The sequence below is a fragment of the Lactuca saligna genome, chromosome 3 (genome assembly GCF_052625555.1).
Source record: "Lactuca saligna cultivar CGN05327 chromosome 3, ASM5262555v1, whole genome shotgun sequence".
NCBI lineage: Eukaryota > Viridiplantae > Streptophyta > Magnoliopsida > Asterales > Asteraceae > Lactuca > Lactuca saligna.
Genome location: NC_136419.1, coordinates 103,743,924 through 103,816,012, shown reverse-complemented (window position 1 = coordinate 103,816,012; position 72,089 = coordinate 103,743,924). Strand labels below are relative to the sequence as shown.

At 33.8% G+C, this 72,089-nt stretch overlaps 2 protein-coding genes and 1 pseudogene across 3 annotated transcripts; all 3 read right to left on the bottom strand.

Annotated features, from left to right (window-relative positions):
* Positions 1 to 24,524: 24,524 nt before the first annotated feature.
* On the bottom strand, positions 24,525 to 38,906 carry LOC145037083 (vacuolar protein sorting-associated protein, putative (DUF1162)). Of its 2 annotated transcripts, none has more exons than XM_078985650.1 (35): positions 38,466 to 38,906; positions 38,271 to 38,358; positions 36,160 to 38,189; positions 35,956 to 36,070; positions 35,008 to 35,751; positions 34,657 to 34,879; positions 34,115 to 34,569; positions 33,884 to 34,007; positions 33,659 to 33,783; positions 32,971 to 33,569; positions 32,797 to 32,902; positions 32,605 to 32,721; positions 32,398 to 32,492; positions 31,903 to 32,054; positions 31,780 to 31,838; positions 31,105 to 31,711; positions 30,743 to 31,020; positions 30,567 to 30,652; positions 30,409 to 30,495; positions 30,059 to 30,317; positions 29,559 to 29,963; positions 29,373 to 29,469; positions 28,376 to 28,704; positions 28,163 to 28,279; positions 27,788 to 27,955; positions 27,579 to 27,707; positions 27,396 to 27,485; positions 27,218 to 27,324; positions 26,989 to 27,137; positions 26,457 to 26,539; positions 26,274 to 26,369; positions 25,607 to 25,729; positions 25,429 to 25,512; positions 25,202 to 25,342; positions 24,525 to 25,022 (listed from the first exon to the last, which is right to left on the bottom strand). In XM_078985650.1, the coding sequence occupies exons 1-35, from the start codon at positions 38,744 to 38,746 to the stop codon at positions 24,696 to 24,698; spliced, it is 9,075 nt and encodes a 3,024-aa protein (XP_078841776.1). In that variant the 5' UTR covers positions 38,747 to 38,906; the 3' UTR covers positions 24,525 to 24,695. The 2 variants fall into 2 exon arrangements, with proteins under 2 accessions (XP_078841776.1, XP_078841777.1); XM_078985651.1 differs by having other exon boundaries at positions 31,780 to 31,835.
* Positions 38,907 to 56,580: 17,674 nt separating this feature from the next.
* On the bottom strand, positions 56,581 to 58,214 carry LOC145037082 (protein JINGUBANG pseudogene; annotated as a pseudogene).
* A 6,349-nt stretch (positions 58,215 to 64,563) lies between these two features.
* RUS4 (root UVB sensitive protein (Protein of unknown function, DUF647)) lies at positions 64,564 to 68,140 on the bottom strand. The gene is made up of 10 exons (XM_078985649.1): positions 67,596 to 68,140; positions 67,346 to 67,492; positions 66,652 to 66,798; positions 66,474 to 66,536; positions 66,316 to 66,392; positions 66,097 to 66,202; positions 65,909 to 66,011; positions 65,631 to 65,779; positions 65,493 to 65,555; positions 64,564 to 64,864 (listed from the first exon to the last, which is right to left on the bottom strand). The coding sequence occupies exons 1-10, from the start codon at positions 68,079 to 68,081 to the stop codon at positions 64,649 to 64,651; spliced, it is 1,557 nt and encodes a 518-aa protein (XP_078841775.1). The 5' UTR covers positions 68,082 to 68,140; the 3' UTR covers positions 64,564 to 64,648.
* Positions 68,141 to 72,089: the final 3,949 nt, after the last annotated feature.

Sequence of the window (72,089 nt, the reverse complement as noted above, 5' to 3'; positions counted from 1 at the left end):
TAAAATTCTTAAAAAATAACAACATTCTTAAATTGTGAGTATGATCAAACTTTATTCATTCTTCAAGTTATTCTTATCACAAATACAACCAAAAAAAACTTATAATGCTATAAAACATGTTACTTGAAATTAACTATCACTTTATATATTATGGTGTAATACATAGAATATGACAGAATATATAAAATATATTCTGGCAGAATACATAGATTTTATTCTGACAGAAAACATAAAATACATTTAAAAGTATCGTATTTACTGCTAATATAATTTAGATTCCAAATATACAATAACGAGGGACAATAGAAATTGGAATTCAAAATCACAAATTGAACCACAATAATACACAGACAAATTAATTACCTCTTTAAACAATTATATAAAACATGTGTTGCTTGTAATTCTGATAGAATGCATACCACAAGGTTAAATTCTTTAGATTTTCTTTTAGGCATTTCAACAAACACTTGTTATGCATTATCATCAAACAAGTCAATATTCATCTAAAACAATTAATGAAGTTAGAATAATAATGTGGGTGCTAGGTGTGTATCAACAAAGACGATGATCCTTATAAATAGACAAAGAAATCATCAAAAAAATGTTAAAAACCAATATGCATATAACATATGCAATACAATCATGTAATCCTAAAAGTGCAATGAAAAAAGATGAAGTCTTATATATAGGCATTTCATCGAACATTTAGAGGGCAGAAAAATTATGCAGAATCTCATGAATGTTGGTTAAGTTGGACAATTCATCAAACACTTGATATGAAAAACTAAAATACTATTCCAAATAATAAACAATTGGTGGGTGCTAGGTGTGTATCAGCAAACTAACGTGGGAATGTCCAATTTGATTCTTTAAATAAAGATCAAAGGGGGCTACATGCCTTACACGAAGGATTCCTATTGTGGCAATTGAAATCGTATGAACCAGTTGCTTGTAAATGTCTGTTCTAAGAATGGTGTAAGGCTCAGTCATACTAAGCTTCATGATGCTATTTGAAACATTAATGGATCTTCCCTTAACTACAACTGATTTGACACCAATAAAATAACCAAAAGAATCCGGATACCTGAGTAATGGAATATAAGAGAGAAGACTTCGAAGATCGATATCTGAGTTGGGAAGAAGATAATATGGCATATTCCCACTGAACATAACCCCATGAGCAGACAAGGATCTGGGCAAACATAAACCAAATGTTTTTGTGAAAGGTTGAAATTGATAGGCTGGAAATGCATACCGAGATGTGCAAAAAGCCATTACACCAGTAACATTTGCGGGGAACGACTCAAACATAGTTAGCGGAGTAGATAATTTTTTTGTCGTTGGAGGAAGAAAGAGCCACTGGAAGAAGAAGCCAATGTCCTTTAGATGCAAATGAACGAAATTGGTTATTTTTAGGGTTTTAAAATACTGATTTTCTTTCCTTAATTGTAGGATTAAATTAAATGGCATCATTAATTGTAAATACAAAAAACCGAAAATATCTTTATTTGATTTAACTAATTATTTAATATTTACTAATTTGTGATTAGTGCACACATACACACAATAGTTGCTAGAAACATTTGAACCTAGCTCTCTCTTTCTCTCTCTCTCTCTCTCTCTCTCTCTCTCTCTCTATATATATATATATATATATATATATATAAGGTTAGGTTATGTTGTTCCTAGTAACTATTATGTGCCAAAATGCACATATCAGGATCATTGGATGAAATACAATCAAAGGTTATGATCTGAGAGTCTATGATAGCAGAATAGGATATCATGTACCATATAATCCTACAAATTTCAGCATAAGGGCATTTTAATCAATTAACCTATATTAAAAAAGGAAATTTTTAGATTTTTAGGGATAATTAATTCCTTTAATTTTAAAAATATGAATATTTTAAATTAATTCAAAATTAAAAATCCAGTTTTATTCTGTCAGAATGATAAATTAGTAAATATATTTTTCGATTTTATTCTGTCATAATGACAAAATGTCAACCATAAACTAGTAAATATATTCTGAAAGAATACACAAAATCGATTCTTGAACTAATAATATACCAAATAGTTACATTGTACGAGTGTGATTCTTTGAATAATAACAAACATTCTGAAAGAATAACAAGTATAAATCTTAAAAAATAACAACATTCTTAAACAGTGAATATGATCATTCATTAATTCATTCTTCAATCATTTCCCATCAGGTCTTAAGCCATTCTTCAAGCCATTTCTATCAGAAATTCATTGCCAAGTAATTTGTAGTGATACACTTGTAACAGCTGCACATTAAACATACAAACAATTGACAGTTCTATCAGAATACAGCAATAATATTCTTACAGAATAAACTATTCTTGCATAATGGTTTTGAATATTCTTAAATAATTTGTATTATCAAGAGTTTTGACATAATACATACCACATCAACCTATTTCTTTTTTCCCTCATCCCTAGTCAAGTTGCTCAAGAAAGGTTTCAGATTAACTGGTACAGTCTGCAATGCATAAGCAAATAAGTTAAGTTCCCAAATTTTCATCAAAAGCCTTTACTACTATCACAAAACTATACATTCAGAAAAGTAAATCATCTACAAACTGTTCAAGAATCAACAGAAATTATTTTAAACCCAATCCAAGCATCAACAAAAAAAAATAACAATTTCTTCCACAAACTTAGATGCTGATGATGATAGTTCATCAGATGCAAGTGAGAGTAAAATGAAAATTTTACATGCTAACTACAACCGTGTTAAAGCTTCTGTTGAATCCTATAAACTAGAGATTTATCCACATGATCTTAATTAATTATGAAATCATTAAATCATGAAAAAAATGAAAAAATGAAGATAATAAAGGTTAACAATCTTAGAAAATTCATGATCATATATAATTACGTGTTTCATCATCTTTGACCATCAAGTTTCAATGGCAATTCTACATCAGATTTAACAAAAGCTATTAGTTCATGCAAATAAAGTTATAACATGTTCAACCAATAATGATTAATTAGGTTTAGGGTTCTATAATTACACTTTTTTTGTTTAAAATGAAGAAACTAAAGAAAATTCCCAGTGTATGGCCCTAAAGTGATTTTTTTCCTCCTCCTTTCGTGCACTGCCTCTTTACACATTGAAGACCTCAAAATGAGGTTATTTGAATAAAAACTTGCAATTGTTTTCAAATCGTACACAAAAAGCAAAACGACAATTGATTATTTTATCAAAAAGTGACAAATTGAATAAAATTTAATCTTCAATCAAACAATTAATTGGTTGTGATTAAAGATTGCGAAAATAGGAACAACAAAAGAGTAAAAAATAACCTGGATAAATCTTAAGGGCGTAGAGAATTAGAGATGGCCGACATCAAAGGGTCTACTATGATCGGACTTTGAATGAGTCAATGAGGCGTAATGTGTTGAAGAAGAAGAGAAGATTCGTCAGATGATATAAAGGAGACTAGGTCAAATATTTTTATTTTCTTTCCTTAATTGCAGAAAATCAATTAAAGGCTCCTATTAATTAAAAGTATAAAAGGTCCAAAATACCCTTATTTATTTCACTATTTGCTAAATTGTGATTGGTGCATCCATGTACACAATACTTGTTGGAAACATTTGAACCTAACTAACTAACTACTTAACTAACTAACTAACTAACTATATATATATATATATATATATATATATATATATATATATATATATATATATAAGCTTAGGTACCCAAACATACTATAATACGTCGTTTTATTTGATATATTCATTATAGTATTCTTAAACTTCAACCCTCAAGTTGATTTACTTTCAAGATTTTCAAAATTTCATTATTATCTTTCTTTTACATCATATCTTTTTGCTGAACACCTACTAGGCTATCTATAATGTAGTTGAAAATGACAATTATGTAAGAGGAAGATATATGTGTAATTTATGAAAATCATTGAAGTAAATTAAGTTAGAAGTTAAATTTTAAGAACATTGGGACAATTAGAATGTATTATATGATACTAAACAACATAGTATAGTGAGTTTGGGTACGTAAGCTTATATACCCTTAAGGGTATATTCACTTTTCCCTATATATATATATATATATATATATATATATATATATATATATATATATATATATATATATATATATATATATATATATATAAAGTGGATAGTTCAAATAAAAACATTAAATAGTGTGAGAACGTAAAACCACTATTTTTATGTTATTATTCTACAATGAATTTTCTATCTACAACTTTATGTCATTATTCAACAATGAATAAATGAATCATTGCATGTTAAAACTAAAATTAGAATTTACTAATAAAATACACATACATTAATTTATAAAATAATAATAATATTATAATGAATATATGAATAATCAAATGTTAACATTCATACTATAATTACTTGAACAATACACATATATAATATTCATTACAGAATAATAACATAAACATAGTATTTTCACGTTCTCACATTATTTACTGTTTTTATTTGAACTTACTTCTATATATATATATATATATATATATATATATATATATATATATATATATATATATATATATATATATATATAGAAAAATGAATATATGGCTGTCATGCATGTAATATTAGATATAGAACTTCTAAAACTACGTCGTTTTGCTTCTAAACTATGTAGTTTCGATATAAATCCTAAACTTAAATAAATATAGTTTCCTACTTTCCGTTTAAACCAAATCATTTCCTAATTTCCCTTTTTGAAAACCTAATTCCCACTGTTACTCTCATTTTGAATTAATTGTAATACACTCACCGTTTAAACATAATTTACATTTTAATTGTATGTATATTTCTTGAATTTCAATAATTATATCCACATGTCAAAGAAAAAAATATCACAGAGAGCAACAATTAATTTACATTTTAATTGTATCCTTCACATGTTTAGATCTTTTCAACCATGATATAATTTCCCTAAAACTTTAGCATGTATCGTATTTGGTGTTACTACGTTTGTATTGTTCTTGATATTATTTTGTTATAACATATCGAGTGGAGCAATGATGCGTGAGTTTAGGAAGAATGCAAACTCTAAATCACAATTAATTTGGATATTTTAATGGTTCTATATCTAACATTAGGTACCTAACAGCCATATATTCTCTATCCACACACACACACACACACACACACACACACACACACACATATATATATATATATATATATATATATATATATATATATATATATATATATATACATAGGTTCAAATGTTTTTAGCAACTATTGTGTACATGAATGCACCATTAGAAATTTAGGGATAATTAAATAATTAAAAATTGTAATAAGGGTGATTATGTAACTTTATCATGCTAATTAAAATAAAATCCCTTAATTCATAGAAATTACCATAAAAATATGTTTGACCAACTATTTAACCCTAGCCTTCTATATCATACGTAATATGCCTCCTCCAATTTTCTTATGGACGAATGAACATCGTCTGATCAAAAGAGGTAGTCAAACCTCTTGCAGCAAATATGTTTCCCCATTCCATTGATTAAGAAGATTTTATTCTCAGTGGCTCCATCTCCAATCGAAGCTAGCTTCAACATTGAGGCAATTTTGGAGTCACAAGAAGCCGATGTATGTTTCTGCATCATTTCTACAGTTCCTTCGATTATCGGTTCTCTAGAGCTTTTCCATATCGAGCAAACTTCATATGCCCTTATTTATCCGGTAACAACTCTTCAATTCTCATGAATTATGGTCCGTTAACTTGTGATTTGAATTATCTATTTCTATTGTTCGCTGAATTGGATGGTTAAGTAAGGGAAAACCTAACGTGTTCAAGAAGAACGCGCTATGCACATAAGGTGCTCGACTAAATTCCTAAAAGAAGGACCAACTTATTGGCTCAATGAACTGTTGGTGGAATTGAAAATATTCTGATTTGCACACCAACTTTTTGTTAAAATGTCTCAGTGAACTTCAGTTACTTATTCCAAAATGTGTTCTTTCTTGCTTAATGAGTCACTTTCAATTAGAAGGAAGCATAGAAAAAGATGTTAGTTCGTATGGTTCCAGCTCTTGTTTCAGGGCCTTAATGTAAGTAACATTCTTTGTTCATGTGTTCAAGTTGATGAATTTCAATTTCTTTTATGTGGATGCTCTTCTTTCTTACAAAATAATGTTTTCAAATCTTATATGAAAACCACGTTTCTATGCTTTAATGGGTCTGCCATATTTTTTTTTTCTTTCGGTTATGGAATACAACTCTAGGTTGTTTGTGCCTTTTTATTTTTCATCTAACACAAATTAATTTACTCTTTGAACCTTGTGGTATGCATTCTAAATCATGTTGCTGGAAATTATATTTATAGGTAAACTATTGCAAGTAAATCAACTAAGGGTTTTGGCTTGTTTGATGATAATGTCTAACAAGTGTTTGTTAAAATGCTTGAAATAGAATTTAAAGAATTTAACCTTGTGATATGTATTCTGTCAGAATTACTAGCAGTAAAGACAATACCTTTGAATGTATTCTATATATTCTATCAGAATGTATTCTACCAGAATAAAATCGATGTATTCTGCCAGAATGTATTATATGTATTCTGTCATATTCTATGTATTCTACCAGAATATATTAAGTTATAGTTAATTGCAAGTAACATGTTTTTAACAATTATTAGTTTTTGTTGTATTTGTGATAGGAATGGCTGGAAGAAGGCGTTGAAGACATTGATATTCTTTTAAAATATGTATAATTATATTAAAATGTATAAAGATTTTAGTCTATAAGAATATGTATGAATTTGTATTTAAGTTCGGATGTAGAAGAATATATTAGAATGTTTGTTATTTTTCAACATCTTATTCAAAAATTTTGTTATTCTTCAATAATATTCTATTAGAATAAAATTCTGAAAGAACATCATTCTAACAAAATAATATTCTATTAGAATAAAATTCTGAAAGAGTATCATTCTAATACGAAATATTCTGACAGAATAAAATCGGTAAAAATTTGAAATTGAATTAATTAAAAAATTCAGATTTTTGTAAATTAGGAGAATTAATCATCCCTAAAAATACGAAAAATTCCTTTTATAAATGTAGTTAATTGTTCAAAAAACTATTTTGCTTAAAATTGTGTGATTATATGCTACATGTTACCCCATTGTAATATCATACACTCTTAAATCATATTCATTGATTAATTTCATCCATTGGTCCAGATCTGTGCATTCTGGTACACAATACTTAGTAAAAATAAAATAACATAAGCATATATATATATATATATATGGGAGAGTTCAATTGAGAAAAAAAAAGTTGAGAATGGGGGAATCATTCTCAGCCAATCATTTATTTTTGCCGCAAAAGGCTCTAACGTACCAGCGAAAATAGAAAACGAATGCACATGTGTTTTCCAACATTACATATTTCCTTAAACTATGCTAATCATTACTTTAATATATACAAAAACATAGTTTTTTCATTTTTTTTAAAATTTTTATAAGCTATTTTTATCAAAAAATGATTTTAAATATACTAAAATTCATGATTTTTTATTCTCTACAAATAGACATCCATATTGATATAGTTTTAAGATAAAATAAATTTTTTTTTTATATTTTCAGCTATCGTTATTCATAAATGAATAACAATGTATCAGGTTTTATTACATTACATTCGTTATTTACTTATAAAAAAAAATATGACTTTTTTTTTACAATTTAAGTATCATTCATATATGAATATAGCATATAAGGAGATTTTTTTTTACAATCCATCCAAGGAGTTTTTTTTTTTTTTTTTTTTTACAATTTAAGTATCATTCATATATGAATATTACATAGTATTACATGGTATATCACATGTGAATATTACAGAGTATATTCACTTGTGAATATTAGATTATATATTCACTTATGAATATTACACAGTATATTCACATATGAATATTACAAGGTATATTCACTTATGAATATTGAAGGTATTTTGACAAATATATATAATTTTTATATGTTATTCACATATGAATAACATACAGACTTGTATATTTGTTTTGTGTTTTTAATAATCATATACTGATTCAGGTGAGAAAACATATTCATATGTGAATATAACGTGGTAATTTAGTTTATGCATTTCATCAAACAGTTGGAGTGCAAACAAGTTAACTATTTTAAAAATGTTAAAAAGATCAAGTTATCAATTCCAAATCATCATATACTTCCGATTTCGACTTCAGATGCGACATCCTATCTCTGATCGATTTCTCAATTTGATTTTGATTTCTGAAAATCCGATTGGGAACATGTGAGTACCGATTCTAAGTCCCTCAATGTCGACTGTGATTGCAAGTCGAGAACTCCGATTCCAATTTCATGAACAGCGAAGAAATTCCGGTTTAGTTGAAGAAATCTAGATGATTATTGAAGGTTAGAGGAAAAATTTTGATGATGAACGAACAGTTATCGAATTCTCTATAGTTACGTATTTGAGATTGAAGGTTATTACGATATTTACAAGTTTACCACCGTGTCTTTTATGCTTAGATTAAACGAGTGGCTGAGAATGATTCCCCCATTCTCAACCTTTTTTATTTTCTCAATTAAACCCACCTATATATATATATATATATATATATATATATATATATATATATATATATATATATATATATATATATATATAGAGAGAGAGAGAGAGAGATGTCACATTTGTTTAGAAATCTATGGGTTTTAGTTAGAAGATTAGGTTTATTTGAGTTTCCTTCTAATTTAGTATAGATTTTGATGTTTGAAGATTTTCATGGGTTTGACGAAACGTGTTCTAAATCTTTCTCCCAACTCTTTTCCTTCTTGATATTTTAATATCCTTTTGGGGTTTGAAGATCTACGAATTTAATGAAATTCAATGTGTTTGTAATTTTTGATATTTTATGATTTTAGAGATTATTGATTCTTGGTTAGAAGGTTAAAACGACAATATCTCCATTTTGCATATTCGTTAATAAACCTTACCAAACATGATTGAATCATTTAGGTTTTTAATGGTTCAATATTAAATGGTTTCTACCAGAACAACCTTTAATTTATCATAAAAAACAAATAAAACCATGCACCTTTATCAATAATATGTAAAAAGAAGGGAAAAAAAATCTAAGACATGAATTCTAGGAAACGAATAAATACCTTTAGATGTTCTTTGCTATTATCTGTATAATATTGTTGGGTATTGTTATTTTCAGAAACGATATGAAAAGAGAACTAAATTTCGAAAAGTAACTATATATAATTGTTTTTCATATAACTTTTGTTCAGAAACATTAAATATGGTTTTAGAATACAACAGTACGTTTAGCTGATTCGCAAAACAAAAACACAAAAAAAAATGTTATATGCATGCATGTGTGCATCGATGCATGGTGCATATTCACATACATGTACAGTTTTTTTTTCTTGTTTTTCTTTAGTTATCTATTGATCTCATCTTCTTTACTTTTAAAGATTATAAATGAGATACTTTTTTTTAGCTGGTTTATTGTTTTGTTTTGTATGCATCTTTTTCAAAAAAAATTTAGCCATTATAAACATAAATATCCACGTCATGATGAAATGTTAAATTATAAAAAAAAAAAAATAATAATAATAATAATAATAATAATAAAAAAAAAAGGCATAAATTTTGGCATCATAACCGTTACATAATTGTAGAACAAGTGTCCAGTCGATGCATCCTTCCACCACTAGTAATTGTCCAAATATAACATCCATTTTGACCCGAAAAGAAAGAAAAACAATTACATCATATTGCTCAACGCATGTCTTCCACCGGACAACAACTTTTTGAATACTTGTACCAAAAGTGTAAACATATTCATGATCCACGTAGTCAATTTTGAAAATAAACAAACCTAACTTTCAATGATTCTTTAAGAGTTGTTTGGAACGATATATTTATATTAAAACTAGAAACATGAAATATATATATATATATATATATATATATATATATATATATATATATATATATATATATATAGAGAGAGAGAGAGAGAGAGAGAGAGAGTGAGAGAGAGAGAGAAAGAGTTAGGTTCAAGTATTCTAACTAATTATTGTACGGATATCGTATGCTATGAAAATGATAAAGAAAATATGTTGTTTGATAATATAAATATGTTCATTCTTATATAACTATTATCATTAAGACATATTCTCACTAATTAAATCATCTATAAAGTTATTATACATTTATTATTATTATTGTTATTTCTGTCAGAATGTTGTCAGAATATTTTATTGGTTCGTATTTTGTCAGAATAAAAATGAGTAAAAAACGATGTGTGAGAACAAAAATAAATAATAATTAGTGAGAATGCATGAAAATGACAATATTTTTGTAAAGTTGAACGTGTTCGCTCTTAGTAATTCTCATAGCATACGATATCCGCACAATAATTAGTTAGAATAGAATAACACACACACACACACACACACACATATATATATATATATATAGAAAAGTGAGTATACCCTTAAGGGTATACAAGCATAGGTATACAATAAACAAAACTATGTGGTTTTGATTAGTGGTTTTATTTTCTATATATATATTAAAAAAAAAAAAAAAAAAAAAAAAAGCAATTTCCTACAAAACATTACTACTTTTTTCTTATTCACGTTTTCCTTATATACTAATAACAATGGTTCAATAATCATCATTGTGAAAAACATCGACTACACCAAAAACCGACAGACATTGATATCCCAATTCACAAAAAAAAAAAAAACCGACAAAAAAATGATTTCACGACAATCGCAATTCACAGGGAAAAAAAAAAAGTTCAACTAAGGAAATTGCAATTTCATAGAAAAAAAAAAAAAGTTACAGTTGAGTTGATGCTTCCCGTTTTCCATTTCCATTTTACTTTCATTGATGGTGTGCCAATATGCATGTGATTGGTACAATAGTTCTTATATTCACCACTATTTCTTCTTTTTTATTTTTTTCAACTTCCTTGTCCAAGTTACTTTGTGAATGGTTTGTCCCCACATATGTCTCTCTAATTAGACTATCCAGTGATAACTTAGTCACACAAACCATATATTATATTCGCAAAAAAAAAAAAGTATTATCTTGAATATATATACACGTTAAAACTAAAAGGGAATCAACTGTCGATGTTCTGGCATTTCATGATAATTGATATGTTCCAGAACTATAAACGACTGTATGGTAAATTTCACTGTAGAACCATCCATAAATAGGTTTATTAGTTTACCAGATTTATATATGAAAAAAGAAACTTGCAGAATGTTAAGGACCCATCTTTCAAAAAAAATGTTAAGGACCTCTTTTTGAATGATACCTCTCGGGTAAACTAGATTTGACACATGTTTCTACGTTTTCAGTTTCTTTCTCTATTAGATTAGGCAGATTTGCAGTTGCATCCATTTTAACATCACATAAGTCCCCATGACTATGAGACCTTCCTTCTGGTTTGCTAGGAGTATCAATAACTATATTCTTGCTATGTGAGACTTCCAACTTCACAATAGTGCCAACTTTCTTAAACAAATCTGAAGTGGCAACTATAGAAGCATGTTTTAAGTCATAATCATTATCATAGTGCAGTGAATCCTTTAATGGGGGTTCAAACTCTAATCAGACCAACCAAAGTCCCAAATGTATGAATCAGTTCATGTTGGCATTATGTCAAACACCTGGTGGATGGAAGTTAAACATTCACAATTCCACAATATCTAAACACCAGTTTCATCCAAATTAAACCTAATGATATTGATATTGACTTACGTAAGAAAATAAATTATTAATTTTCAAGGAATCTTTGATTGTTGCTGGGATTTTGAAGAAAATTAATGGGTTTTATAAAATAAATCTGAGATACTTCAAAATGGAGGAAATTTTTTGAATAAGATGGAATTGACGAGCATCAGAAAATCAAAACACTTGGGAATGAATTCGAGCATCAATTCAGTTTTCTGAGGGTTCAATCGTTCAGATTAAATCCAAATACTTGGGAATGAATTCAGAAAATCGAATAAAAGAGAGTTTGCATGAAGATCTTCGACATCAGGTGGTTTTTCATGTTTTCGTGATGTTGAACGATGCTCATCGGAAAAATAATTGATATTTTCATCTTTTTAGGAAAAAAATAAATAAAACGACACAGTTTTAAGGAATGGGTATATAATCTTATATACCTTTGGGTATACTCACTTTATATATATATATATATATATATATATATATATATATATATATATATATATATATATATATATATATATATATATATATATATATATATATATATATATATATATATATATATATATATATATATATAGTCTTAATAAGGTTGTGCAACCAAACTACATAATTGAGTTTAAACCTACAACTTCTCTTTGTGATCCAAAAGAACGACTGTGTAACAATCATATAAAATATATCCGTTATTTTTAGAGTGTGACTTGGAATCTGGTGGTCTGAATGAATTATGACATGACTCAAACTGAAGAGTCCCGAATGGCAAAATTGAATTGCTCGGTTATTTTGGGTTTACTTGTATATAGGGCCGATCCTATAGTTGGTAGGGTTTTCGGTTATAAATATATGTAGCTAGGGTTCCCAATGTATCACTCGAAATAATTGAATAATAAAATAGATCTTCGCTTCCTTTTTTTTTGAACGGCAGCTTTAATTAAAAATAACTCTAGCCAGGAGCTAGGATATACACATAGTCTCAGAAAAAAACATAAAAACAAGAAACAGAAAACATAAAATGAAGATGAAGAAGGACTGGAACACAAAAAAGAGAAATTTGGCTACATCATGCTATAGCATTCCAAAATTGGGTCGCAACACCACTCGAGCCACCTAAGCTTCCTGCCCTTCCGGTTCCTCGCATTTATCCAAAGATACGTTAATGATTGTACCTCGAAAGGCAGAGTCGATTTTGAGCCAGTATTTTGGTTTGAGCTGTGCGCTTTATTATTCCTGTATCTCCAAATTACCCATAAAAATACCAGCATTATAACCTCATGAATCCTTTCCAATCTCTTATGACCCATTAAAGACTCTCTACATTTTAGCAAATCCATAATATTGTTGGGGTAATTTCCCAGTAGCTGCCACCATCGACACACCTGCTCCCATACCTCTTTTGAAATCGGACAGCCCACAAAAATGTGGTCAACTGATTCTGTTGCTTCATGACACAATTGGCATATATCTGAAGAGCTGATACCAATCTTAAATAGATTCTCCATGCATGGCAGCCTTTTGTGACTGACTCTCCAGGCTAAAATGTTTACTTTGCCCGGAACAAGTGGGTTCCAATTCCAAACAGCATCACTTCGAGGCAGGGACCTGTTATCGATATACTTACGTAGCGAGGATACAGTATAAACACCCGAGTGTTCAAGAGACCAAGACCATTTGTATGAGCCATCAGAATTTAATGAGTATTGGAAGAATGGGGAAAACGGCACCTCATCTTTTTCTAGAACTTTAGGCAGGCAAGCAATCGAGCCCCAGCAGCTACTTCTTCTTCTAACAACCATTGGTCGAGCCAAACCACCCTCCGAGCCATGAATGGCTTGAATTGCCAAGGCCCAAATGCTGTCCGGTTTGGTTTTAAATCGCCACCACCATTTACCCATTAAGGCAATATTCTGTGCTTTCAAACTTCCAACCTCGAGCCCCCCTCTTTCCTTGGAAGCTAGAATTTTTTCCCAAGCGACCCAGGCCATTTTGCTTGCTTTCAAATTCCCACCCCAGAAAAATTTCATCCGAATTCTTTCCAGCGATTTAATCACTTTTGCAGGGGCCTTATACAACGAAAAATAAAAGGAACCCAGGCTACTTAGAACAGTTTTGCATAGTGTCAACCTACCCCCGAACGACAAGGTGGAGGCTTTCCATCTCGAGAGTTTTGCTTGGAATCTTTCGATAATGGGCTTCCAATGAGTTTCGCGAGCCATTGACACACCAACTAGGAGACCTAAATATGTGATCGGGAATGCACCGATTGAGCAGCAGAAGCTACGAACAACCAAATCCAATTCACAGGTTTGAACCCCAAGCCCGTATATTTTGCTCTTTGACATGTTGACCTTGAGCCCCGATGCTAGTTCGAAACACCGTAGTAATCTAATCAGGTTTTTAATGTTTTCCATCGACCAAGACCCCAAAAATATTATATCATCAGCATATTGTAGATGCGAGATTGTTGGGCCACAATGAGGGAGCTGGACGCCACTGTAAATACCTTTTTCCTTTGCCGATTCAAGTGCTACATGTAGTCCTTCAGCAGCTATGATAAATAAAAAAGGGGATAGTGGGTCTCCCTGTCTTACCCCCCGCTCCATTCTAAATTCCTTTGTTGCTGCGCCATTAATAAGCACCGAGATTTTTGCTGAAGATAAGCATCCACGAATCCAGGTTCTCCATTTGTCACCAAAATTCATTTGCTGCATGGCTGAATCCAAGAAATCCCAGCTGATACAATCGAAAGCTTTTTCAAAGTCAACTTTGAATATGAACGCTTTCTTTCTGCACTTCTTTAACCAGCTAATTACTTCATTGAGGATTAAAGGCCCGTCTAGGATGTTTCTGTCCTTTATGAAGGCTGTTTGTTCTTTGCTGACCACATGATGGATTACTCTTTTTAGCCTCTCAGCTAGAACCTTTGAGATTGTTTTGTATAGACATCCGATTAGGCTGATGGGACGGAAGTCGTTTAAGGTGATTAGATCTTGGATCTTTGGGACTAAGGTAGTGAAGGATGAATTACATCCTTCATCAATGAGCCCTGTGGCTTCGAAGTGCTTAACTGCCAGGTAGAAATCACAGCCGATTATCTCCCAGTGTTTCTTTAGAAAAGCAAAAGAGAAACCGTCGGGCCCGGGAGCCCTATCCGAGCCACACGCCCAGATTGCTGATTTGATCTCTTCAAATGAAAAAGGTTCTTCCAAGGACTCAATTGCATAGAGGGGTAGCTTCTTGAAATTTGCGTTGATGAATTTAGGGCGCGATTTCGTGGGTTCCGCAAATCTGCGTGCAAAATGCTTAACAGCCCTCGTCATGATGTCTACCGGGTCCGTGATCCAGAAGCCGTTTTCCTTAATGCCATTTATACGTTGACTTCTTTTGTGTTTGTTAATTAACCCATGGAAAAATGCACTATTTTCATCACCCTCTAGCGCCCATTTTGCTCTGGATTTTTGTTTCAGATCCTTGATACACCCAGCCTTGATTTCCATGATTTTTTGATGAGCATTTTGGCGCGTATTAAGCAATTCATTGTTTACCATCCCCCTCTCAGCCAAGAGTTCGATTTCATTTATTTGGGCTGTAAGCTCATCCAATTCCCTATTCTTTTTCCGATTCACCTCCTTCCTCCAATTTTTGATGTGTTCCTTTAGGGTCTTTAGTTTGTTTGCCACCAGCGAGAGAGGGGATAGATGTAATTGGCGTTTGGAGCAGTTAGTTAATGCCCATCCAGAACCTATAATTTTTCCAAAGTTAGGATCTTCGAGCCATGAGTTATAGAACTTGAAAGGAGTGGGACCAAAATCAGCTTGTGAGGCTGATAGCACTAATGCACAATGATCTGAATGCACTCTAGGCAGGGCAATGACATTTAAGTTTGGCCAGGCATTTAGGGAATTTAAAGAAACTAGAAACCTATCCAGCTTGCTGTGTTTGTCACCAGTAGTGTTCATGTACGTGAATCTGCGCCCCCCCCCCCCCCCCCCATTTTGATTTCTAGAAGACCAAGAGTATGGATAAACTCGTTGAAGTAAAATGCACTGCTATGGCAAAACGCAGATCCCAACCTTTCCTCTGGCAGCCGAACAACATTAAAGTCGCCAAAAATGAACCAACATGCCTCCGAGTCTGAGTTTACCAGCCCGACCAGGCTATTCCACAGGGATCTTTTCCTTGCAGGCTCCTGGGGGGCATATACATTAACGAAACAACAAGACTTCCTCAATCTGAGCCAAACGCCTTTTATTGCAAGGAAACCATCACCTTTGATTGATTCAGAGGCTTGGAATAAAGACGGATCCCAAAGGGATGCAATTCCACCTGAGAGCCCATCCGGATCAATAACCTCGCATTTGAAATTTGGAGAGCCCCAAATTTGTTTATCTAGGTTATTTAGAATTTCCTTAGATTTTGTTTCCTGTAATCCCATGAAGAAAGAGTGATGTTTGATGCGACACTCTTTTAGCCAGCCCCGCTTGACTTCACACCCGACTCCACGCACATTATTGGAGAAGATATTCATTGATCAATGATAGTTACTCCACGTGTTTTAATCAACTGTCTAAGCTGGTCAGAGTGGTTACTTACATGAAAACCAACTGATTCTCCGACATTGATGGTCTTGAGCACTTCCATTGAGGTGGCATTCGAATCGGCCGACTGATTCTGTGAGCTTTCAGGTTGCTGGGGGGAGTCGTGAACTGATTGCGCATTGTTGGGAGAGCGGATTTCCTTGGAATTTCTATCTGGGGAGGGAGTTAATCTTGACTGGTTGCGACCATGGCTTAGTTCGATGGATCCAGATGGAATTGAATTAGATGGGGCTCTATTTAGGTCCAATGGGAAAGTGGGCTGGTAGATATTATAGGAGGGAGGGGATTGGGCCTGACCGTTATGTCGGATATTCGTTGGACCGGATCCGGGTGATACTTGACCGACATCCGGGTAGAATGGTGATACCTCTTCATTATTTTCTTCCATCGGGTTACGGGTTTTAGGGATTTCATCAGCCGGCAAGCTGCGCGACTTTTCCACTTCTCCATTATGATTCTGATTCCGCCCATTCCCAGACGATGACGGAGGAACATCCGTTGCTTGCTGAGATTTTGCCGGTGATACTTGCGGGGACTGGAGACTTGCATCGGATTGGATCGAAGCTTCACTGTTAATGCTGCCGTTTTCACTTTTACTGTCTTCATCCCACCAGGACATCCTTTGATAGAAATCGTTCACCGCAAGAACTGGACTAAGTTTCAGGGATTCGAAAATATCCTCCATAATATTAATTGTATAATTTCTTCCGTCCACTGATATTTTGATGGCTGTGCTGATGATTCCAGGATGCGATGTGAGGATGCCAACTCTGCCAAACGCCAGATTTGGGGAGTCTATATTACATTCTTCCGGTATTACCACCTCCCCCCATGTTTTAGCAATAATGCTGAAAGCTTCCTCACACCATGCATGTTGAGGAACCCCCTGAATGATTATTGATGCAATTCTTTCATTGAAATTTTCTTCTGCGTCCCAGTTGCAGACCTCTTTAAACCATGGTTTCCATATCTCCTTCCCGTTATTCAAAAACTCTTCTTTTTCCGCTTCATTCCCGAATTCAAGCAACATCTTTAGACCCCCCAAGTATCGCAGATTTATTGATGGGCATCCTTCTACCTCCTGGAAAGCTTTCACATTCATTAGGTCTTGGAAGTTTTCAACTTTCCCCACCAAGGTATTCTGCATGGCAACTCTTGACTCCGAGTTGGACAACATCTTTATTTCTTTTCTCATAGGGGCCGATGCATCCACTGTTTTGCTTGTCTCCCCAGATTCGACGTCCTCGTTTGTTTTTGCGCCCTTGACCACCTCAGCAAACGATCTACCTTGTCTTCTTATGTGCCTTGTTGGCTCTGGATCTCGGTCTGGTTGTTTTCTGCTAATGGGATGGTGATTTTTGACGTGGTTCAAGTTGTCAGTCCTTTGGTATCTTGCGACATTTGCTTCCAGCTTCTGAGCTCCAATGAATATCTCGTTGAGACGTTTTTCGAATGCAGCACAGTCATATACCCGTATAAATCGGACGAATCCAAATTTTCTTCTGAGACGGTTCAGTTTTTTTGCTATGTAGACATCGACAACTGTTCCGAATCTATTGAACATCCGCCACAGTGCCGATTCATCCCAATCTGAAGGAAAGTTTTGGATGTAAAAGGATATAGCCTTACCATTAATTGTGTAATCTCTCCCGTAGTTTTTTCTCCGACGGACTTGGCTCCAGCCATCTTGGTCTCCCCAAACATCTTCGCTTCCTATCCGTGGAAGTATGTCACACTAATTATTTGTGTCTTTTTTTTGCTTTTTGTGATTGCTTGCTTTACCGTTATTCTAGGTTTTACTTCTCCAAAACTCATATTATTGCCAAAAATCCACAACATGCAAAAAGTCGTCGAGATGGTCACACCCAAACTTTTGTTTGCATAGGTTTTGCTTTCATCGATCCGTTTAAAATCTTATTGTTGTGTTATCATATAATATACTTATAAATTGCATCACATGCATTTGGAACCTTTCTATCTTTTCACATTCATCTAATTCACACCAAACAATCAAATAACTTTTGAACTTACGAAACTTCCACACAATTTTTAATTAACAAACAATCAAAGAGTTTTTAAACTTATGATAATCATAATTCCCAACATCTCCCACTACTATAAAATCTTATTTCAAGCTTCAATGTGGTACACCATCAATGGTTTCTCCAAACATGACACCCACATTTTTAGTGAACAAGATAGTAAATAAACTTTTATTTGCAAAAACCACCAAAGAATTTATCGATTTCCTTTTCCAAATATTTTTCTTTACCTCTTGACACACTTATCGAGTCCAAACAAATGATGGGTTGCTCAGGTGAACTCAAAGAAAGCGTGAAGACTTTAATCAAGCATACATTAAACAAAAGATTTGGTGTGAATGATTTGAATCGACTTAAGAAGAAAACATTGTCTTTTGAAAAGACGAGGTAATATTTCATATTGTTGTCTTATTTTATTCGATGTATTAATGTGTATTTTTTGTTTGAGTTTTTCTAGGCATCGAAGTTGGATTAATGTGATTTGTTGTTTGAGTTTTTGTTGGCATCAAAGTTGCATTGATGTGATTTTTTGCTTGAGTTTTTGTAGCATCGAAATCGTTGAAGGCATATTTTATAACTTTTTTCTATAAAAATTAAGAATCGTATAGAGGTTATATTTTTTATTTGATTATGGACCTTGAAGCTTAAAATAATATCTATACATAAACATGAAAGTTTTTTACCTTTTCATGGTCGCTTATTGGATATGAGTTTTGACATTTGGATATATTATAAAAAATGATTCCTATACTTATTATTTTGAAAGTAAACTTTGAAATAATGACATCAATGTGTCAAAATTATTAGATACATTTAAATCAACTTAATTATGTTTATAAAGTTGCATATTGTTTATTCACTGAAACAATTAAACCCAACTAATAAATATGTTTTGATTAATTTGTATATAAACAATTTATTATTATTATTATTATTATTATTATTATTATTATTATTATTATTATTATCATCTCTGAAAATTATAAAAAATATTAATATAGATCGATGTTTCTATTTTTTTTATAGAGAAAAAAACCATGTACCTAATACTTTTTTAATAAACATATAATCTTCTAAATAACTAAATAATTTGTTAGAGAACTAATACAACTACTCTAATATATAAGCAATTAAAAACGGTTGAATAAATAGAAAAATTAAAATTAACTTTTTTATTAATTAAAATAAGATAGTTATTAATAATAAAATTTTCTCTAAAAAATATGATTAATATTTGAAATAATAATCATCTTCGAACATCAAAATATTTTTTTAATTAATTAGCCATAACAATGACTACAAATAATATTTAATTTTATATACATGCAACATGTGGCTAAATATCAGATATGATCCTAAAAATATATATATACAAATCGAGTAACCATTAAAACAGTTAAAAATAAATCAAAATTTAATATTATTTTTATCTTATGCATAATCTATTAGGAGAGGCTATCCACCTTATTTGATTTAATTATGTACGTATCTTATCATATATTTAATTACAATGTTTCATATTAACATTATGACAAAAATTATTATTTCAAATTTAATGACAAAGAGATAATTACTTTTAATAACATATATTTATCTATTGTATTCTGCGCAACACGGTTATTCGTCTAGTTTGATTATAAATAAAAGAGTTAATTTGTACAAGAAATGGTTAACCGTTTGAATAAAAAAGATAATAATGCAGTTATCGGACAAAGAAGCAACTCAATATTAATCCCTCTTTTATCCAAATTAATTTTAGTCTGCACCCTCCATCATAATCTCCAAGTCAAAACATCAACTTTGATAAAAACAAGATTGTTGCGTCTAGTTAGATTATCACAACCTATTAAAGTATTATTATTATTAATATACTTTCTAGCCAACGAAACCAAATAGTACCTCGTAGTATCAAGCTCCCAAGACCCATTATCGTTATGATTAGAAAGAATAATAGACATTAGTATTTCTTGTAAATAGAGATATTGTTCTTCGTCCCCTAAATTATTTTTTTTAAAACGACTTAATATATTAAAACAATACTAGCAAGAAGCTAGCAACAAAGAACAATTACAGAGAGTTGTTATAAAAGAGGATTTTGTAACCACATAGTCCAAGTGGTGTTACTTTTACTACATCTATTCTCAACCCAATCATAAGAGTGAATAACAATACTTTCAAATATATGACTTTTTCTCATGGCATGCGTCTGAAAGACTTCACTGTTCCTATCCCAAATGACCCAAATCGTAGTCATAATGACGACTTTAAGAACATTTCTCCTCACCGGACTCGGTGTGATAGAGTCCACCCATCTCATAAGGTCATCAACGTTCCCAAACAGAGGAAAAGGAATATCCACCCATTTGAAGACCTTCACATTTTCCACCTCACAATTAACGAACACATGGTTGCAATCCTCAACTTAAAGAGAGCAGAAGGGACAAAGGACAGAAGGAACATCAATATTCATGTATTCCAAATTGTCTCTAGTAGGCATCCTATTCAACAACACTCCCCAAATATGGACATTTAGCTTAATGGGAACGAGCCTACACCACCTTGAAAGAGAATGACCTTTTTGTAAGATAACACTATCAATATGGCATCTAGTGTTACTAACCACAAATCGTACCATCCGTGCCAATACCCCACTTCCATTTATCTTGCTGATCAACAATGGGAACATGACTAAGCATCTCTGCCAACGCCTTGAGTTGCGTATCAGTACGCCACCCTTACGAAAATATGGAAACCACTCCCAAACCCAACCATCAACTCTCCATCTATCAGCAACCAAACAATCCTTATGATTCTCCAACGCGTAAAGGCGGGGGAAACGATCCTTAAGACTCTCCTTGCCCAGCCAAATGTCCATCCAAAACCGAGTATCACCTCCATTGTCAAATTTTTTACGTAACAAAGAATGTGGAATAATTTGGAGAACATTTAATTTATTAAACAACTTCACCATATTGGCCCACACCTCTCCACCCTTCGGATTGAGCAAATCCGGTCAAAAGCACCCAATACCCCGTGGATACTCCTAATCACCTTGACCCAAATGGAGTTTATATCGGTATAAAAACGCCATCTCCATTTAAGAAGTAACGCCATATTAAATGCCTTCAAACTACCAATGCCCAACCCACCTTTATTCTTGGAGTTCAACACCAAATCCCATTTAATCCAGGAAATGTTCCTCTATGAATTACTCCCACCACAAAAGAAGCGAGATCTCAACGATTCTAGGTAATCGGTCACTATCCCAGGCATTTTGAACAAAGACATGTAATACGTACCCAAGTTACTAAGGACAAACCTGATGAGAGTCAACCTACCCCCCACCAAAAGTAAATTGACTTTCCAATTTGCCAAACGCTTCCTAAAATTTTGAGTTACCGTCTTCCAATTAGCAATACGATTCATCTTCGAGCCAACAAGTAAACCCAAATATGAAAAAGGCATAAAAGCAACCGAACATCCTATAACTACAGCTATCTCTTCCATCTGTTGTAAAGTAAGACTAACCCCATACATACTCGATTTCTGCAAGTCTTAGACCTGAAACTCAATAGAAGCAGTTAAGGACTGTGACCAAATTAGCTATATTCTGCTCGTCCCAATCAGAGGTGATTCTTGCTGGTGTCGGAATGAGCCCTAGTTCTCAAAAATGTGAACAAAGATGGGGAAAAACTCATAGAAATCTCTTTTCTCTCCAACTTTCGGAATAATCCATCAAAATATAGATGAAAATGAGATTTGATAAAAGTCTTTTAAGACTTGAGAGTTTCTCAGATGAACTAAAACAAAACATATCTAGACAAACAAGGCATATCTAAAGATCTAAGCGAGAAAACTCAAACAGATCAAAAAATTTGAGCGAAAAAGCAAGCAAATCAAAAGATCGGTGCATAGAACTAAGAAGATCGAGACTAAGAAGATCGAGAGATCTGAATGATGGTTAAACAGATCTGAAAAGATCTTGTCAAGAACCAAATCGATCTGAACAAATCTTGGCCAAATCCAAACGGATCTGAACCAAATGGTGCTAGAAATGAACAAATTTGAGGAAAACATTAGCTGAAACGACAGATCTGAGCAGATCTAGACAAGAACGAGATGATTTCTGCTCGTTCGAGTCCGGGATGGCGCTAAATGATGTGACATCGGCTCCGACCACCTGCTCTGAGAAAGTGCTTCTACGCCGTAGATAGATCTGCGAGGTCACAACAGAGAGATGCGTTAAAGCCGCTCCAGGGACTATGCCCTGGGAGCGGACTCTGACGATCAAGTTAGATCAGCTAGAAGATCTGATATGCTCCTCCATAGCTAGAGGGGACCATCTTGGTGCTGGTGGTGGTGTATGGTGGTTGACGGCAACCGGTGGCGGCTGAGCCACCCGGCCGGTGTATGGTGTGGCGGCTGAGCCACTTGGGGAAGAGTCTAGGGAAAAGATCCTCCTTCATGGAGGATGTACTATTCTATTATAGTGGACAATTAGGTCAAGGGGGATTAGGTCAGGCCTTAGGCCAGCCCAATTGAGGCGCAGCTAGCAAGGAGCTGGGCGAGGTCGCCCGGAGGCGCCGAGCAGGGCTGGCGAGTGCGTCCCAGGCGAGGCTGGCGGACGCACACCAGGAAAGGCTGGCAAGAGAGCGTCAAGCCGAGCCGGCAGGAAAGTCCCCAGCACGGCTAGTAAGGGAGCATCAGACAAAGCTGGCAAGAGAGCGCCAGGCCAGGCCAGACCGACAGGAGAGTCCCCAGTACGGATGGCAATGGAGCGCCAGACAAGGCTGGCAAGGGAATGATAGGAAGGGCTGGCAGGAGCGCGTCAGGATAGACTGGCGTGCTAGAGTAGTCTAGGTCATGCTAATAGACCATATATCATCAGTCTACATAGAAAAGATGAGATAAATAAAGCCCATCGTCACCCACATTCACACCACGAAATAACCCCTAGCCCACAACATCCTCTAAAGCAACATGCAACCCTTCCATGACCAAGATAAAAAGAAAAGGAGACAAAGGGTCACCCTGACGAAGACCCTTCTTTAGCAAGAACTCCTGAGTGGGGCTCCCATTGACTAGAGTGGCAGCACGCGACGACTCAAGACAGGCTTTAATCCATCCTATCCATTTGTGATCGAATCCCATAAAAGCCATGATCTATCAAATACTTCCAGCAAACCGAGTCATAAGCCTTAACGAAATCTACCTATAAAATCATAACCTTTTTCTTCTTCCTCGTATAATGGTCAATGATTTCGTTTACCATCAAAAGCTCAACTAGAATTTGTCTGCCTTTAACAAAAGTTGACTGCTCCAGACTAACAATAACATCAATCACAAGGACTAACACTATAGCATAGGGACTAAATTATTGCTAACAGTTTTGCAATAATTTTATATTGCACTCCAATTAGGCTAATCAGCCTATACTCATTAATAGTAGAGGGACTATCCGACTTCAGAATAAGATTAATGAAAGAAAAGTTACACTTGTTCGGAATCACACCCGTGTCAAAAAACTCATCAACAAAGTTGCAAATATCCTCCTTCAAGATCTCCCAAAACTTCTTGACAAAGCGAAAAGAAAAACCATTCGGTCCTGGTGCTCGATCACAGATCTCCCAAAACTTCTTGACAAAGCGAAAAGAAAAACCATTTGATCCTGGTGCTCGATCACTACCACAAGACCAAACCGCATCACGAATCTCTTCATTAGAGAACCAAGAACCCAAAAAATCACGTTGAGCCGTGTCAAGCGGTCTAGGCGTGGGGTTGGGATGCAACATAGAAGCACCCGATAATCAACGTAAGATATCATAGGGACATTTGAAAAGTCTCGAGCTATGGCAAAATCAAAGTGACCCTCTTCTCTATAAATTGTTGTTATGATCTTAACACGTTAATTGATAAAGCTAATGTGCCTTCAAGGAATCCTCATCTCCATGCAAAGCAAAAAGCTTTTTAATACCCATACCTCCTTACTCGAGTGATTAGTTTACTTTTGATATCTAAAAGATCAAATAAATAAAATAAAATAATTCAAGATTGCTAGATTAGACTTTACACCTTTTGTACAAACAATTTTTATTGCGTTGACATCGTATAAATATACATTTGAAACCTATGCAAATATAACATAGAAAAAAACATGATGTTCAATTTAGTATCATCATTTTTACAAGGTTACATTCTTAATGTAAATCTTCTTCATATACATTTCAAAAAAAAAAAAAAAAAATCATTTATCACGAGTTTTGTCTAGAAAACTTAAGACGAAACCACTAACAATACGCCTTGCAACAGGATTAGGTATACACCGACATAACCTTCCATCAATATATGCAACCATACCTGCAAACACAAACCTCCCAACTCCCCATTTCAATACAGACATCTTACTACTCTCCTCTTCTTTTACTATTTCTTTTGGTGGGTCCCCCTTAAACCTGTCCCCCCAATTGATTTTAGCCGTCAGATCACCCGCCTGCTCTCTCAGCCACCCGATTGCAAAATTCACAAACAGATGCTCGCACAAAGTCAAAATCGTTGGACCGATTCTCCATTCCTAAAAAAAAAAAAAACCATCAGATGTCGTACAAGCTTTTGAAGGGCATTTATGTCTTTTCCACGGACAAGAGATCATGTCCCACCTTTTTAGGTGGGGTGGGACATAAATTTGTATTAATTTTAGGGTGGGATTTATTATGATGAGGAATGAATAATTAAATAGAGTGTAGAGTTTACATTTTGTCCACGAAGGTGATGTAAGGGATGAGAGAAAGAAGAGTCTCCTTTCAACAATGCCTTGCTGATGAGGAAACCCTTCACATGATCCATAATTTCATCTATCAGAACACTGTTTGGGGGTAGATTCTTTAGAACAACCTATAAAATACAAAACAACATTTTTAAATGGAATTAAATTAACATATGATATATGATATGATATGATGATATAATATTACTGATACCTGCTCATCGATGACTCTGACTTTGAGATATTCGTGTTTATACAATGTATCCAGCATAGCTTGCAAATATCCTTCTATATATAACTGTCAAATTCAAAGCATATTATATTCCGATAAAACACCAAAAACCATGTTTCCATAAATAAATAATTAAATAAATAAATATAAAATGAGGTACCTCATCAATACCGGGATTACGATCAAGCTTAATTTTTCTATCTGGGCCACCTTCTGTAAAAGCACTACCCAATACGGAAGGCTCCATTGCCAGTTTCAGTACTCCTTGTTGAAACCCACCAAACTACATGCATCATCATATGTCATAACATAAAATATGGTCATCCTTTTACCTTACTTTCAACTTCCAACATAAGAACACTAAATTTTACATATTTAGTCCCTATGCTATAGTGTTTGTCCTGGATATGGTCCAAATACGATTTTTCTTGCTTTTTTAATCCACGTAAATTCTTTTTGTTTTGGATTTGGTCCCTACCCCTCAATCTCATGCGGTCTACACCCATGTAAAATGACTATTTTGCCCCTATTTTAATAGTTTTTAATCATTTACTCCCCCCCCCCCCCCCCCCCCTAAAAAAACAGAATCACAAGAACATCTACGAACATACATGAACAGCCGCCCCTCTATATGAAGGGCAAAATGGTCATTTTACAAACTTTGGTTTTGGACGGCATGATGGGTAGGGACCAAATCCAAAACAGAACAAAATCACGGATCAAAAAAGCAAGAAAAATTGTTTTTGGACCATGTCAAAAAATATATATAGCACAGGGACCAAAGTTGTAATTTACTCTATTTTCAAAAGAAAAGGAAGGAAGGTTACCATTCCATCAAAACCACTGGTTTCCGCTCCCCTCAGCACTGAATCTGATATCTCAGTCACAGCAACAAACAGTATATTTGATCCAGCCGTTTTAACCTGCAACATCAAAAATACTATAAACTTTAGAAGCTCTGAAAAAAATAAATAAATAAAATAAAAAGAAGAAAGAAGAAGTGAACTTACAGTTTTTCCTAGATCACCTAAATAACGTTTGGTGCCAGATAAGCCTTTACCATCAATGTATTTACTCAGTAGCTTGAATGTGCCTGCAAGCATTCACCAAAAACAACTTTAAATTACTAAATAATAAGGACAAAATATAAAACATTTGTACTTTTATAATTTTATTGATTTAGTCACTTAACTATTTTCTGTAGTGAGTAAACCATTATACTTTTTTTTGATCTTCTAAGGAAAAAAAAACATTTTCCCCTGTTCCCCTGGTTTAATATCAGGGTAAAATAATTTACCCATGAAACTATTATATTTTGTCGATTTACCCACTGAACAATAGTTAAAATAACAAAAAAGAAAAAGTAGAAAAAAACATTATATTAGCAATTACTCCCTAAAACTTTGCTTTTTCCGATCAAAATATAAAAGTTTCAGACCATTTTGACATGTTATTTCTTGTAATTTATCCATAAGAAAATAATAAAAGTTGAAACATAACAATAGAAATGGTGAAAAGTAAAAAAGTGAAATTAAGAGAGACCTAAGGTGAGACCAGGAAGCTTGATCAAAGCAGTTGAAGGATCAAAAAAGACATCAAGGGATGAAGAAGCCAAGTCATCAAAAATTGAAGCAAAAGCTGGAGGAAGCAATGGGCTTCCTTTTGCTATATAGATTGCACGCATGGCATACCTAAATAAACGTAATATTTAGATAATAAGATAGAAAATAAATCAATTTTAATTTCAAATATAGAATATGATGAGATTCACCATGAATAATGTTGTGCACACTTGACAGAAAGTTCACGTATAGTAATCAATGCATGAGTAACCAGGACACCATTCAGTTCTACAGTCTTGTTTTTTATTTCAGGAACCTAATAAATAAATAAATAAAAACAATATTAGCCACTTACAAATTATAAGATTTATAATTCTTATGACAAACCTTTATCACACTGTGCAACAAAGATCTCATTGTCTCCTGTGTTGAATTATAGCTAGAATACGAATCTCCTGGGAGAAAGCTTGCTATGATCTTCAAGAAAAGTAAACAATGTTGTTTAATTTTTTTTTTTTTTATAAAAAGAATCAGAGATATAGTAGAGATATATGGAGGTTAGTATAAAACCTTTACTGGATGTATCTCAAAATGATCAAAGTAATACTGCTGACTAGGAGTATTTGGATCACTGAGTGATGTTCTATAGAAAGGGACAATTTTCATCAGGGTTTCCTCATCCAAGTTCAAATCAAATGGCTACATATTCAAAAGAGTTGAAAAAATTATTTTACGAAAGATGATAGTACTAAAAAAAATATCTAAGAATATTGTTTTACCTGAAGAACAATGGATAAGTATTTTATTTGTCTGATATTAGAGCTTGATGGAAGCAAAATGAGAACTACACGAAGCATGTTGTCATATGTATCTGAGAATCCAGTTTGATGTCTTCGAAGCATAGCAGCAAAAGGAGCTCCTACCCACTTTTGATCCACACTCACAGACTGTAGTAATAATATATAATTATTTCTCGAGTAAATTACAAAACTAGTCCCTACGCTTTCTAATTTTTATCGTTTTTAGCACAAAATTCCTGGTACTTTCAGATTTTGGTCTTATTTCAAGGAGAAAGGTTTCAACTTTGGACTAAAAATGGTAAGAACAGAAAGAAGAGGGACCATTTTGGTAATTTATTATTGTTTCTTTGATACCTGAACCCTAAGTTGATTCAGTCTTTGTTGATCAGTAAGCATGGAATCCAGACTGATGTTATTAAGCCGCATAACAATGATTGGTGTGTAGACAAGTGACTCATCTGACTCTTCTTCCTTCAGTAACCAATTTATATGTGAAAATATTAGAATTTGATATTATTAATTTATGTGTATCATTTTTTTTTTATTGATAATAAAAGTGTGACTAACCTGTTTTGCACGTTCACTGAAGTGGATAGAAAATCTAGAGACTCTTAATGTAATTTTAGCACCAGGGTAGAATTGTCTATTTAGTTTTCTGCTGTCATTACGTTCACAAATTCTAAGAACTCTAGTGAGGCCATGTGCATAAACTTCATACCCCAAATTCACCATATCCATCTCATTTACGTGACTCAATTTTGACATTTTACCCTTTTCTCCTGTCTTCTTCTTATCCAAAGGGAAATTTAACCCTAATGCTCTACGTTGACTGACTTTATACAACGGTTTCCATTCACGCACCTTGTCCAGGCTAATTTCACGTAGCAGATGCAAATCTACAAATACAAGGGTAAGAAAGATGATGATATTCAAGAAAGAACATTTATTGGTGAAATTAGGATTAATGGAGCTTGAGTAATGAAGAAGAATCTTGATGCATTTTTGTCATTAAAATTTTTGATGTCTAGAAATCTTGGGATCAAATACTTGAAGAATCTAAATCACTCTTCTACATTTAAACTTCGTTGTTGAAATTGGGGTTTATGGAGCTTGAAAAATGAAGATGATTCTTGATTGATGTATGTTTGTAATTAAGATGTAAATGTTGGTTATTGGCAAGGATAACAAGATTTAAAGGGAAGATTCCTCCTTCAATGTATGAAACTAATTGTAATGTCAAGTAAAGTTAGGGTTTATTTTATACCCATTTGGGGCTAACTTGATAGCTTGATGCATGAGTAAATTCCTGTTAGAAATTATAACGTTATGTTGGATTAAAGTTAAATATGAATCCAATTTCACAAGATGATACAAGTGTTGAATTAAAAGCTACATACTCTTAAGTTAAAAGAAAAAGTAATGAATAATGTGGATTATGTCAGCTTTAAATGATGGAAAACTCTATGTAGATAGATATAAATACGGTTGTTTAATCTAACTTATCATATTATAAAAAATGTATTTTATAATAGGGTGTTACACGAAATGAGAAAGAAGAAATTACCACTTATTTGGATGACTAGCTTATGAGGAAGAGATAAATCATCCCATACATAATTAACTTGCTTTCCAGATCCCAAAGTTTCTAGTTCTGTTGAACCCTGAAAACATTAGTCATGATTGAAACTGAGTCCTTCATGTGAAGAAGTTTGATCCAAAAAAAAAAAAAATCCAATATTCATGTTCTTACCTTTTGATAGTAAGTTATTGATGCATCACGCAAACAATTCTCAACCCTATAAGGCAAATTCATATGAGGTGGTCTGTGGAAGCGTAAAACAAGAGACGAATTCTCTTCAGAAACAATCACAACAGCAAACTCTTGTGTATTTTCTTGGTTTTCTTTTTCTTTTATAGATCTTGGAAATTTTAGAAAAAATCTCCCCATTGAAGCAACACATATTGGCCCTGACCAACCTAATCCAGCTTCATTTGGAGAAAACTGAATAAACAGCAATGAATCATCTTCACCATTTCTATGCTTTCTGATGAAATTCTCAAAAATGCTAGTTTCCCTCTTTTTGTTTGTTTTGTTGCAAAGTCGTAAAGCTTTTCTCTGTTTACTACTGACAGTTGTCGTACACTCCACGTCATCCTTCTCATAGTTTAATCAAAATATAAAATGTTAGCATATAATGGATATTATAATTTTATAATACAAGAAGCGAAAAAGGGTGTGTATATATATACCTCTAGGTTACACTGACGAATAGTGATCACTTCATCTGATTCATTTAGTAATACATATCTTGGAGTCAAAGATACTACTTGTGATGGAGTTTGTGTGTTAATTGATGAATGTAATGAAACACCCAATTTTGTAATATATATGAGTCCTGGTTTTTCTTCCATTTCTAGATTTATCTCTGTAACACCTGAGACTGCATCTAAATCTAGCAGAGCTTCATTTGCTTTGTCATCCATTAATTTCAGGGACACCTTGTTTGTTCTAAAGACATGAATGAATGTGTGAAATAGTTTAATTTACAATTCTAAATGACTAAAGAGTTAGTATCAATGGATAACTAGTTAACTACTACCTTAAGAACCATGATTTTGTTGACTTAGGAGGCAGAAAAGCTCCTAGCTTTGAATATCCTTGAGAAGAAAGTTCCTCAACTTCATTTCTGAATAAAAATATTGTGTTAAATGAAATAAATGCGGTGAAACTGAAAGGTGAATACTAATAAACAAGTACCTAGATAAGGGATTCTGATTTGGAGCAAGACAAAATAAACCAAAATCAGTGTTGTTCTTGAGTGTATATGGTGTATATATGGCAGCCTGTAGAAATATACATGAATCAGCTCTCGAAATGGAGGATTGTATTGGCAATATAGAAAAAGAGAGAAATATATATTTATTTATATATACCTCCAGTATGCCCCTATGTCCACATGACAAACTTAAAAGACCAAAATACCTTCCATCACCAAAGTTTAACTCCATGTCCAAGTTTTGATTACCTTTTTTCTTCTTCAGTAACTTTTTAGCCCAATCACCACAATTTACAGATTTGCAAGTTAATCCAAATGCAGTTAAGGTAACATTAAAGAACATTGCCTCAGGGTTAGCATATAAAGTCACACTTGAACCACAAGGAATAGTTGCCTGTTTGCTCATGTTTTCACTCTCTTGGGGCAAATAGCGATCTGCAACATGATCAAAATTGGAACAAAGTCAAAAGTCAAAAGTCAAAAAAGTCGACATCTCATGGTATGATTGTTAGTTGTTACCTTTATCAGTTAAAACCACATGTATCTCTAACTGCAATAGGTTAGAAATCTCAACAGTTGGAAGAATAAAGATTTCCTTTTGTTCCACTAGTGCAACTGCTGAAGCTTTTGATCCATCAGGTTGTAAAATAGGAACATCTTTTTTGATGCTTTGAATTAAAAAGTGTAAGTCATCGATTTCCCCTGTTTTTGATTCTGAAGGAACACGAGCTGTACTGAAGGAAGATTTTTCTGATTCGAGTGGAAAAGCATTGCGTACATGGTAACTTATTTTATCAAATAATCCAGAGAGACGTGCAGCTTTTCCTCCTTTAAGTTCATCAGACCATTCCATTTTGTTGAAACTTGGAGAGTCTTCTGAAACTTTAGGTCTGAAAGAGAATATGAAATTACCAACACTCATAGATCTTAATGCTTTCTTTGATCCACCAGAAGCTTTTATGGCATCAAAAGCTGCTGTGGAATCATCAATGGTGTCCCCTGCTTTAACTACTAAGGAAGCATGGTGGGTTTCCTCTTGTTGAGGCCTTTGAAATCGGAGCTCGATTGGGAAGTTAGTTTGATTGTGGATTTTTAATATGGGAGAGACAACAATCGATAAACCATCCTACAAGAAATTAGAAACATTAAGAGAAATGTAGTCTTTTATAAAAACAACATTAACAGAAACTATACCTCAGATTTCCATGAAATGTCTACAATAATGAATGGCCCAGGAAATGCTTTTGAATCTGTTGAAATACATCAGAGATAAAAGTCAAACTTGGTCAAACAATTATTATAAAAGTGACTACGAACCATTTTTAGAGACAATGCGTGTTCTCCAAGCAAATGTTCCAGATTTTAAGAGTGAAAACTTAATTGGAAATGTCAAAAAGTCTCCTCTCTCTGCAAGTTGGATTGAGACACTTGATGCTTCTGAGTCTGGATGCTGGTCTAAAGCCAAGTTTCTGAGAACATACAACATAAATAATGTTGAATGAGGGTAAATTGGTAATACAATAATTTTGTAGTGAAAGTCAAATATATATGTGATTGTATATAAGCCTATTAACACATGATATATAGAATAGCATTCTATGAATCTACCTCTTTCCTTATTATCATTCACACATGTCAGTGGTATCCATGTTCTCTTCTTTCCAGTGTTAGAAAGTGTGTAATATATATCCAAACACTTTATAATACATATATATATATATATATATATATATATATATATATATATATATATATATATTCTCTTCTTTCCATGGAAATGTAATTAATTAATCAGTAAAACTGTAAAAGTACCTTAAGAAAACAGTTGTGGACTGTTTTCTGGCTATTCTAGCATACTGTTTATCTGAAAACTGACAAAGGAGGACTAGGTCTGATTGATTCTCAACCTGACAATTAGAAAACAACATAATTTCATGTTAAAGATCTCATACCATAAAATGCATGTTTGGATACATATAAAGAGAGAGAAACTCATTATATTATGTAATTATTATACACCTTGCAGGAATTTCCCAGAATCACAGAGCTTTGAATTGCATAAGGACCAGCCAAATCCAGTTTTCCAATCACAAACAGAAGTATGTCCAGTGAAAGCTCAATTATTGATACACGAAACTGTTAATCCACAATATGATAATACCTCAGTATGCCATAATATAATGCAAAATATTATGTAATCATTATGCCTACCTCTTTAATTCTAGCATAGAAATGAACAGGCACTCCATAAACACCATGGGTTTGAACCCTAGATCTCCAGAAAATGTTTATTTCAACTGGATGCAGAAACGTGTTCCTGTATTCGAATGCTAAATAAGAAAATAGTTCTGAATATATGTTTGCAAAAATAATATAAACACATACCATAAGTTCCTCTTTGCATCAAACGAGTATAGCTCAGTTACAAGTTTGGTTATCACCCTGGTTTTAGCATGTGATTTCTGTATTATAAATTCAGGAACAACCATAGACATCTGGAGAAGTGGGACCCTTTCGATTGTATCTGAAAGCTCATGATATATTGTCACAGAAATTTTGTCAATCTTGATATCAATAAAGGGTGAAACTGAGTTTCCTTCATCCAGCAATAATGGATCATGGGCAAGGGAAAGATCCTGAAATACTTTAAACTTGAATGGATTTCCAGGTATGCTTACAAACTCTAGAACCCCTTCAACAAAAGCTATAGAACAATTGTTCTTCTTGTTGATCAAGTAAAATAGGTTTTTTTCTGAATTGTTGTAGGACTCCAGCTCACTATCATCTTCAAAACTTGCAGATTTGCAAGGCATTGATCTCCAAAGTGATGTTCCACTGTTACTTGAGCTGGAAAGCTCAACAAAATTTGATCTGGGATTACAGTTTAATTGCAGGTGTTCCCCTGATTCATCTTTGGCATACAATGAGGTCAATGAAAACCATTGGTATGATGACTTCCATATTTTTTGGTAATGATACTTCACCTGAATGAAAAAGGGTTCAATTTTTCATTAATAGAATCAATAGAGTGATGCTGTTAACTTGTTCATGTCATAATTAGTCAACTACAAACCTTGAAAAGAGCCATCTGTGGTGCAAGTGAATAATGCATTGAACCAGACAAACGATAATTTCTATCTTCACCTTCTGCCACAATATACATATGCTGATGGACATCTTGGATTGCAATGATACTGCCTATAATGTATGAAGCACAAAACTTGTCAATGGAGTTTCTGGTAATAACTAATAACTAATAAACTTGTGAACTACAATAAGAAAAAGAAAAAAAAAATACCATCTTGGATCATCTCCTCCAGGTTTCTCATGGGTTCCTCTTCGTTATGCAATTGCCTTTGTTGCACTGTGGAAGTTGTTTCTTTTGTGGAGACCCCAGAAATCTCAGCAACTGAAAGCAACATCTGGAGACACAATAGCATATGCCATATAAGCATCAGGTTAAAGTAAAAAAGGCTACTGTAACTTCTCTAATTTTTTAAATAAAAAAGATGCATAATTGAATTCTCACCTGAATCTCAGACAATGATATTGTCACATCAAAACCTGAAATAGAACCACTGCCAACCCAAGGTTGAGTTGATTTTGATGTATCAGAAGAGTCCCTTGCTACAGGCTCTTCAGCTGCTATGAAACAAGATAACTGTCTCAAAATGTAGTTTTCAGAATCTTGATGAGAATCTTCACTGGATAGTTCTATACGCGAATCAGAAGTGGAGCTGCTTGCATCATTTGCTACAGAATGAATATCATTTGTTGGAAGTAATGCTGCTTGAATGATAGATGGATCTGTGCTAGAAGACCTAAGAGGAATCTGAACTCTACTGTTTTGATGTTTGATAGAGTCTTGAAGAACTCGAGAAAGAATTGACAATTGAGGAAGACGAAATGATAACTTTTTCTTCATATTCACAACTTTAAGGTCCAAACCCATGTCAGCACTAAACAGAAGCTCTTCAAGTCTTCCTGCACAGCATCCATCACCAAAACATGTTAAGCCTATATTTGTAAAATATGAAAACATGAGAGAGAGAGAGAGAGAGAGAGAGGTACCAGATTCATCTCTACCAATTAAGGCAAGATAAAACTGAGAGAGATGCATGGTAAGATCTTCAGGTATGCCTGCAGTTTGTGACTCTTGGATTGGAGAGGCTTCAAGTGTAGTGACATTTGCAATATGGGAAACTGGAAATAGATGTTTGACACGACGTATGTATGAATCTCCACATTGAGAGAACATCACAGCTGATGTGGTTTCAAGGAAGATAATGCCACCCTGTCAAGTCCATGTCAGCAACATCATGATAAAGTAACTCTTCCATTTTATCAACATAGTAGACAAAAAAAGTGATATTAAAGTCAAATGTGAGAGAAAAGGATAGAAGTAAGTCATGAGAATGGCACCTGACAATGGCAAGAGATGCTTTTCTGAAAGCCACCCTCAACAGAAAGTGATATCTCAAGCTTACTTGACTCATGTTTTCCAGTTATTACATCCTTTAAAGGGCATCCTACCACATAAAGTTCAGTGGAGGAAACTTCTGCTTTGAAACAAGTATTTGAAATAGAAGTAGAACTACCAATTGCTCTGTGGGATAATGATGATTCATTGGGAAGATTTGTCAAAGATAAATTCAATTTGCAATTGGAAACTGAGGATTCACATATATCCTCTAACTGATTATGGAGATCAGACCTATTCATGACATCATCATTTGCATATCTGAAAATAACAGCTCGTAAACCAAGGAAATCAACAACCCCTTGTATTTTCCCTTGGTTTTTTTTGTATGAGAGCATCATATGCTTTTTCTGCAGAGTAATCTGAATTCCATTATCAGGCAAGAAGTTTGCAGACAGATTCTGGCTCATAAAGGATTCGGAGATTGTGACTTGATTCTCTATGGCGTTGACTTTCCTTGACTTGTGAATGACTATATCCACTGACTGGATTTCAGATGTGCATTTAAGAATATAGAGAGTGTTCAGAATGATCAAGGGCATTCCAGTAATTGAACTCATCAGCATCTCATTTCCAGAACTAACATCCAATATCTCTTGAGTATCAAAATAATTAGAATTTCTAAAAGTAGATGTGTTGCTTGTGATCAATGTGTTTGATAGAGCAAAGATCAAACTATTAACCACCTGTCACACAAAAAACATCGAGTGAGTCAACATAATTCATCACAGAAACAAAAAGTTCTATTCAATTCAGAGAAAATGTTCAAAGTTGTTATAAGCAATCATGGAAAAGTGAAGAAATTGTAGGTGTTACAGGAAAAATTAAGATATCAGGGAAGAAGAAGAAGAAGAAGAAGAAGAAAAATAAGAAGATGAAGGGGAAATCACCTCGACTAAAACAGACATTTCATCAACAAATATTAGACCAGAGAGCCCTGAAGCATTCCCATTTAGGACTGCAGAGAAAGCACTTACACTTTTTCCAAGAGACCAATTATCCTTCCTGTCATACAACAGAAAGTAAAGTTAATAAAAAATAAAGCACAATGACACCCAAAAATTAATGAAAAACAAGAACGAAGTGTGCCATACCTTAGTGTTGAAAGTTGAACTGTTATTGGCTTTAATGTTATAATCTTGGAGTGTTGGACTTCAGATGAGTCATCAAGGTAAACATTTATACCATGAATTTTTAAAGACGCATCAAGCCTTATTTGCCCTTGACACTGGTAGCTTCCATTATTGGAATTAGCCATGTTAACCACTTGAAGCTCCATCATATGCATGCACTCTGTTGCTGAATCATTTAATAGACTCGGTGACACCAAGAGTTCAATGTTTTTACAATCAAAAGAAAGGTGAATATCATCAACTGCTTTATGCAAACTATCCTTTCTCAGTGATACTCGGATTCGAGGACCAACTACATATACTCCAACTTCAATAAGCTTTTCTGGTATTACTTTATGCAGTTCCTTTTCCATTTCAGCAATACATGAATCACAATCCCAGACTTTCACTAATGGAGCCTCAAATGTTGGAGTAGAAGTTTGTACTTTCTCGAAACTGAAAGCATTTTGTATCTGCCTAAGAAGTAGAGTCAACGATAATGCTGATGAATATCCCAAAAAGAAATCCAATTGCCCCATTGCCAAACAACATTTTGTAAATCGATGACTCAAGCTACTCTCCCCCTGATCTGTCAAAAAATGCTTCATCTCAAAGAGAATGAAGGGATCTTTCAAGGTCTCATTCGTAATTTCACCAAATTCTGCACAAGATGTCTTCCAATCCAACCATGTTTGATTTAAAATGGTTTCCAGAAGTGGGAGGGAGGCAGAAATTCTATCTTGGTTAAAAACAAGAGCAGGCTTACTCCATAAGATAGCTTCTGAGTCTAGAACTTTAGGCTTCTTGTGTCCTTTAGAAGAATATTCATAGTCATTTATAACCTTGACACCCCCACAGGAGAAAGTCAAATGACTCTCACAGATATTTTCGTTGTAAAGAAGGATAAATGAATCAAATATTAAACAGAAAGAAAGTAGATCCAGGTGTGAAGGTGAAACCCTCCTGTCTGTAACAGCTTTTTTATGTTTAGTGTTGTTATCAGGGGAAATGGTGATGGAAATTTTTCCCAAGTTTAGTCTGTAACAAAGATTTGGGAAGGAATCTATTGGAAGAACTCCCACTTTTTTTGTGTTAAACATGCTACACAAAGTAGTCCATATAAGACAAAGTAATTGGACTATCTTTTGAAAATACTCCAAGTACCTATTGATTTGAACCTCCTCATTGCTTGAAACACCATGGTTGACTTTTCTGCATCTGATGACTCGACGTGCAAGTGCAATAGCTGGAGCAGGTATTTCTTTCTCAATTTCAGAAATTACTTCCCATTGATGCCTAAAAGTTTTTGAAAACATCTGGTTTTTGGACATCTTTACAGCTGATCTTTTTATCATTATGTCCATAGGATAATATCCGATCAGTGAAAACAAATTCTCCCAGGCATGTACGTAACGCAACCATAGGATAACTACACCAACTAATTTCTGCATTGAATATCTACGTGTTGAGATCAATGACCGAATTCTGGTTGCAGTTTCTTTCCAGAGTTGTCTTCCGTTTCTTATTGATGGGGATTTTCTTGATGATTCCCTCACAATAATTGCTAAAACGGAGATATCTGCTGGAGAAAATGAAAACAGTAATTCCTCAATTGAACAATTGAGCTCAATCAACTGAAGATCACTCAACTTTGAGGAACAGATGATGTCGGTTGCAGAAAACACTGGGCTAAAATGATCATGGCTCTTCAACCTTATCTTTAAACCTCTGATTTCAAGATCGAAATAGCTCTCTTTAGGATTTACAATAAGTGAATTGACGTACCCTCTGAGGAAAGATTGAGGTTTGACAAGTCGAGAGCCTGCATTGAGCTCCTCTATCTCCAACAAGCATGCAATGGAGTCATCTGAGATGGCATGTTGCAGTTGTAGATAGATATCAGTCATCTGTAAGGAACAATAATTCAGGATAAGCTTTGGGAGGGAAGTTTTCTGGCTCCTTGATGGGGAAATATTCGCAAGCTTTTCAATGATATCAAACAATTCACTACCCTGTGATCCATCAGAAAGTCATTAGACGATATGATAAAAGCTATGGAATAGAGACCAAATTCAGAACTTTAAACGAAATACCTCAGGGTCAATTTCACGTAGAGCCTTCTTCCTGTCCTCCAACAACACCTCCGATGGTTCCCGGCTGCTTCCCCTCCCCTCCACTATCCTTCCACGTCAAGCGACATTGCGAAAATAAATGAACAAAAAAACGAAAACAATCCAAACTACATAAGTGAAAATGAATACATAAACAAACATTTGTATATAGCATACCTCGGCGATATAGTGATATGGAAACCTTGAACTTCCCAATTGAATGCAGGAGCTGACCAGTTGGTAATCCGGAGGGTCAATTGATCAATTCTGAAGTCGGTGAAGTAAAAGCCAGTAGAATCGTCTAGAAGCTCGTTCAGTGCTGAAGTATTGAAGCGGAGGCTCTTGGCGATTCCATAACAACGAAGAAACCCTAACTTGAGTTCCAACTCCGGTTCTTGCAGCAGCCATGGTTGCAACACTGATTCTAACTTGCGCTTAATAAAGTCGGTTATAAACATTGCAATTAGTTCTGGAAATAGGTTCTTTCAAATGAACAGATTAACGCCATTTTTGGAAAAGCTTTTCTGATTGTATGGATGATTAAGCTTTCTCAGATTCTGATATGGTTGTTACTCTTCGAATTCGTCTTCGCGGGCTTGAAAGTGAAGTTTGTTGAAAGTAAAGGGCATGGATTGCGAAAATAAAATTAATATACGATTTATTTTATTTTCGATGTCGACGAAAATTTATGTTTTCTTTTTTATCAAGTTATTTATTTATATGTGAATTAAATGATATAAATAAAATGAGATAAGATATTTTTAGAAGACTATATTGATTTGTGTACATCTTATCCGATTTTATTAAACAAATGATTATTTTCTTATTGTAGGCATCTCATTTATTATTTATGACTAGAAAACTGACATGTTCATTTATCTGTATAATTTTTTATTTTGTAGGTAAGGCACTAAGGTGGCGATTAATATAACAAAATTTGGATTTAAATATTTGTAAATTAAGGTAATAAATTAACTTAAATACATTTTCAAAATATTAAAATATTATATATAATTAAAATATATTTATAAAATAAAATAAGTTATATATGAGAGCTAACACACATGTAACACCCTAACATGTTACTAGTATATACCTCCAAAATAGTCATAACATATAGAATCTCTTATGTCGACAACTAGGATAGATAGCCACTTGAGTGGTTATTAAGTTGGCTGTTTATGATGTAAATATCTTAAGAAAATTTATTTGTTGACATTTTTATTGACGCAATATAGAAAATCTAATATTTTAAATTGGATCGTGTGTTATATCTAGAGAATCTCATATAAAGACGTTTATGTACTAATGTAAACTTATAACAAATAATCTTTAAGTAGTTGTAAACTTATAACAAACACTTTTTAAGTATAAATTAGAGAAGGACACGCAGCTTCGTCGCTTTTGGACTATGTCATAGAAGTTGAAAATCGGCAAACTTTAAAAGATATGTTGAAAGTGTATATAATTTTCACGTAGCTTCTGATCTTTGATATCAAAAAAGAAGGTTGTAATAATGCAAGGGACATCTTAGAATTTCTTTAGGCAGGATAGGCAAGGCAGTGTGCATTCTTCTCTCGGCTCTAGAGCAGAAATCGGAAAAGTTAGTCTTTCTTCTTTGGCAAAGGCCCTAACTACAGCAATTAGTAACTCTTTTTCTTATTGATTTGAGTCATCAAGGAAAGACAATGTTGCATAGTTATTAGTAACTCTTTGTCTTATTGATTTGAATCATCAAGGAAAGACAATGCTGCATATAGTGGTGGATCCAAAAAAAAATATTACTAGTGTCCATATTATATGAAAATTAAACACAAATTTGAACTTAGAAAAAAAATCTGAAATTTTGAGGTTTCTTTGGGAGTTTTTTTGTTAAAAGTATTACAAAAATATGTTTTTTCAGCAAAAGTGGGTGCCAAAGGGATAATTTCAGTAAAAAAAATAATTTTTTAAGGGTTGTTTTTCAGCAAAAATGGGTGCCAAAAAGGATAATTTCATGAAACCATGAATTTGCTAAGGGTTATTTTAGTAAAAGTGGTTAATATCAACTTTCAAGTGGGGTCCATGGACCCCCTTATTACACTGTGGCTCCGCCATTGGCTACATTAAGCACACACAACAAATCACCGTTGGACATCTGCTTCTATCCTAGGCCAATAATAAAAGAAATGAGCCATAAATAAAGAAGAAAATCGATAACCCTTAAAATTAGATGTCAAAAGTGTACAATCAAAATAAAAAACATTGATCGAAAAAAATAAAAAGTGTTGTGGCTATAGTTTGAAAGTTGTCAAAGTTAGAAAAATATGGTGGCAAACGTCTAAAGGAGTTTGTTTTTTTGTGTGTTTTTATGTCAAAATGCAAAAGTTTTGACTTCAAGGTTGAGAGGTGTCAAAGTCACTAAAAAATTATGACAGAAACATCAAAATATAAAATTTTAGACTGTAAGGACGAAAAATGTTAAAGTCACTAAAGATTTGTGACAAAAAACTAAAGATATAAAAACTTAATCAAAACTTAAAAATGTAAAACTTTTTACTTCAAAGACAAAAAATGTCAAATTTAACAAACATTGGTGACAAAAACCTAAACCCAAAAAAAAGTTACTATTACTAAGGAAACTTAAATTTAGTATCATTATCATACATACTTATAAAGCTAGCATTTTTTTTTAATCTCATGCATTTGAAACCCCCTTATTTAACTTCCTTTCACCACATTCATTTGAAACTCTCATGACTTTTCAATTTCTTTACAATAATATTATAAATAAGTTAAATAATATTCTATAAACAAGAAAGGGTGTTTTATTACAATGTTTTCATCCCATATCGATGGTGAGAGTAAACAAGATAATGTTTCATCTTCTATAAATAGGAAATGTTGTGAAATGTTTCAAAGTGACCAAACCATGAGAACTTCCTCATGCCTACCTTTATAGGACTTTGAAAGTATTATTTGGTGAGATTATCTATATTGGCAAGTATCCAGTTAACTTTTAGAATTCCAAAAATGGTTTTGAACCGAATTTTTTCAAGTTTAAACCGTGTTTCAGTTAGAAAAAAAATTATGTAGTTGGGTATATTGAGTTGAACCAGGGCTGGATCAATTTGGACCAATAAAGGAATCATTTTCCTTTCACAACAAACATTTGAAACTCCCATGATTTTTCAAATGATTTCTAATAATATTATAACTTCAATGGTTCTATTACCTTTTACTGGTTGGACTTCGTTGGTGGTCTTAATCATGGCAGAATCATATACTCAATGTTGACACATTTTTTTGCAGTTTTGACTTGGGACTATTTATTTACTTGTAACATGAAGAAGAAAAAAAAACTATCCTTTAAGAACTTTCTAAGTTTGAGGTATTAGGGAAGACAAATTCATATACAAACATTGATTGAGCTTTTAAAAACTTTTTAAAAAAACATTTTATAAATTTTCTACACTTCTATACAATATTAAACATAAAATGAAACAAATTTAATATACTAATCAACATTTTTATAAAACCCAATGTATCATTCAACATAAAAAACTAACATTTTTAATAATTTAACTTTTACCGCTTTAAGGGTATCAAGATTACAAATGTCTCTAACGACTTGAAGCATTTCAATTCATCCTAATTCATCATATTCAAAAGAAAACCCTTTTGAAGATTTTCATCACCATATCTTTCATTCGTCTACAACATGCATGTGAAATCAACATGACATATCAATAGAGTTTGGTATATATTTTGAAAAATAATTTTTTATATTATTTTTAAAAACACTAAATGCCCGTTCTCTAACATTGCGAACAAGTGAATGCATAAAGTCAACTAATTTGTTTCTTTCATCTAACTCTACTAACATGATGCCAATTAAGACAATGATACCTCTCACTATGGAACTAAAAATCCCTTTAGATTAACATAGAAATTATCTATAAATACAAAAATATATTTGAGTTAAGTATTTGAAAATTATATTAAATAAACAAGGTGAAATAAAAATATGTGAAACCTTACCACAGGTTAGTACTACTGGAAATTTGTTTTCAGGTATAATAACATCATAAAATATACGAGAGTCTCGTTGTTCCCTCTTAACTAGCATACACAAAAGCAATCTTATCATGGGAGCAAATCGCCATCACAAAAGTAATCATTCACCAATAATCTCCACATGAAACATTTTCCTTCCTTAAAACAATGAAACTTTCTCACACCTCTTACTGTAATCTCCATATTAGTCAACCCCAATATAATCTTTCGATGGACGATGGACCACATAGATCGATATGCAATAACTCTAATGGTTCTATTACCTTAGTATTGATAATAGAAGGATGACTCTGCCGACTCTGCTTTCCCATTTCACACGCTGCACAGAGATGTTCTTTATCAAATTTTAGAACTGGAAGACCTCGAACGTGATCACCCAAAACCAACTTGTTGATATCCTTGAAGTTCAGATGAGATAGTCTTCTATGCCATAACCAGCTTTCATCAGAGTGAGCCTTTGTCAGTAAGCATACAGCTGGTTTACCTCTAATTGGATTGAGGTTCAAAGGATACATCTACCCTTTTCGCTTTGATTTCAACAAAATATTGTTTGATCTCTTCTCGACAATTCCTGAGCCTTCATCGTCGAATGATACTTTTAATCCAGTACCAACCACCAACTATGATACACTGATGAGATTGTGTTAGAGTCCTTCAACATAAGCTACCTTCCTTATAGAGAAATCGCCATTAGTGATCATTCTATAGCCTTTGATAGTTCCAAAAGAGTTGTTGTCGTACTTTACAATCCCACCATCTTTGAGAGAACGAAATTCTCTCAGTTCCTCCTTCCTTCCTGTCATGTGACACGAGCAACCACTATCGATGTACCATTCTTCGTCAAATTGCTCGTCACTTATAACCTGCAAAAAATTAAGCAGATTTAGGAACCCAAAGTTTCTTGGGTCCTTGTGAGCCTTTTACAGGAAAGGGAATAGTAAGAGAAAGATCAACCATGTATGTGTGTTTAGTTAAAGTTATTTCATCTTTTCTTTTAATGGTGAAAACTTTAATTTTTGTTGGTTTAAAAGGACTGGAGTTTTTGATGTTGTCTTCAAGGTAGAGTTTTTCTTTTCCCTTGGAAGTAATTGGGGAACATAAATTCGGATGAGAAGAATTGAATTTAGGAGTGAGTTTAGAATCCCGGTTTTTCTGATTAGACTTGTATGAATGGGAACCGAAACCTCTATTTCGGTTGCCATGGGATGAGGGACCGAAACTCTCCTTTCGGTTGTTATTGGACGAGGGACCGAAACCGTTCTTTCGGTTGTTAATGGGTGAAGGACCGAAACTCTCCTTCCGGTTATTTTTTCAGTCGATGGATCGAAACCACCCTTTTGGATCCTATTGGTCGAAGGACCGAAACCATCCTTTCGGTTGGTGCTGTGATGAGGACCGAAACTGCTCTTTTGATTTATTCCTGACGAGGGACCGAAACTTCCCTTTCGATTCCTTGAGTCTTCTTGAGATTTGTACTTCCTTTCTATCCTTACAAAATCAGGATTTTGAGAATTCCAAAAATGTTTTCTCTCTGAGAGATTCTTCTTATATCTCAGATTTCTTTGATGCTTTCGATCAGCCACCTGTTTTGGATTTCTGTGAATGTTGGCCTTTCGTTTCGAAGTATGGGCACAACATTCACTTTTTGCCGAAGAAGTATCACTAGTGGTTTGCATCGGTTCATCCAAAGGGGTTTTAGTTCCACTTGTGCTCAGCACATCATACTTTGTAGGCTCATTTAGTGGTTCAGGTATGTATCTACCTTTTACTCTCCATGAAGTTTTCTAAGAAAGACCCTTCGTCTCATCTGCGTTATCTATTGGGGCCGACCAGAAGAATTCGTCACATCCTCCAGCGTTGTCTCCTTCTACCATAGTTGTTAACTCTGCAGTTTGTTGTGGAGTGACTCCTGGTACTATGTAGACTTGTTTTGGAGTATTTTGAACCTTTTGGTATACAACAACTTTAGCTTTGAGAACTTTGGTTTTGTCGGTAGACGAACAAGCAAACTCAACGGAGTTTTCAGAACAAGCGACCAATCCTCGTCGAACTTTGGATTGTCCTTTGATAATTGTTTAATTATTTTAGTCAAAACCGATTCTAGTCCCTTTTCCCTCTAAATGTGCTAGACATTTGGAAAATTTTAGAATGGTCAAACATTAAATCATTTGCAATCGATCCTATACCCGAAGCGTATGGGACATGACGCATAATGTTTTATTTGCTATGTTCTCAAAATTCGAATTGTGAAGAGGAATACCGTAATCATAATCGAAATTTTAAGAACACACTATGTACCCTTGACTAAATTTATTAACATTCCACAACCTAATCCTTTAGATTTGAAATGAAGCATAATATTCTCTCCCTTAATTATAGCAAAACAACTTTATAACCCTTACTACTTTGCAAGGTTTAACTCTTGTTTTCTATAATTAATATTGCCAACTTTGCAATACGTGCCTTAATAATCATACAATCATAACATTTATGCTCCCACTATCATGATGATTAAAACATAACACTTATGCTCCCACTAGCTTCGACATGTATTCATAAACATCTTAATTTTCAGAAAAACAATACTTATTGAATTTCTTAAGTTCATGTTTCTAATACTTAGTGCTTTGATAATCTTTTATCAAGGCTTCTTGAACTTATACACTTTTGCCTTAGATAGTTCATATGTGTGTCTTAACAATTAAGACTAATTGTCAAACCTCACAATTCAAATTATGGAAAGGGATGCCGTAACCATGATCGAATTCGAGAATGCAATTTTACAATCACTATCTTTTAAAATCTTTCTTAGTGAAAGCATTTTCTCACAATCATTTTCATGAAGGAGGAAATCTTATGACACTTAGATTTAAATAGTGTATGTGTTCCTATCCATGTGAATTTGTTAAATCCAAAGTTTACGACAAATTCAAACTTATATGGATCGAATTTTCTTAATCTTGATTTCTTGCCTAATGACAAAAGGTACTTATTGCAAATGTGCCAATTCTAAACAGAAGAGGTGACAGGCCAGTTGGTAGCACAGCTACCCACCATGTCTTCCAAGTAGTTAAGCAGCTCACCTTTTCCTATCAATGTACTTTCCATTGATCAAGGTCCTTGCCTTTTATGCATTCAAATGAGAACTCATAGGACTCACATGCATAATTAAATCGATTGGTTTGGCACAGAAACAAAATAATGTCTTCACGATAGGTTGTAAACCTCAACTCGTGTGCTAGTGATAATCGATAAAGGTTTATTTGATTTGTTCTTGAAACTTTTCAAGACTATTAAGACTCCCACTGACTCCTTGACATATACGATTCTCTTATCAAAACATTTCTTGACAAACAAATATTCAAGAGTTAGTGTAGCTTTTATCAAAACAAAAACACTTCATAATTTTGGTCTTAGTTGGTCTTTGTCTTATCCAAGACATCACAACCTTCCACAATTGATGAATGTTATAAACCTTCTTAATACTATTCACTCAATGTCACAATCTTGACTTTAAGACTTGTTTTGGAACGAAGTATGATTGACTTCTTGATTTGACCATTTCTTCAATCTTTGATTCCTTTTCTTGGACATACAATTGTACCAAGACTCACTTAGAGTATCAATTGAGATATGGTTCTTAATCATTAAGACCTATCATAAAGCATAAAAGCTACTCTCCCTTCTTCTTAGAATGGGGAAACTTTTATCTTTCTGCCTACTTGATTCTTCCTATTCGTTCTACTATTGATCGAAACTCTTTAATCAATTCAGAATTACGCTTAATCTTGTAAGTGTAATCATATTTACTAAGCCTTTAGTAAATCATGACGAATATCTTTGTTACTCTTATGGTGAACTTGATCAACACACAACTTTGTGTACTCGATCTCCTAGTCCTTCACTTGACACTTTGTCAATGAATTAGTCTGATTTCCAAATACATAATTTCTCATTCATCGTGCATCCACGTTGCATGATTCCAAGTTTCTGTCCAATTAAAACTTGGGCGATGAGAAACTCTCCCTATTTGGTAAATTCTTGACATTTCCATAAATAACATAACTAAGAATCATATCCATTCGTTGTAGAAATATGCAAACATCAATTTTCATAACAATTTCATTGCAAGGAAGTAAACAAATAAATAAGTCAAACAAAATTTGTTTTATTTATAAAAGCAGCGGAAAAACATTTGTCCTTACAATGCAAAATCTATTGAAAACTATGTAAAAGGAAAATTTCTAACAACTCTATCATAACTATCTAAGCTCAAAATCCAATCTTTAAGTCCATGCGATCAAGATCCATCTCTTGTGATTAGATTCATCTTGCTCTCTCATCAAGCTTCCTTTCTTTTCACCGATCCTTCAAAACATTCAAATGCAATCTTATCACATCATGTATTAAGAATCAATGAATAGGAACTTAATGGAGTTAGATAGTGGATTCTTACCTAAAGCGTAGTCATACTTTTGACCCTCCCATCTCTTAGATCTCTTAGGTAAATAGGGCAACTTCGTCTCCAATGCCCCTTTTCTTGGCAATAAAAGCAAATTGACTCTTTTGGAACAACACACGGAACTACTTCAGACATCGCCTTTCTCTTATGATCAAACTATTCGATCATTGCATGTCTTTCATTGCCATTGTCTATATCCATAGAGGTCTTGAAGGCAGATTCACCAATCAACTTTGCTTTTCTATTGCGCCAAACCATTGTTGATTAAGCAGCAATAAGCATGTAGGTGAGATCTATAAGTGTCACGTCGTGGTTCATCATATAGTACTCTCTTACGAACTCACTATACGAGTTAGGAAGTGACTGAAGAACCCAATCAACAGCCATCGCTTCACCGACAACGGATCCCATCATTCTTAATCTATCAATGTGTGACTTCATCCTTAAGACGTGTGCACACACCGACTTGCCCTCTTTATGTTTACTTGCCAAGAGGGCTTGAGTGATATTGAACCTTTCAATTTTACAATCTTGTGGGTTAGGGAGAATAATTGGAGGAGGAGGAGGAAGTGAAGCATGATTTCTTGTTCCTCGATCGAATCGTGGAATATCATCTTCATGTGGAATGCTTGTTCCACGGGATTTGAGAAGACCATAGTTGTCGAACTTTGACATTGGGAGAAAAACGAATTCAAGTTAGTTGATTGATTGAGTCCTTTGTAAATCACCCAAATGAAATTCCAAGGCTAGGACCCAACACAATATCCTACAATTCGGGAGAGGGATGCCGTAACCCAAATTGCAGAACATTTGAAGGTAAGTGAATGACGATTCACTAGTTTCCACCATGAAAAACGAAAAAGAAGTTTAAGTTTTAAATCTATGAAAACTCCTAGATCCTTTGAGATTCATTGAACATTTCAATGGCATGTTTAAATCTCGATATGCCCCTCTTGTTTGTGACTGGGATGCCGAGGATCACAAAGCGGGTGTGAATAACCATGCAAACTACATGGTGCCCTCACATGTTACAATCACCTATTCGGTATGCCGGTAAACCACACACGCTCCACCGAACTATGACAAACATTGAGTCACCCTTTGCTACCTTTGCTTAGAACCATTTAGTGTGCCGGTAAACCACACACACTCCACTAACGTCTTCGCAAGGGCACAAAGTGTAATTTCATGGAATTGCATCAATTCACTTTTGCCTAAGTAACTAAGATTGGGAATTTGCAAAACATTTAGTTACTTTGTATTTCATTATACGAAGGTTTCGTCCTATCCTACCCGTTCGGCTAACGACCCTCCACTAGTCAAGAGTGCGGTGGGTAAGAGTGGATACCCATTCAATCGCCATTTTATAGGCAATTTCCTTAAACACCCCTTATAGACCAGCTTCGTGAATGAGGCCTGCTAACGGTAAGACTGACTTTTACTCATACATATATATAATGTTATACTTTTAATGTTATATATAGTGTAGGGTGTATTTTATACTTTTAAAATACTATATGGTTAACTTTAAGAATTATACTTTTAATTCAATTAAATGGTTAACCTAAACTTTTATGGATTTATTAAACCTCTTTTAATTATACTCCTTAATTAATTAATAAAACCATAAGGGTGTGATTTGAACTTTTCAAAACATTACTAGGGTTTTAGAATTTAACATTCCTAATTAACTTTTAATCAACTTTTAAATTCCAAAACTTGAGGGCAAGTTTTGAAACCTTTTTCAAAACATTAGGGTTTTAACTATTTAAATTTCAAAACTTCAAAACTTTTGGGTTCAAATTTAAACTATAAAACCTAAAGGGGAAAATATGAAACCTTTCATAACAACAAGGATCAAATAACAAATAATTTTAAATTAACATTTAATCACATAATTATCCATATTTGATTTATTTAATGATTTCTTGCAAAACAATTTATCAATTTACTCGAAATAATTAATCAATTATCTTATAAGGAAACAATTATCTTATTAATTGATAATTATCTTTAATTAGATCAAGAATATAGTCATATATATCATAAAATCGGATTTATATTGATCTAATATGATAAGGTAACTATCCTAATGCAAAAACAGCAAGAAATCCCGAGATAAGCATAATCTGACGAGTTGACTCGTCGAGTCAGGCATGGACTCATCGAGTCTGCATGGACTCGGCGAGTTCAGCCATGGACTCGGCGAGTCCAGCCTCCAGAATCCAAAAAATCGAATTTTCCAGTTATACAATGCATCAATACAATTGAAACCAAGCTAGGCTCTGATATCACTGATGGGTTTTGGTCATAAGACATCCTATGTGCTCATACAAACCCTAATGCTTGGATCTAGGTTTCTCTATTGTACATGCTTTGAATCCAAGACTATAAACTCTAATTTTAGCATACAAGTAATCATATTAATATGTAATTAGGTTTAAGATCATACCTTGATTGTTATGTAGCAATAACAATCCCAATTCCTCCTTTAATTGACTTTGGAAGGCTTAGAGTCACAAGTGTCACTCCTCTAATGGTTCACAAACACCATAAGCAAGAGGATGAAGAGGAGAGAGGTTGGAGGCTGCCAAAAAACGTGTGTAAACCCTTACAAGAAGCTTAGCCATGTTTTTGAGCCTTAAGGGGTCTTTATATAGTTGGGCTATTAGGGTTATCTAACAAGGAAACCCTAATTTGGATGCTTAAGCCCTAAGCAACCCATAGACTTCTTTTATCAAGCCCATGGACGATTTCCTTATGGGTTTCCCATTAGAATTCGTCCATCCCTTAATATAAGGCAATCCATGGCCCAAATCATAATTATCTTATAATTACAATTCCAGTCCCTTAAGTTTAATTAATCTCTTTTAGTCACAAAACTAATTACCAATTAATTATTGACTAATATTAATTAAACAATATGATTTCTCCTTTAATATATTATTCCCATAATATATTAATAAATCATATTTAATCCTTTCTCTCCATAATTCATCCTATCAAGTTGTTTTGGTGAAGGCAACCCAAAAGGACCATGCACCATCGGGTCAAGTACATACCAAAATAGTTATGGACTTAGACACTAATCCAACAAAAATACATATAATATTAGCTATAAAAGCTACATATACCACATAAGCCATGCATACGAATAGATAAGGATGTTGTGGGCTCCTCCCAAGGCCTTACTCTAGGATGTCATGGGCTCCCCCACATGGTCTTACACTTAAGTGTCATAGACTCCTCCCATGGTCTTTAACTGGAAAGCTATGGGCTCCCCCACATGGTCTTACATCCAGGTGCCATGGGCTCCCCCATAATCTTTATTTGAAAAGCCATAGGCTCCCCCACATGGTCTTACATCCAAGTGTCATGGGCTCCTCCCATGGTCTTGTTGGATTAATGTTTAAGTCCATAACTATAATTGGTAAGACTTGACCCGGCCTGGCATGGTCCATTTGGGTTGCATGGCATCATGCATTTGGATAGACTATAATGAGAGAAATAACACTTAAGGTTGGTTAATATATTATAAGTTCTAATATATTAATAAGATTATTTAATTAGTATTGATCAAGAATTAATATAGGATTAATTAAGTGATCAAAAGAAGACTAATTAAATATATGGGTTGATTGTGTAAATCATCAATACTTATATAGTGGGATAATGCACCATGGATTGTCAAGTTGGGCTAAAACCCATAAGATGCTCCATGGATGCTCCATGGTGTATTTGTACCCATGGATCATGGAAATGAAAGGCCATGTCAATTAGGTTTCACATGGTGTAACCCTAACTATATATGCATCTTATTCTTGACCAAAATCGGCACTAGTATCATCTAGAGAAGGGCTAGCCTATTTTCATGAAGTGTGGAATTCTCTCATGTCTTTCCAAGTGCATATGATGTTGTGTGAACCATTTGAGGTGTCACACTTGGGGCACTAGGCACTCAAGCTTCATGAAGATAATCTACATCAAAGAGGTATGTAATTCTAACTTGATATATTCATATGAATCATGTTATTATGCTAGTTAGGATGAATACCTTGAAAAGTTCATATTTGCATGTATAATAAAGAAAACATAGATCCAAGGTATTTAGGGTTGCATGTACACTTAGGAGTGTTAGAATGCTCAAAACCCAACAGGTCTTCCCTATAAGTAACGCATATAGATAGAAAAGCACTAACATAACTAACTATCATACCATGTATCTCTATAATCAACAAGTATGCCGCATATCACAAAATGGGTCGGCCTTGGTGCCTTCGACCCATTGGTATGGTGAGGAGACTCACCTATGTCTGAAGAATCTTAAAGCTACTCTCCTAATAGTATGTAACCACCCATGCTGAACAATAATAACATTGCTTAAGGGTAGGACTAAACACAATCTAATTGAAGAACCCAAACCCCAAGTCCTTTCACAATGGCCCAAAAAGTATTCCTTTGCTAATGCGCCCAAAGTCTATGTCCAAAATCATTAATGGGCCTCATGGCCTACTAAATCCCAACCATATCATCCATTGCCCAAAGAAAGATAAGCTGGCCCACTAACTCCAAAATGTGGCCAGACCCAATGTCTAATTAAGGCCCAAAAGCTTACAAGCCCAAAACAAGTCTAAGTCCATCTGTTGTGTGTACGCCTTGGGTACCACCCTGGTATGCGCAGCATACTCAGTCCCTGAGTCGTATGCGTTGTATACTTTAAGTTACGCCCAACGTACAAGCAGATTAAGCACATTTTCCATTAAGTGCTTAATCCAAACCTTAGATCTGGTCTCATTAAGACGTCCTAAAGAATAAAGTTGGCGTACAAGCAGATTAAGCACATTTTCCATTAAGTGCTTAATCCAAACCTTAGATCTGGTCTCATTAAGACGTCCTAAAGAATAAAGTTGGCAACTTTATTCCTTTAAATGTCCCCTATGATCCAAATAACCCATTAAGACCTTTCCAAGAGTCTTAATCCATGCATGAGGTCAAAACATCCACAAGACTCCATTTTTATGCTATGAATGGACCAAAGGACTTTAGATCTATCCTCCCTAAGCTCTGGAGTTACTCAAACTCTCAAGAGGCGGTTTAAGAACACAAAAAGGGACTAAGAGGAAAACCCTAGCTCTAGAAATGGAAATGATAACCAAGGTGAAAGCTTTTTACCTCCTTAAGCTTCCTAGGCTGGTTAAAATGCAAGATCCAGAAGCTTTTCCTCGTTTAAGCTTGCTCCCTCTTCTTTGATGTAGCTAACACACAACAAGGATGATGTTTAACCACTCAAAATCTCAAGACACACTCTCTAATGATTTTAGGGTTTTCAGGGACGTTTGAAGGTGAAAGAGGCTGATTAGGGTGAGGCTCATATGAGATAAGGATGCTTATATAGGTCCCAAGTCCGGAAATTAGGGTTTAAACATGCATCACATATGACCCACATACCCTTTGGTACGCCTAGTGTACATGTTGGCCCTCCGCGATCATCTACGCATGGTATGCTAAGTGTACGCCCAACATACTTAAGGGACTTATTTTGCAATATTTAAGGTTTCAAGGGCTTCAAGTGTAATACCTGATTTAGAGTGTTACAACACAATATCTCGAACATATATAAGATGTATTACAATAAATTAAGTGTTAGTTCCATATAAAAACACAACTTTAATACCCCCTGTTTAGGGTTATGTATCTCATTGAATATATATAACCAAAAATAGCATACAAATTGTGTAAACAGTATGTTACATTGTGAACTACATGCTGGAAAAAAAATCAACCAAATCAGACAAATAATGAAGAAGCTATGACAGTTCAAAGTTGGCATAAAAATCTGCAAACATGTTGAATCAGAAAAAACAACTTCAATACCCCATGTTTAAGGGTATGTATCTCACTGAATATACAACCAAAAATAGCATAAAAATAATGTAAATTATATGTTAAATTTTGAACTACATGCTGGAAAAAAAAGGCAAACCGGACAAATAATTTAGAAGTTATGAAAGTTCAAAGTTGGCATAAAAATTTGCAACCATGCTGAATCAGAAAAAACAACTTCAATACCCCTTGTTTGATAGCATGTATCTCATTGACTATAAAACAAAAATGCTTAAAATAGTGTAAAAAGTATGTCAAATTGTGAACTACATGTTGGGAAAAAAATCAGGAAAATTGGACAAATAATGATGAAACTATGACAGTTCAAAGTAGGCATAAAAATCTAGAAACATGTTGAAATTAAAATAATAATAATAATAATAGAATGAAATATGGAATTACCTTTAACTTCAAACTTGCCAAAAACCTTCTCCAACTTCACCACAATCTCCGATAACTCGTATGTGGAGTTACATTGGGTTGGAGAATCTGTACACAAAAACTACTTGGATTCCACATTTAGCTCTTTCATGCATTCTTTAAACCTTTGAATCCAAAAGTGGAATTCCTAATATATCTAATGGAACTTTTCTTGCACTTAATACTAGGTTGGTGTTCATCAAACTCATCATTAACAATAAGGTTTAGGATGTAGGTCATACACCTTACGTGTAATTGTTTTCCCCCATCGTACAAGTTTGGTAGTTTTTCATTAGAAATTCAATTGCTTTATCATTTGAAATAACATTGTCTACGGTTATGGTCATTACATTATTGATACCCCACTTTTCAAGACAAGTCAACAACGTGCGCCCAATGTCTTTTCCCCTATAACTATATAAAGATTTAATATTGATAACTATTTTGTGCATGACCCAATCTTCATCAATAAAGTGGGTCATGACCACCATTAGTTCAATCATTGACATGAACTTGTCCAAGAATCGGTGGCCAATGCACATTAGTTAGGGGATTTCCAAAGAACTTATTCAATTTAACATTTTCTTCAATATAGTAATCGACGAGTCTTTTTGAAATTGTGGTTCTACGTGGCAAAACCATTTTCTCATTCAATGCATTAGTATACTCAATAAATGTTTCATTCTTTGTAAATTTGAATAGTAATTCTCTAACTACAAATAAGTTTAACAAAGTTTTTTATTCTCATCATGCTTCCAAGTGCCAATACTATTCTCTCAATTTATTTATTTATTTATTTTTTAAATTTATAATGGTTTGCTTTTTTAAAATTTCTTCTAAAATTTTACATCTTTTTGAATTCCTTTTTGAATGTCTAATCATATTAGAAGTACCTTTTTTTGCCGGACTCGGTTTTGAGCAACTCGTCACACTATTTGCATTTACTATGTTGAACGTTGTCAACCTCAAGTCCATCATAATTTGCTATGTTGAACGTCACACTATGTTCAATTGACTATTTAATTTCCGAGTTGGCCCTTTTGGCCCAATTAAATATTTATTCGGGTAACCCGGACCGAATAACCTAAAAACCGAATTGGGCTAAACAGATACCCGAGAACCGACCTAAATAACTTATTCAGTTTTAATTCGGGTCAATCCGGTTTGGATTTCGGTTTCGAATTGGGTATTTGGTCCAAATACACATCCCTATTGTACGATAGTGATTTGTTGCACATGAAGATACCAATAACCCTCCTCCTCACAACAAGATATGAACAAATCTTAAACTAAAGATGACGTCAAAGAGAAAGGAGAGATTGTTGTCAGGCAAAAAGTCGATAATGATGGTAAGAATGAAATAATGCAATTGAGACTTGCAGTTACAAGCTCAAAAAAAAAAAAATCAGAATTTATAGAGATTTAAACTAAAAACAGTTATCCCTAAGAAGGTTGGGAAGGTTGAGGAAGTTCATAGAATAACCAAACAAACAAAGATAGTTCTCTATTATTGTTAAGAACCATATTTGAATAACATTTACAAAGCACATTTCTCTACAATAAAGCTCTCACTTAAAACTACATAAAAACCTCCGTGTAACTTTGATAATTTAGTTGTTTATTAGATTAAGTTTAGAGTTTGCTGAGATGGTAAGGGTACGTTTAGTTGAGGAAAAATAGGCCGTTTTCCGGGAAAATTTTCCAAGAAAAATGAGAATTTTGAAAACGCGTTTAGTTCGTCTATTTTTCTAAATTTTTCATGGAAAATGAAAATTTTCCATATTCAAAAATTACAAAGAAGTTGGAAATTTTTGGAAAACTGATAATCAGTGTTTTTTATATTTTTCTAATTCCAAAACTTTTCTAAAATATAAACACACACTTACTCCCACCTCATCCACCTCTACCTACCCCCACCTTAACACCCCCACCCACCCACAAACACACACACACACACATACATACCCACTCCCCACATACACACCCACCCACCCGCACACACACACCAACCCACAAACACACACACATACATACCCACCACCCCCCACACACACCCACCCACAAACACACACACACATACATACCCACCCCCACACACCCACCCACAAACACACACAAACATACATACCCACCAACGCACCCACACACACACAAACAAACTCACACACATACCCACTCACACCCCCACAAACACACACGCACACACACACACACACCCATCCCCACCCCCACCCCCACAAACACACACCCACACACACAAACCCACACCTACCCCCACCCCCACCCTCACAGATAAACACACCCACACATACACAAACCCACACCTACCCCCACAAACACACACATACACACACAAACACACACTCGCACACCCACCCACCCAACACCACCACCACAATCACCGACCTACCATCACCATCACCACCACCACCACCACTAACCTGTCACTAGCACCACCACCGCCACCGCTACCATCACCACCACTGACACAATTGTTGCTGCCACCACCATCGCCTATCATCACCACCCTCGCCGCCGACCCGCTACCATCACCGCACCACCCACACCCTACCACCGCTACCGTTTTCTAAAAATGAAAACCGTTAGAAAAATACACATCTAAACACGTTTTCTAATTTTCTAAAACTGAAAATGAAAAATGAATAAGTTTTAACTAAACGCGTTTTCTAAATTTTTCAATGAAAAATGAAAATGGAAAACAAAAATCGAAAAGGGAAAACAAAAACCGGAAAATAAAAATTGTTTTTTCGTAAACGCAACCTAAGGGTTTGATTTGTTTTTCGGCTGAAATTCTATTTACTTTCTAGATTTTATTTCCATCTTTTTGAAGATAACTAAAAAGTATATAAGTTATCAATAACGAACATATAACCCAACCAATAAGCATAAATCATTTTTATGTATAATATTAGGATTTTCTATATTAAATATAATGAATTTTGTATGTGTATTAAAATGATAAGAGATTAATCTAATAAAAAATCTTATATATTGTGTTATTTTTTCGGATTAAATCTTAACTTTTTCTTTAAAAAAAACATTGTATTTTTTTATTTTTATTTTCAGAGCAGTTTTTTCCGAGAAAAGTTTGTAAATTCTTGAGTTTTTTGGATAAAATTAAAAAAATCAAAAGTTTAAAAAAAATAATTAAACAATTAAGGGTTCGTTTGTAAAATAAATAAAAGATAATTGTTTAAAAAAAATTAAAAATAATACAAAGTTTCTTTGAAAAAAAATAAATAAATATGATTTTTTTTTCGAAAAAATAAAAATAATACAAAGTTTCTTTGAATAAAAATTAAGATTGATTTAATCAAGAAAAGTTTCAATATGTAAACACAGTGATTTTTTTTTTTTTTTTTTTTTTTTTTTTTTTTTTTTGATTTGGGAGGCTTTCCTATATACTTTTGGGGATTTTGCTCACCAATTGAAATTAAGAAATGGTTTTAATAAACATTTTATTTTTGATAATTAGCCTATGATAAATTGTCTTCGTTATATTTTTCTTTTGATTTGATTTATACAATTTTCAAAATTTTATAATAAAAATACAAAAAAATCTGTACAACCTCCTTCTCAACGACTACTTTCTCCGGTGATTCAACCGGCCTTGAGCCGTGAACGTCTGAAACCCACCATCATGGTTCCGCCGCAACCTATCTTTCTGACGCGACGGCCGCCGTGGCGGTTGCTCTTCCATCTGCGGTGTTTGTGTAGACACCCGCCATATCTTCACCGACCTATCTAAACTCCCACTATACAACGTGCAAGGCCTTTCACCACCTCCGTCACGGCGGCTCACATCCACCGCCAAACACTTCACCGGCCCACTGTGTCCATTCAAAACATACACACATTTATGATCTCCTCCGTCTTCTCTCCGCCATACACATATATTCGTATCCACCGAACCGCTGAAAACCAAACGACCGGCGGCCGCCAAACACAGAACCGCCACCGTATGACATCTCAAAACCCGGCCACCGGACAATAGCTTCTCGCGTTCCCAATAATGTAAAAGTCCGTCGGATAAACCAGCGTAAACCACCGTCGCCGCTGGATTAACCACCAACGACGTCACCGCAGATTCCTGTTTCAGTAAAGTGTTCAGAAGGAAATGCTTCGTTCTTTTTCCCGGTTTCTCCCTCCTCCACGCTTTCACCGTCCCATCCGCCGAGCCAGAGAAGATGAAATCGTCAAATCCGGCGACCACCGTGTTAACCGCGTCATCGTGAGCGGGAATCGATTCCAAACATTTGAAATCTGATACTTTCCATACTTTAATTGTTTTATCCCACGAACCTGAATATAATAACGAACGATCTTCGGTCAAGCTAAGACTAGAAATCGCATCGTAATGTTTGATCCAAATTGCACTGTGATTGTTCCTCACCTCCGTATAATTCTTAGGTTTTATCGATTTCTCCATGATCGAAGTCAGATTCGGTAGAGTCCCGATCTTTTTATGAACTCTAGGGTTCTTACCTGATGCCTTCCAAGCCCTAATTTTCCCATCGCTGTGACCTGTAAATATCTTATCGTCAGCAATCACAATCGCTTTAACTAATCCGCTGTTAGATTTGAATGCAGAAAATTCCTTTCGATTCTTCCAAACGCGAATGTTCTTGCTATCGGATCCGGTGTACAACAGATCTCCGATTGCCGCTAACGAATATATATTTCCTTCTTGACGAACAAGAGAAGCTAGCAATCCGGTGTAATCGGAAAAATCCATGCAATCGGGAGCCGGTTGTTCACGATACGACCATTTAGAACTTGCCACCGGCGACGTATCGTATGGAGACTTGTTGTCGGTTTCCGGCATGTTCCTGAGACGCAAATGAAGCCGTTCGACGGCGTCATTTGGATGATTCCGGTGAGGATGATGATGATGATCGTTGTTGATCATCAAAACGTTGGATTTCTACCGTGATACGTTGATGATGATTGTAAATTTCTAATCATAATCCTTGCAATAAAATGATCTCTCATAGATCGGTGTTTCGGATTTTTGAGATGAGAATTCAAAATGTCTGCAACAAAGATCGTAGAGAAATTGTGTGGAAAAAGATATTGGCGTCGATTTTACAAACCATCTTTAAAATAAGTAATACGGTTGTTATTGATTAGTAGGTTTATAGATAATACAAAATCTTTGTATTTACACTAAATTTATAGAAATGTGACTTGTTTAAATTTTTTTTTTTCACCTAAAGTATATAATCTAAATCATGTCTATAATTGCTTTGTTATTGTGAAATCGGATTGGAAGTTTTTACCAAAATAAATTAGTCTCTAAATTTCTTGTTTATTTGGTACCTACTATAAATTGATATTTAGATTAAAACGCCAATATTGGAATCAGCTTTTAACTTTTTAAGTAGTAACTATAAACCTTGTTGTGGCAACGTAAATGAAAAGGCACAAGATCACAAATAAATTATCGGGAAATCTCCAATAAAGTCCTAAAATTTTAGCCCGGTTTATGTTTTAGTCCTAAACTAATTTTTGTTTACGAAAAAGTCCCAAAAACCGGCAAAAGTTTGCATTTTGACCCTTTTTGACTGGTTGGAACCGGTAACAAATTAATTTAGGACTATTTCATAAATAGATCCAAAATATTGGGACTTTTCTGCAAAAACAAAAAATATTAGGGTTATTCTGCAAACAAAAACCTTATTATTATTATATTAAAAATATAAATAAGTATACTATTTTTTTTAATTTGTTATTATTAATATTATTAATAATACATATATATACATTTAAATTAAAAAAAATATATTAAAGATATTCTATAAAGGTGAAGGTTGAGCGGATGATAATGCTTTAAGCTTTGAAATCATGAATGTCTCTTTGTATATTCTATCTTTGTATATGGTCATTTCACATTTGTTATTATTGTTTTTAATTCAGAATATTAACATTTAACAATTTAAAAGAAGCTACTGATTTTTCAAATTGTTTACAAATAGTGAGCATGTGATATGCGTGTATGTCTTATGTGTAAGTATTTTTGAATTACCAACATGTGTGTTGCTCTTTTTCATTACTTTATCCTTGTGGTTTTTTTTTGGAAACATAGCAGATATAGTGTGATAAAACAAAATAAATCATATTACTTTCTATTAAATAAGATACTTTAATTAATATTTTCGAATTTTGATATGGACCACCAATGTAAATATTTATTGTGGATCTGTTGGATTTGAAAAGAAATCATTCTACCTTAAGAAATTTTATATACAAAGTGAGAAATCCTTTTGTCTTAAACTATTTATACATAATTTTACAAATAGGTAACTTCTTTTAAATTGTTAAGTGTTACTATTTTGAATTGAAAACAATAATAAGAAATGTGAAATGATCATATACATAGTGAGGACATACAAACAGTGATTTCAATGTTTAAAGCATTACCATCACCACCACCTTCACCTTTAAATAATTTCTTTAATATATTTTTATTTAAGTGTATTTATATGTATTATTAAAAATATTAATAATAATGAATTTAAAAATTAGTATACTTGTTTATAATAATAATAATAATAATAATAATAATAATAATAAAGTTTTTGTTTGTGGAAAAATCCTAATATTTTTTTTTGCAGAAAAAATCCCAATATTTTAGGTCATTTTGTGAAATAGTCCTAATATTTTAGATTAGTTTATGAAATAGTTCCAAATTAATTTGTTGCCGGTTCCAACTGCTCAAAAGGGGTCAAAATGCATACTTTTGCCGGTTTTTAGGACTTTTTCGTAAACAAAAATTAGTTTAGGACTAAAACGTAAACGGGACCAAAATTTTAGGACTTTATTGGAGATTTCCCTAAATTATCAGTCAAACATTTGTGTGAGATTCTGCATGATTCGAAATAAATGGATGAAATTGTTATACTCTATGAGTATTCATGCGATCAATAATGCTCGATTTTGAGTTGGATGAACGAATTTTGGAGACATGATTTCAAGTTGAATGGAGAGTACTTAGTGTTGGCAACATGTTATTACACCCAAATTGTCCACCTAATCATTTTAGTCATAATTGTGTGTTATAACACTAAAGGTGAAAATAGACAACACCAATATGGGAATGGATAACACCAAATAACATAGGATAATACATTCTATTTTCTATTTTTTTTTGGATGATTTTTAATTTCTATTATTCTAATTTGTTTTATTTTTTTTATTTACTTCATATATTTCTAATTCGTTTTATTTTTTTTATTTATGTCATATATCGATAAAAAAACATATAAATTAATAAAACATAATTTCATTAAATAGTAAATTAAAAATATCATACAAACCAAAAAAACATTGAAAAAAAAACACACGATAGTCCTAATAATAATAATAATAATAAAAAAAAAAACGATAAACTATTCTTCGCCCCAGTATTTGCTCTCGATCTTTGCATTCATCATTCGTATCACTTTAGCTCGTCTCGGTGGTAAATTTGTTTTGTTTGTCGTAAGAAGGAAATCTAAATGTTCTCGTTGCAATTCATATCTTTTATTTGCGATTTCCGTATGGGAGTCGAATTTTTTTTCATTTCGTTGTGCTCTCGAAGCCTGCGCATGTCGTTGCACGTGATTGGCTTTGTCGCACCCTATCGGTCGTCGTGGCGGAGAGATTTCCTCAATGGCATCAAACTCGTCCGGGATCTCATCGGTGTCCGCGTTGAGGTCGATGTTCGTGTGTCCGTCGGAAACGTCAACTGAACCCGAACCACGAGACCTCTTTGATTGTTGTTCGAATGATGTTGGTGTTTTCATTCATTTTGGATCTTTCCTCACTATGTCCCATACTTTTTCATACTCAAATACGTGCCCCGTTTGCATGTGATATTCCTCCCTCGCGGCTCTAAACACATCGAAATCATTGGAACCACTTTGACGTTGCGAAGAAAGTTTGTTGTATATGGAATTGAATTTGGTGCACTTCCGGCTAATTTGAGTCAATTTGCCACTAAGCATATCATTATTGCGGTATGTGTCACCCTTGTTCAAAATTGTGCGGAATTTGACGATTACGACATCCCAAAAAACAACTCTTTTCATATCGTTCCCCGTAGTTGGTTGTTTTGAAGTACCGTACCAAGCCACAGCTAACGCATGCTCTTCCTCCGGTGTCCACCATGTTGAGGTGCTTCCGTTTCGTCCATCCCGACAACGACCTCTTTCCCTTTCTTTTTTGGTCTCCCTTTTTTCCCGCTGCTTTTGACTACCCCCAGCTTGTGTCTCGAGAACGAGTTCTTGCGTGGGTGTGGGTTGTGTGATTGTTTGGCTCATGGGACTGAATGTGTTAAAAAGGTTTTGTTGAATGTTTGCATTTTGTTGCATAAATGGTGAGACGGAGAATTGTAGGGGGGTGAGGCGAGATTGAAAAAATTATCGGAATATGGAATTTGTGGTGAGTTTTGGGAGTTTAGAAGGTTCATATATTCCTCATATCCCGCAAAACCTAATGGAGTGGATGTATTTGTCTTCGGAGGAGGGGTATTCGGGTTTTGATCCATAGTTTTTTTTTTTTTTTTTTTTTTTTTTTTTTTTTTTTTTTTTTTTTTTTTTAATGAAATAGAGATAGATATAGAGAAATAGAGATAGATATAGAGGAATAGAAGTGTAATAAAATGAGATATATGTATTGATATAGTTAAATTAAATTAAGCAATAATTTCTTTTTTCCCATTTCACCGATTAACGATAATATTATTGTTTTTCAACGGAACAAATTGCACAACGGTCACATTTTTTTGGCGTTACGACTCGTTACCACGATAACGCCTAATGACGTAACGCGCTTTAATGAGCACCTGGGGCGGTGTTCCCTGTTATGGCGTCGTTAAAGGCACTTGTCATGTCAGATAACGCCCCTTCCGCGTTGCTCACACTCGGCTCTCTAAGGCTATGCATGAGACATGAGATTTAAAGCAATGACGATTATTTTTTAGAAATTTTAATATTATAGAGTTAACTATAGAATATAGGGTAAAGATGTAGGATCAGATCAATGTAAGAGGTCTTTCAATAGAAGTAGGGATTTAAGAACCCAATAAAAAGGGTTGTTTTTGCTTATATGCTTACGAGATCTTACTAACCGTGATATAAATACTACAAGAAATTAGTTGATTTTCCATATTTTTTTTTATCATACTTACACACTACCACAAGATAAACTAAATATATGGATTTTGTGACGGATAATCTTCCACAAAAGTTGATTACGAATCTCTAATCATATTTTGTGACGGATAACTGAAGTATGTATAATAGTATATAGCTACTTTGTTACAAAATTTACAAAATTACACACTATTGAAGATGGATAATATTAAATATGTCCCTAGAAAAATAATATTAGTTTCAATTAAATTGTATGTCGCTAAAACTAAACATTTACAATTGTTTTTTTCTTTTTTTGTTAATAATTTTTGGATTGAGTTTTAAAAATAATCAAAACACTTTCATCACTGATATATGGCTGATTTTATTAAATTAGCAAAAGATTATCCACACCATGGTATTTGAGTGTATCATTCGTACATTTTTTTTATTATCATATTATTTGTTTGAGAAGTTATTCGTTTTCCGAATTTCATGTGGCGTGTACTATATTTCGTTTAATAATTTCAATTGTTTGGTTGTTTTTTTCTCACGCATGAATTAGGGAATATGACTTATCAAGGTAATTAACTTTTCGGTATGAAACTTTTTGGAAGTGTTCACATATGATCATTATGACCTGCTATAGCAGGTTAGATCCTAGATGTGAACTCTTTCAACAAGTTTGTTACCTAGATGTGTATAAAAAAAAATAGTTACCCAAATATGAACAAAATGAAAATTAAAAATTAAATTACATGAATGGTCCCTGTGGTTTGGGGGAATTTATGCTTTTTGTCCCTAATTTATTTATTTTTAACTTAAATGGTCCCTACTATTTATTTTTGTTGCGCGTTTGGTCCCCGTCTTACCTAAAAATACTATTGTGCCCTTATTAATTTATTTTTTTTAATTAACTTTCTTATCTATGTGTTTATTTTATACATATTTAAAAAAATTAATAGACAACACACATTTGTATCTCCTCGGATGATCTCTACTGTTTATTTTTAATTATTTTTTTTTTTAACTTGGATGATCCTTACTGTTTATTTTTGTTACGCGTTTGGTCTCTGTCTTATCTAAAAATACTATTATTCCCTTATTAATTTTTTAAATTAATTTTCTTATTTATGTATTTATTTTTTATAAAAAAATTAATATACCCCACATAAATGTATCTTATCACCGTAAACCTGAAACCACATTTGAGAAATTTAATTGGAGTCTTACCATTCACCATCTCATCTCTGATCCTCCCCATCTTCTATTTCTTTTCCATCTTTAGTAACATCAACGTCTTCACCGTCCTTTTTTTTTGGTACTTCAACTCTGGAGAACCAACACCATAACCTACTATCTCTTCATATTTAGTGGGTTGTAGTGTTGTTTCGACGGAGTTGAAGGACCGAAAAAAGAAGTGATGATGAAGATGTCGATATCACTAAAGATGAAAAATAAATAGAAGTTGAGAATGATGAAAGATGGGATGGTGAGGAGATACAGATATGTGAGGTCTACTAATTTTTCTTAAACATATAAAGCATAAGTACATAAACAAGAAAATTAATTAAAAAAATTAATAAGGGCACAATAGTCTTTTTAGGTAAGACAGAGACCAAGTTCGTAACAAAATTAAATAGTAGGGACCATCCAAGTTAAAAAATTAAATTAATTAAAAAATAAATAGTAGGGATCATCCGAGGAGATACAAATATATGTGGTATATTAATTTTTATAAATATGTAAAAAATAAACATAGATAAGAAAATTAATTAAAAAAATAAATTAATAAGGGCACAATAGTATTTTTAGGTAATATGGGGACCAAACGCGCAACAAAAATAAACAATAGGAACCATTTAAGTTTAAAAAAATAACTTAGAGACCAAAACCACAAATTCCCCCAAACTACAGGGACCATTCATGTAATTTAATTTTTACTTTTGGTTTTGTTCATATTTGGGTAACTATTTTTTTTGTACACATCTAGGTAACAAACTTATTAAAAGCGTTCACATTTAGGATTTAACCTGCTATAGCAGGTCATAATGATCATATGTGAACACTCCCAAAAAGTTTGTTACCTACATATGTACAAAAAAAAGATAGTTACCCAAATGTGAACATACCGAAAAGTTAATTACTTTGATAAGTCATATTCCCCATGAATTAAGACCACTATTGGAGGGAGGGAGGGTTATGGATTTATCAATCATCCAAGATATTTATTTCAAATTCTTTTTTATTAAACCCAATACTTTCGAACCAAGTCATAATTAATCACAAAACTAATGATCATTAAGTAAAATCCCGACCCTAAATCTCTAACGCATCAATAAGATATAGAAAACAAGGAATAAATATTTCACATACACTGTTTTTATACCACAAGCCAACTAATCTTAATCGTTTACAAAACTAAACCTAGTCTGTTCATCTGTGCTCAACAAAATATTTTTACAAGCCCAACCTAATTCCACCATCTTCTCATTCACCACCTTCATATCTTCTTTTGCACATTTCTTGCACTCATTTGCCATATCAAACCACTCGCAACCTTCTAAAATTTCTTCACCTTTTTCCCTTTTGTATGTTAGCCTCTCACGGATGTAGCAAGCCTTCACCATATAAAAACTCAAAACCATCAAAACAAAACACGTAAATAGTTAAACACCAATCCGTGTTTCCTACACATGACAGAACAAATTGTACTGTGTTTGAATTTTGATATCGCATTTGACTAGGACTAAGACTGATATCAATACGACAAAAATTGCAAACTTTTTCCCACAACCAAAAAGGTGGGACAGGGACTCACTCTCGATCTCTTGTGTGTGAAAAGACGTGAATGCCCTCCTCATCCTCATCATCGAAAATAGCCCTAGAAGCTTGTCTAGTCTTGTCCAGTCCAGTCACGTGTAACAAACGAAGCCTTTGTTCGATGGGAATGAATTATATTGGACCAGACAAGTTTTTTAGGGCTATGTTCGATGATGAGGATGAGAAGGGCATTCACGTCTTTTTCACAAACAAGAGATCGAGAGCGAGTCCTTGTCCCACCTTTATGGTTGTGGGGCAAAGTTTGCAATTTTTGTCGTATTGACATCAGTCTTAGCCCTAGTTAAGTGCGATATCAAAATTAAAACACATTACAATTTGTTTTGTCATGTCATGTGTAACAAACTTACGCATGCGGCCTAAGTGTTGTTTTTTTTTTTTTTTGGAAATTTAAAGAAAATTTTGAACCTGTAAGAGACCCGTGATGATATCTGAAGTACTTGATCCTTCACGTAAACAAATAAGGATACCCTACAATTTGGTAAAGTTTATAAGATCTTTGAAATTGTGACACATAGAAAGAGCAAAAAAGAACTCGACACTCACTTCAGTTCTTTGAAACCCATGGAAGGAGATCTCCATGCATACAAAGTAGAAATCATCTTTACTTAAAGATCGCATAGCCATCATTGATATTTGTGGTATTTGGCATTTGGGGTTCAAGCAACCGATCCTTATTGGCAATTTTAATCTCCCTAAAACAATAAATAAAGGTATGATGATAATGATATAACAAACAAAAATTAATGAAAGTACATCGATATTTCTCACATTTAACCCTAAATTCTAAACAAAGTCCACATTATTGAGAATGAAGATCTAACCTTTGCTTGAGAAGAAATTCATTCCTTCCTTTTTACTTACTTCTGCTGGTGAAGGGATATATCCAAATTGAATCCATGTATCCATGATTATCTCTAACCTATCCTAAACATCGAACTTATAACAAAAGTGAGATACTAGACACACTTATGAGGAGGGCATTCACGTCTTTTGTCTATAAATGTCTAACCTTGGTTAATGTTTGCAAATGGACATGGTTTAAACTTTGATATATCCCATAAAGATCAATGGCTGTGAAAATTGGGTATACAACAAAAGGTAAACCTGCTTGCAATCTTTTGCAAAATTGAAGAGTTAGATAATGTCAAAACATGATAAAGACAAGTTCCCATGAATCTAGTAATCATTCATCATGAAGGGTATAAATCTTTTTTCAAAAAAAACAAACCTTTGGTTGTTCTTTAACATAATATTTAGGGCAGCAGCTAACATAAGACCAAGGTTGTCAAAGCAGACTTGTTGAATCTAAAACAAGCAAAATAATAATAATCATTAATCCCATCAAAGATTACATAAACCTTAAAAAAAGGAAAACATGAACAAAACCTGTGCTTTTGCAGAAACTTCACCGAGGTTATCTGCTACTGCAAAGCTTCTATGGACAGCTGTCTGAAAATTTATAAAGTGTAGAAAACTTCTGTGAGAGTATGATTAGAAGAATGGACTTGTTTAAGGATGAAAAGTTTGGAAAAATACATTAAAAAGAAAAAAAGATTTGACTTACACCAGTTGCTAGGTAACATGCGAGGCTTATTTGCTTAGCAATGTTGGCGATTGATGCAAGAAGCAAAAAGTATTGTGGAAAAGCAGGAGTCATCAACTCAACACCAATGCTCAAACTGAAAACAACCGATGTCAAGAACCTAACTCTCTTCAATTAAAACAAAAGAAAAAAAAAATTCATTCAGTACACTTGATATCATATACCAAAGCAAACGTATAGCAAACAAAATCTTGATTGATAGTTAGGCCTCCTAGGATTGAGACTGATGTCAATGAGACAAAATTGCAGCTTTTTGTCCTGTCCAAAAAGTTGGAACAAGGTGGGACCGGACTTGCTCTTTATCTCTCGTTTGTGCAAAAGACATAAATACCCTCCTCACCGTCATATTGAAAATAGCCCTAGAAAATTTCTCCAATCGAGTTCCGTTCTGGTATTACAAATGCAGCCGAAGGCTGCATTTGTTATCGGGGAATTGAATGGACTGGACAAGCTTTTTAGGGCTATTTTTTATGATGAAGATGAGAAGGGTATTTATGTCTTTTGTACATACGAGAAATAGACAGCTAGTCCATGTCCCATCTTGTTCCCCTTTTTGGATAGGACAAAAAGTTGCAATTTTTGTCTTATTGACATACAATCTGTTAAATCATGTCATGTTTGTATAACAAAAAGGGTGTTATGGAACTGTAAATACCTTCAGATTTGTATCAAATGCAGAAGCGAGACTAGCAGTGTAGATGCACCTACTTAACCTTCCAAGCCCATCTTTCAAAACCCAATTCAGAGCTGCTGCAGATGGAAGTGAACGGGCATATCCAATTCCAATTGCCCTGAACATTGCCTAAAAGACGGAATAGTCAATTCCATTCCGACCAGCGAAATATATTCATCCAAAAGATTATGTAAAAAAATGGTGTGTATTGCCTAAATGGAGAATAGGATACCTGCGTAGCAAGAACTTGAAGAGCAGAACTGAAGACTCTGTGCAAGAATTTCCATTTCACATATTCCAAATAATTTTCATTAATTTCTCTGGGAAGCAAGAAATTTCTGACACCCAAACTGCAACTTCGCAAAAACCTTCGACATCCATCAACTAAATCATCAAAATTATCGAAACAAAATGGCTTCCCGTCGATAGAAACCAATTTTAAATCATTACCATCCCAAAAGTATCGGGAAACACCGTCAGACTGTCGAATAATGACCGGAAGTAGCGTGGATGTTGTGGGTTCAAGTTCTTTTTTCAATTTCTCCTCTTCGAATTCGAAGTGGAATGAAGTCTTCAACGAATTTGGTAGCTCTAAGGTTCTTCTAAAACAGAGGTTTTGCTTAATCGGAAGAAAGAACTGAGTTTTCGTTTGTCTTTCCCATCGCGAGCTCAAATTGAAAGTAGGATTTGAAGTAGAAATCCGTAAGGCGGATTGCATGAGAATGAAGGAAGACTTTCAGCCTGTGGACTTCGTTGAGCTTATTTGTGTCCTAGGGTTTAAGGCGGAAATTCATAAATGGTTTTATTGGGTTATGAGAAATTTATGCGTGGAAATCTCCAGAAAAGTGCTAAAATTTTAGTTCAATTTATGAAAAAGTTTCAAATTAATTTTTGTTTACAGAAAAGCACAGAATACCGGCTAAAACTTCGAAAAAACCCTTTTTGGTCGGTTTCGTAGATTTAGCCGGTATTCTGTCCTTTTTCGTTAGTTTGCTCAAAATATTAGGATTTTTTGAAAATTACCCGATAACCAAAAATATTGGGACTTTTTTGAAAATTACTATGGAATTAATGGATATTATTATTAACAAATCATTTATAAACATAAAAAATATTTTTTTATTATAAACAAAGGAAATACATTTGTTGTTAATTTCTAGAAATAGAATGGTCGACTATGTACTTCTCAATTGTTTGTTGACCACTTCAAAGTCTCTATGTTCTTCATATGTATCGTTGTGGGTGTCATAGTGAGAAGTACTCTATTAGGCGTGACCAATACAAGAGTTGATAATATTTATTAATACACAATCAATAAGTGTCTACTTGCTATTAAGCATGATGCTATATGATCATGTGTTATTAGAAAGTATCATTACACGAACATATAGATCTTTCATTATGTTCTTTAACCTAACTACCACCTAACCTCCAAACATTACCCGGTAACAACCATAAAATTACACACATCTATCGAGAGTGAAAAGTAAACTTTGAATGACAATTTAAATAGATAATCACCCTTCACTTGTTTCCATATAAATTATCATTCAGGGTTCACTTTTCACATTTTATAGATGTGTGTTAGCCGATGATTGTTAACATGTAAGCTATGAATGTTGGTTGGTAGTTAGGTTAAACAACATAAGAAGAACACCAGCATTAGAGGAATGCTAACTAACTTCATCTCACCATCATACCCACAACAATGCATAGGAAGAACGTAGAGAGTTAGGAAACAATAGAGGAGTACTTAGGCCACCAATATTTTGGTTATTATGTAATTTATAAAAGATTTGTTAATAATAATATCCATTAATTTCATGGTAATTTTCAAAAAAGTCCAAATATTTTGGTTATTATGTAATTTTTGGAAAAGTCCCAAAATTTTGAGCAAACCAACGAAAAAGTACAGAATACCGGCCGAAAAGGGTTTTTTCGAAGTTTTAACCGGTATTCTATGCTTTTCTGTAAATAAAATTTATTTTGGGACTTTTTCATAAATTGGATTAAAATTTTGAGACTTTTCTAGAGATTTCCCATTTATGCGCGAGTAGTTTTTATTTATTTATTTATTTATTTTATTTGAGAGGAAAAGATTACATCATTTAGTCCTTAAAAGCCCCCATATTTACATAAAAAAACCGGTTATGCCCAAAAATGATTTTTTTTTGCCACAAATGTCTAACATTCGCCCCTCATGTTTGATTTAATGTTTTTTACCGGTTCCCCTTAACCAACCGGTTACATCCACCCTTTTAACCCCCAAACATACTCGTTTTCTGTTAACATCGATCCAAAGTCTTTCCCTCCACTGTTTTCTATTCTCTATCCCGTCTTCTACCCTAAGTATCAGTAAAATGTCAACTTCGTCTGCCAAAGCAAGCTTCCAAGGTGGCCCAACATTGAGAAAGAAAAGAGTAGTTAGATGTGGCTGTGGAGATGTGTGCAAGGTATCTGTTGCTCGAACACCTGAGAACTATGGAAAGAAGTTTTACGGGTGCCCTAATTACAAGGTAAACAATTTTCCCTAATTTGTAAATTTCTTGATAAGCCTTGAAATGGTACAATGAAGAAACCTTGAAACAATTTGCCATAATTTGTATGTAATTAATACAAAATATTGTTTTTTCTAGGTGGAAAAGAGGACTGTGGTTTTTTCAAATGGTACAATGAAGAAGATAGACACATTATCGACCTAACTCACACAATGCAGATGCAGGGGCAGGGGCAAGGGCATGGACAGTTGAAGACTTTGGTAGAAATAATTGTAGTTCTTTTGGTTCTTATTTTTGTAATGGTGACAATAGTTGTTTTGAAGATGTAAATCATTTTGGATTGGCTTTTGGTAGAATGTTTGGGTCGACTTGGCTTTTGGTAGAATGTTTGGATTGATTTTAGTTGTAAATGGAAGTACAATGCTGAAGTTGGCTAGTAACTGGTTGTTTTGGAATGGTAGAATGTTGTGAAATGGTAAAGTACAATTATGAAATGGTACAATGTTGTTTTGGATGAAGATTTTAGATAGAAATTATTTGTGAAATGCAAATGGTAAACTACAATTATGAAATGGTACAATGTTGTGAAATGGTAAAGTATAATGAAATGGTACAATGCTGTGAAATGGTATAATGTTGTGAAATGGTAAAATACAAATTATCTGTGAAATGTAAATGGTAAACATAACAAACATATGGTTCATAATATACATTAAATTGCTAAATGGTAAAGTACAATGCTGAAATTGGTTAACTGTAGTTACAAATGGTACATAATATAGATGCCAATGGTATGAATAAAAAAACATAGTATAAAATAACAAATATATTATAACCATAATGAGGGGATTCATTACATCATATTCATGTACCAATACAAAAGATTACAAAAGATCAACTAACATGTACCATCCATCCATTTGTACCAAATTGCCAAAAATATATCACAAAAAGGCAACCCAAAAGGTACATGAGAACAACTGGATGAAAGGTGCACTTAGTGGGTGTATAAACTAAGATGTACAAAATGTACCAAAAAGGGCTTCTTGTGCAAATGCCCAAGTATACCATTCCCACCTAAATCCCCCATATACATAACTAACTACTCCAAATTCACTGGATTTGAACATGTGGAACCACCCCCATCTTTATCAAAAACTACATTTTTAAGCTTTACTTTAGTGATCCTCTCTGATGGCTTTCTTTTCCTTGTCTTAGGCACTATCAGATGACCTTCATCATCAGCTACATTCCCATCATCAACAACCTCATTATTTAGGACATTACCAGCAACCTCATTCCCATGATTAACACCTTCACATTCGATCACATCACCATCATCTTGATTTTCAACACCTTCAACTTCAATCACATCACCATCATTTACAAAGTCAGCTTCACCTTCACCTTCAATCACACCATCATCATTTAGAACATCATTTACAAAGTCAGCTTCACCTTCATCAACATCAGGCTCATCCTCATTTAAGTCCTGATGCAAGAAATAACTAGGTTAATAAATAACATATATTTAAAATTACAAGGTTAATAAATTACCATCTCAACTGGTGGAGTGTCATCAAGTTCAATTTCCAACCACCCCATGCTTTCAATTTCAGCCATGGAATATCCTGCTTCAAGTAAATTTGCTATTTCTTCAACACTTATCTTGATTTTATCTAGGAGACCATCTGATGCATGTCCTTCAGTGAATTCAGGTTTTGCACCACCTTCATTCACCAATGGAACATCAGATGCATTTGATGCATTTCCAGAACCAAGAATTTGATCAATTGCATCTCCAACTTCATCAAGACTTTGTTTTAGATCTTGGGCAACCTTTACTGGAACATAAACTGCTTCTTCTTCTAGCACCATAACTACTTCTTCTATCACCATAATGTCATCTTCCTCTTCTATCACCTCATTCACCAAAGGAACATCATTAACAGTAGGAAGTTGAGCAACATTATTTGGAATATCATTAACAACTGGAACTTGGTTATTGATCAAATGAACTTCATTAAAAATTGGCTCTAGCACCTTCACGGACACCTCAGTTTCTTCCTCTTCTATCATCTCATTCACCAAAGGAACATCATTAAGAGCAGGAGCTTGAGCAACCTCATTTGGAACCTGGTTGTTGACTTCATCCTTAAATTTGGTTGTTGACTTCCTATTTGGCCTTCTTACATCCAATTTCTTCCTTTTAACATCTGGGACAATTA

Bases quoted from the DNA above. Each gene is read 5' to 3' on its own strand.
- LOC145037083 (XM_078985650.1), bottom strand. From the start codon at position 38,746: ATGTTTATAACCGACTTTATTAAGCGCAAGTTAGAATCAGTGTTGCAA. The intron at 31,839-31,902 runs GTTCGTAGTCAC...GATGTATTTCAA, and splicing joins ACGCATTGTCTCTAAAAATG to CAGATTCAAAAGCATTTCCT. The intron at 30,653-30,742 runs GTATATATAAAT...ATATTTCTACAG, and splicing joins GACATAGGGGCATACTGGAG to GCTGCCATATATACACCATA.
- RUS4 (XM_078985649.1), bottom strand. From the start codon at position 68,081: ATGCAATCCGCCTTACGGATTTCTACTTCAAATCCTACTTTCAATTTG. The intron at 66,799-67,345 runs GTATTTACAGTT...TTTTAATTGAAG, and splicing joins CATTTGATACAAATCTGAAG to AGAGTTAGGTTCTTGACATC. The intron at 64,865-65,492 runs GTTCAAAATTTT...TATATGGTGAAG, and splicing joins TCATCACGGGTCTCTTACAG to GCTTGCTACATCCGTGAGAG.